Source organism: Nicotiana sylvestris, chromosome 8 (genome assembly GCF_000393655.2).
Source record: "Nicotiana sylvestris chromosome 8, ASM39365v2, whole genome shotgun sequence".
NCBI lineage: Eukaryota > Viridiplantae > Streptophyta > Magnoliopsida > Solanales > Solanaceae > Nicotiana > Nicotiana sylvestris.
Window position 1 is genome coordinate 218372036 of NC_091064.1, and position 72089 is coordinate 218444124.

Here is a 72089-nt window from a genome sequence, read left to right on the forward strand (position 1 = left end):
TATTGAGTGTTCACTCATGTTTCACTCTAGTTATCTCACATCAGTCTTTCTGTTTTATTTAACTATGATAGTATGATACGAAAAATACGTTATGTTGGTAGTCGGTTGAGTAAGGTACCGGGTGTCCGTCGCGGTTCAACGGTTTGGGTCGTGACATTTAGTTTTTGATTTTATTTTAGTGGTGGTTTGATGGTATTAATGGTGGATATGGTTGTTATAGCAATGATAATGGTGGCTAAAGTGGTGACAATGTTGACGTAGAAGAAGAAAGGGAACAAAAAGAATAAGGAAAGTAGAATCCAAAAGAAAGAAAACAAAAACAAAAGATAAATAAAATAAATAATGATTAAAAAGTAATAAAAAATAGTATTAGTAAAAGAAAATGATATGGCATCATGCGATTGGTGCGTGTGTTTCACATATTTTTGTGAAACTGATGCTTATGAAAAAAGGAGGAATTTATTTTACTTTAAACAACATTAGGTGGGTCATAGAACCCTCACAAAGTTAAATAAAACGGGGCAGCCCTAATAGGGTAATTATGTATTATCCCCACGATTAAACACATATTGTTATGAAATAAAAGCAATATAGCAAGAGATATGTAATTAACTAGGACTAATAATAGAAGAGAATGATAACATTAGAAGAGAGGATTTATTTCTTTTTTTCAAAGTGTATGGAATAAGTTCATCAGTTGAACCTATTTATAGGAACATTTCTTTGTTACAAAACCAATCCAAAACCTGTTATGAATACATAACCAATCTAAAACCTGTTATGGATACATAACCAATCCAAAAGTTGTTATGGATACATAACCAATCCAAAACTTGTTATGAGAGACATCCATCGTTGTACGTGGATGGATCCATTTGCAGGATTTATAACACTCCTCTTTGGATGTCCATTATCAGAAAATGTGCCTCATTAAAACCTTACTAAGAAAAACCTAGTGGGAAAAATCTTAGTAAAGAAAAAAGAGTACACATATCTTGTAATACGCCTTAAGAGTTGCCTCATTAAAGCCTTACCAGGAAAACCCAAATAGGACAAAACCTTGGTTAAGGAAAATAATACAACGCATATTTCTCCCCCTGATAAAAACCTATTTGATATCTCGTAGTCGGCGCATTCCAATCTTCTATCTTAACTTCTCAAATGTGATGTCAGTAATGCCTTAATGAACAAATCTGTCAAATTATCACTTAAACAAATTTGTTGAACATCTAATTCACCATTTTTTTGAAGATCATGCGTGAAAATAATTTTGGTAAAATATGCTTTGTTCTGTCTCCTTTAATATATCTCCCTTTTAGTTGAGCTATGCATGCAGTATTGTCTTCATATAATGTTGTTGGGATATCCTTTCCCCATGAAAGACCACATAGCTCCTCGACATGTGGAGTTATTGATCTCAACCAAATGCATTCTCGATTTGCTTCATGAATAGCTATTATCTCTGCATGATTTGAAGAAGTAGCAACCATAGTTTGTTTTGTTAAACGCTATGATATGGCAGTACCTCCACATGTAAATAAATAGCCTGTTTGAGATCGACCTTAATGTGGGTCAGACAAATATCTTGCATCAACATAACCAATAAGTTGTGACCTAGATTCATTTGAATAAAATAATCCCATATCAGTGGTCTCTCGCAGGTATCTGAATAGATGCTTAATACTATTCCAGTGTCTTTGTGTTGGGGAAGAACTAAATCTTGCTAATAAGCTTATAGAAAAAGCTATATCTGGTCTAGTATTATTACCAAGATACATTAATGCCCCAATTGCACTAAGATATAGTATTTCAGTACTTAGAAGTTTTTCATTATTTTCATAAGGATGAAATGGATCTTTATTTATATTAAACGATTTCACAACCATTGGGTAATCAATGGATGTGCTTTATCCCTATAAAAGTGTTTCAAAATATTTTCGAGGTATGTTGATTAATGGACAAAATATTTTATTTTTCAAATACTCAATTTGTAAGCCAAGACAAAATTTTATCTTTCCAAGATCTTTCATTTCAAGTTCCTTCTTCAAACATTCTATTGCCTTTGAAAGCTCTTCAGAAGCTCCAATGATATTTAAGTTATCAACATACACAACTATCATGACAAATTCAGATCCAGATTCTTTTATAAAGACACAAGGACAAATTGGGTCATTCTTGTACCCTTATTTGAATAGGTATTCGCTAAGACGATTATACCATATGCACCCTGATTGCTTCAATCTGTATAAGGATTTCTGAAGCTTTAACGAATAAGTTTCCCGATAATCTTTGTAATTTTTCAAGTACTTTGAATCTTTCAGGAATTTTTATAAAAATTTCGTTGTCAAGTGAACCATATAAATAGGCCGTGATAATATTCATATGACGCATATCAAATTTTTTATAAATTGCTAAACTGATAAGATACCTGAATGTGATTGCATCTATCACAGGAGAATATATCTCCATATAATCAATGCTTATTTACGAAAAATCTTGTGCCACAAGTCATCTTTATATCTATAGACTTGATTTTGCATTTCACTTTTGCACAAGAACATATGTGTACCTTGTCACGACCCCAACTTTGGTCGTGATGGCGCCCAACACACTGCTAGGCAAGCCTGACCAACTAACAACCTCAATCGTTTCCTTATGAAGATCATTATTAGCTAACACAGTTAAATTGCCAAATTACCATAGTAACAGTCTGAAACAAGAGTTAGATATGCGGAAATCCCAATGATAATACTACTACATAGCCCATACGGATCCAGTGTCACAAGTCATGAGTATCTATTAGAGTATAAATACAACTACAAGGTCTGAATTATACAAACAGGGTTGATGAACGAAAAGGGAGGGAAGCGGTGCTGCGAACGATGGCAGCCACTTCGTTAAACTCTGCTAACTCTGCCTCCGATCAGCTAAAACCCGCTACCGGGTGTATAAATACCTGCATCTGCACACAAGGTGCAGGGAGTAAAGTGAGTACTCAAACTCAGTGAGTAATAAAGGTAAATAATAACTGAGCAGTAAGAAATCACGTAAAGCAAACCACCATGCTGTATAGAGCAATGTAAAACCCTTTGAGAAAAGCGGTGAAGCTGTGAAATCTTTAGAAAACATCTTAGCTCAGTTTAAAACTCTTCCTAAAAATGAATTTTTCAATGGTTGCGCAAATAAATGCAAAAAAATAGTGCAAATAAGCACAGAAATCCGCCCCTCGGGCACAATACTCAATTAACAAATAATGCCAGGCAATCCGGTAGATATCACATGAAGTAGCACAAACAACAGATAATGACAGACAAATGAAATAAAGTAAACACATAGAACAGTACCAGCACCGCTGCACCATGCAACCCGATCCATATATCGTTGCAGCGTCCAACCCGATCAATTTATCGTCGACGGCGCTCACTGGGGGTGTGCAGACTCCGGAAGGGGCCCCTTACAGCCCAAGCGCAATATCAAGCCATCTTATGGCGTACATATCTCAGGACCTCGGCCTCATAATCAATCAATATCTCACTACTGCAGCATACAGCCCGATCCAAAAGTATCCTTACAATACAGGCCCTCGGCCTTACTCAGTCAAAAATCACATAAGCCACTCGGGCAATAGTAAAACACGATGCTCAACCCAAAAATGTTGGTTGAAATATCATTTCAAGTGTTAAAGCAAAAATAAACTTGGCTGAGTTCTGAAAATAGTGGAAAAATAACATGACTGAGTTCAACTATCAACAATCCCCGAAGGGTTAAAATAGCTGGCCCTAGGCCCAAATATAGCATTCAGCCCAAATAATGATAATGACAATTAGTTTTCAGTCAATACGCAGTAAAATCATTAATGCGGGATGGACCAAGTCACAATCCCCAATAGTATACGACCACACGCTCGTCATCAAACGTGTGTCTCACATCAATATAGCACTATGATGTGCAAATCCAGGGTTTCAAACACCTTTGCCCCTCAAGTTGTCCTCCACGTGCATCGAATTTATCCAAAATCAGAACGAATACATCACAATATGCTAAGGGAGAAAAGCTCAAGCGAAAACAATCGAAAAATAACGAAAATCCCGAAATTAGCAAAACCCGAGCCCCAGGGCCCACTTCTCGAAACTTAGAAATTATTTATATCAACGGGTTCCTTATCTCCTCACGAGTTCATACATATCAAAAGTTCTCAAATCCGACCCTAAATGGTCCTTCAAATCCCAATTTAAAAGTTTCAAAATCCCAAGCCCTAGTTCTTCCATTTTTAGCTTAGTTTCCATAATTTCTAAGTGGATTTCACAATAGAATCACGTTTTAGGTTCAAAAATCTTACCTCCAATCAATTCTCCTTGAATCCCTCTTCAATCTCCCTCCAAGAGCTCTCAAAATGATCAACTATGGTGGAAAAATGGCTCAAAATCGCGGATGAAAGGTTTTATAAACTCACTGCCCCGTTCTGATATTCCTTCTTCGCGAACGCGGTCAACCTCTCACGTTCGCGTAGCAAAAATTGCGTTGACCAACTTTTACTCTTTGCGAACGCGACATGGCAAATGCGAACGTGATGCCTTACACAACCCACTCATCGTGAACGCATCTTCAACCTCGTGAACGCGGTACATCACTTCGCCAACCTTCGCGAACGCGATGCCTACCGCTCCAGCCCTCTGCGAACGCGAAGTCCCTCTCGCGAACGCGAAGGCAAATCTCCTGGCTTTCCTCAATCCTTCTTCGCGAACGCGAGACTCCACTCACGAACACGAAGAGATAAATCTCTACAACAACTGGAATGATTTTTCTGCAACTTTCAAACTCTAAAGTGGTCCGATTGACCACCCGAGGCCCCCGGGACCTCAACCAAAATCACCAACACATCTTAAAACCTCATTCAAACCTACTCCAATCATCAAAACACCTCAAAAAACATCAAATCCATCAATTCCCATCGGATTCAAGCCTAAGTTTTTCTAAAAACTTCCGAAATATGCTTTCGATCAAAAACTCAACCAAAACACGTCCGAATGACCTGAAATTTTGCACACACATCACAAATGACATAAACCAACCGGAATTCGCTAAAATACTAACTTCGTCAATTCAAGCCTAATTCTACACCGGACCTCCAAAACCAATTCCGATCACGCTCCTAAGTCATAAATCACCCACAAAGCTAACCAAATCATAAAAATTCTGATCCGAGTTCATATACAAATAAGTCAACTCTTGGTCAAACCTTTCAAATTTAAAGCTTTCAACTGAGACTGTTCTTTCAAATTCATACCGATTTCTGTGAAAATCAACACCAACGATTTACAGCAGTCATAATACATTATATGGGGCAAGTCATGCCAGAGAACTGGCGATCAATGTGCAAAAGATCAAAATAATCGGTCGGGTCATTACATACCTCCACTGGGCTTTATACTTTCAGGTGTTAGACTATCCATCCAACTTCATATTTTTCAAGTGAAGTCAATCTTGATTGCGTATTTTTCGTTTTGGCCAATCATTTATTTGTCCACATTCCATGACAGATTTGAGCTTAAGATCTTCGTCAATATTAATAATATCGAGCGCTACATTATATCAACAATATCGTCGACGATCATTTTATATCAGTTCCATCATCACTAAATAAAGACATAACTTATCAAGATCTCATTATTTTCAGGTACCTGAGCCTCTCTTATGAGGTGTTATAAAGTGTTATGTCGCGGTGCTCTTATAAAGCACTTGCCTCCTTATTATGACCATCTTGATCATTTGCTCATCTCCTTCTTAAGGAGTTTTATTTTTGAAACCGATTGGTCTATTATGCTTCATGCGTGCCATAAACTCTATCATTCACAGACTTTATTCTTTTTGGAGCATTAACAGCTGAAATATGATATTTAGCTTTGGGTCAACAAATGTACCTGATAATATTTTGTAAATGAATTATCACTTGAATTTCAAGTTCATATTTTCTTGTACGAGGATCTAGATGTACTCATAATAATTTATTTCATGTATTACTCTTTCAGTTGCTCATTTTCTCCCCATAATGTTGGATCACCAAGACATATCCCTATCATTCTTTAGGGACCCATCGTTGTGCATTATAGTGGAGCAATTAAATCATATAGTACATTCATATTTCTAGATGGAACTTATTTGGTTCCTGACCCTGAACCAATTTGTGATGAGGAGAATTTATCAATAACTTGTTGGCTAGATGCGTACAAGTGCTACTATACATTAAATAATACATCTCATACCAAATTTCTTTTGGTAATTTAGTTCTCATAACCAATTGTTTAGCTATAATTGGAGTTACACAATTTCTACTAAACCAACTTGAATTTAAACCAGCATTATCAAGACAAATCATTATAATTACATTTTGGAACTGTGCTAAATTTGAGCAAATAGTCTTGCAAAAGCCAAACTGCAAGTTGATAACAAACACACATGTGACCATATAATAGATGCATCTATTGAAATCATATAATAGTAAATGGTCCCCATGGCAGGTGACTGGGCTTATATATATATATATATATATATATATATATATATATATATATATATATATATATATATATATATATATATATATATATATATATATATCAGATTTTATTCATTCCAGAATCAAGGGCATCAGTCCAAACATTAGCTGGTATATTATGGGAATAAGCACACAAGAGAATTCTTGAAGAATCTTCTATTTCTTTAATATGTGCTAATATGAATTTTTAATTAATTTTTGCATCATAACTGAACTGGGATAGCCAACCACATTTGTTTCAGTAAACCTCTAGTTTACTTGTGGCATGTGACTGCATCATCATGCTTATACTTGTGTCGTATAAATAGAAGAAAAATCGGGTAACATTTTATATTTATCCGGTATGATCATAGTAATATGAAGATATTCAACCTTCCTTTCATTTATAGTCTCAATATGCCAACTACTTTGGCTAATATATTTGAAACTCAAAAAGTTTTTTTTGAGACTTACTATAATATCAATGCCATGAATAATTTTATTCATCAGGGTGGTAATAAATTCGCTTTTCGGAGCTTTCAATTATTTCATACTACAAGATTTTTTTATCACACCATCTATATGGTGATTGTCTCCTTCATAGAGAAAATCATATCATAATAAGTGTTATGGTCAAAATCATCATAAGCAAAATTATTTCTTGCTTTAATTTTTCCTTTAATAACTTTTTATAAGGCATGGAAAAATATTTTTGAAGTACCACATTTACGCGACCAATGACATATTCATGTAACCACACAATAATATTCATTATCTTTCTTTCTCTTAAACCTCCCTTAGAGGTAAGTTGCGGTATTGTGACGACCCGGCTAGTCGTCTCATAAGTTACCGCTTCATTTCCCTAATTTCAGCTTCTTTATGCTTCGTTATCCGTGTTTTATGTGATCGAGTTGATTAGTTCGAGTTCGGAGAGGATTTGGTAAGAAATGAGATACTTAGTCTCTTTTAAGAAGGCTTAAGTTGGAAAAGTCAACCGGGTATTGACTTATGTGTTAGAAGGCTCGGAAGTGAATTCTGATGGTTCAGTTAGCTTCGGGAGGTGATTTGTCACTTACGAAAGCGATCAGAATGGGTTTTGGAGTTGTAGAGAAGAATTAGGCTTGAATTGGCGAAGTTAGTATTTTGGCGAATACCGGTTGGTAGGTGAGATTTTGATACGGGGGTCAGAATGGAATTCCGAGAGTTGCAGTAGCTTCTTTAGGTGATTTTGGATGTGTGTGCAAAATTTCAGATCATTCGGAGGTGTTTTGATCGGGTTTTTGATCAAATGCGTATTTCGGAAGTTTTTAAGAAATTTAGGCTTGAATCCGATGTAATTTGATGGTTTTGGTGTTGTTTGTGGTATTTTGATGATTGGAACAAGTTTGAATGATATTTTAGGATGGGTTGGTACTTTTAGTTGAGGTCCCGGGGGCCTCAGGGTGATTTCGGATGGTCAATCGGACCAATCTTGGTTTTTGAAGTTGTAGATTTCAGCTGAGTGTTGCAGAACATCTTTGTTCTCTGCAATCGCAGGAGTGCAATTGTGATCGCATAGAAGATTTGGGGAAGGCCGTTCTGATTGCTCAATGCGATCGTGAAATAGGGTATGCGATCGCATAGGTTGAGGAGGTTGTTCATTGCGATCGCATGAGGAATAATGCGATCGCGTAGTGTTAAATGGACCTGAGGTTCTTAGGAGTACTTTGCTCAATGTGATCGCGAAGTAGTGTATGCGATCGCGTAGGTTTGATTGGTGAAGCAGTGCGATCACAGTTAAGGGGTCGCGTTCGCATAGGACATTTTGGAGGCCTGGGAAAGTTGAGCTATGCGATCGCATAGAGTAAAATCTGGGCTGACAGAAGGGTTTTAATAAACATTTCACCCGCGAACCAAGTCCCATTTCCTTCATTGTTGAGTAACCTTGGGAGCTTTTTACGAGTATTAAAGAGGGTTTTGACTGGGAATCGATTGGAGGTGAGTCCTATGGCCTAGAAACGTCATTTAATTGTAGATTCAACATCTAAATTCATGAAAATTTGATTGAAAAGAGAATGATTAGGGCTTGACTTTTGAAATAGAAATTTGGGGGTTTGAGGGAGCATTTGAGCTCGGATTTCGGTAAATTTGATATGTATAGACTCGTGGTGAGATAAGGAATCCGGTGATGTCAATTTTCTGATTTTTCGAGAAGTGGGACCGGGGCTCGGGTTTTGCCAACTTCGTGATTTTCGATATTTTTCGAGTCTTTTCGATTGGGTTGTATTCCCTTAGCCTATTGTAACGTATTACTTGTGGTTTTGATCAGATTCGACGCTTGAGGAGGTTGATTTGCGAGGCAAGGGAGTAGCGAGCTAGGATTTCGGCCTGCTTGAGGTGAGTAATGGTTGTAAATGATGTCCTGAGGGTTTGAAACCCCGGATTGCACATCGTAGTGCTATATTGAGGCAAGATACGCGTTGGATGATGAGCGTGGGGTATTTCAATACTGAGGATTGTGACTTGGTCCATCCCGATTGATGATTTTACCGAATATTTAACTGAAATTCATTTGTTATCATCATGATTTGGGCTGATTGCCATATTTGGGCTTCGTGCCAACTATTTGAACCCTTCGGGGATTTTTATCACTGGTTCCTCACTACTTGACTTATTATTTGAACTCAGTCCTATTGATATCTACTGTTTTACAAACTCAGCCGCTTTTACTCAGATTTGAAACTTAAATGATATTTCTACATCATGTTTTGGGCTGAGAACTACTGTTTTACTAATGCCCAAGGGGATTGTGATGATTTTTGGACTGAGTGAGGCCGAGGGCCATATGTGAGGATATGCTGAGTGATATGAGGTTGAGGGCCTGAGATACTTTATATGCAATGAGGTGGCTTGAGTGATGTGAGGCCGAGTGCTAAGTGATGATGCCACGAGGTGGCTTGATATAGTGTTTGGGCCGTAAAGGGCCCCTCCGGAGTCTGCACACCCACAGTGAGCGCGGGTACCCATTGTTATGAGTGATTGATGTTATGCCCGAGGGGCTGATATGAGTGATTGTGAGGTAGCCCAAGGGGCTGATACTATTCTGAGAGTGAGCCCGAGGGGCTAACACTGTTCTGAGTGATTGATACTAAGCTCGAGAGGCTGATACTGTACTGAGAGTGAGCCCGAGGGGCTGATACTATGCTGAGCGATTGATACTGTGCCCGAGGGGCAGATTTTTACTTGTTATTTACCTGTTAAATTACCAGTTTTACTTGTTTTAAAAGGAATATCATTTGATTTCTTCACTGATTTACTGCTTTAAGTGATTTTTACTGCTTGATATGGAATTACTTTGTGCCTTTACGTGTTTTCATACTTTCAACCATTATTTATAGTTATTACTCACTGAGTCAGAGTACTCACATTACTCCCTGCACCGTGTGTGTAGATTCAGGCATAGCAGAGTCCGCACCTGAGCGCTGATTCTGTCCACGCTAGGCGGTGGTTTGGAGTTCCGAGGTAGCTGTTGACGTCCGCAACCCCTTGTCTCCCTTATCCTCTATCATTTATGTTTTCTTCAGACTGTTGTATCGGATTCCGTACTTTGTAGACCTATAGCAGATTTTATAGTAGCTCATGACTTGTGACACCCCGGTTTGGGCTGTGTCGGGATAGTTCCTGCTGTTCTTAACGTTAAAATTCCGCAATTTATGAGTATTATATTATATGTTATTACTGTTTATGATGATTAACTATTTAAAAGAGGTGTTCCGTTTTGATCTGGCTGGCCTTGTCTTCACGAGAGGCGCCATCACGATCGAGTTTGGGGATTGGGTCGTGACAAGTTGGTATCAGAGCCTAGGTTACTTAGGTCTCACGAGTCATGAGCAGGTTTAGTAGAGTCTCGCGGATCGGTACGGAGACGTCTGTATTTATCCTCGAGAGGCTGCAGAACCTTTAGGAAAAACTTCATATTCTTGAAACTCTTGTCGTGCGAACTTGTTGGTCCGAGTACTAAACTTCTGATATTCCATTCTCTCACAGATGGTGAGGACGCGAGCTACCGGACGAGGTGGACGACTACCAGTGCCACCCACTGAGGCCACCAGAGGCCGTAGACACGGTCATTGACGTGGCAGAGGCAGAGCAGCGAGCGAAGCACCTGTTGACCCACCAGCTGCCCCGGCTCTGGATCAGGCTCCCGCTATGGATGCTCCAGCAGCACCAGTTCAGGCACCAACTGTGCCCATCGTAGTTCCGAGTCTTCAAGATGCCTTGGCACAGATCTTATCAGTTTGCACAGGCCTGGCTAAGACAGTTTCATCCACTACATCAGCAGCTACTTCACAGGCCGGGGGAGGCAATCAGATCCCCGCTGCTCGTACACCTGAGCAGGTAGTGTAGGGACTACAGACACCGGGGGTACCTCCAGCTCAGCCGATTGCACCAGCTCAGGAGTTTGTTGTGGCAGTTATGCCGGATGATGAGCAGCGTCATCTTGAGAGGTTTGGTAGACTCCAACCTCCGTCATTCAGTGGTGCCAAGGGCGAGGATGCCCAGGGTTTTCTTGATAAGTGTCAGCAGATGCTCCGTACAACAGAGATTCTTGAGACTAGTGGTGTGGCATTCACCACCTTTCAGTTTACTAGGGCTGCCTTCACATGGTGGGAGGCGTATGAGAGGTGTAGGCCGGTTGGAGCAGCACCCCTTACTTGGCAGCAGTTCTCCACTCTCTTCTTGGAGAAGTATGTGCCGCAGTCCCGCAGAGAGGAACTGCGTAGACAGTTCGAGCGGTTGCGACAGGGGGATATGACTGTGTCACAGTATGAGTCGAGATTTTCTGAGTTGGCTCGTCATGCCATTTGGATGGTTCCGACAGATCGTGAGAGGATCAGGAGATTTGTTGATGGCCTTAACTATCACCTTCGTATTCTTATGACCCGAGAGAGGGTGTTGGGTGCTACGTTTGAGGTGGTGTAAGCACGTGATTTTTTCCCTATATGAGAATTACTCCCAAAAAATTCAAAAATAAAATGATTTTTCTTTGGTGTGCAATTTTGTGATATTTTGAATAATTATTTGCATTTGTCTGTGCATGTTTATTTGCTAAATTAATAAAAAATACAAAAATATGTCGCATTTTGCATGTAGGATTTAATTCTAAAATTGTTAGTAATTAAATTTGTTTTACAAAAATAGGCATCGTTTGCATTTTTAGCATTTAATGTCCAAATATACAATTTTATGCTTAATTATTACTTAATTGTGCGTTAATTGTTATTGGGAGTTAATTTGTGCTTTTATAACTTAATTTAATTCTTAATAATAGTTTAAGTATTTTTATAATTTAGTTTTAGAGAAATAAAAGAAGAGAGAGAGCGAAAATATAAAGAAAGTCGGAATTGGGCCTCTTCTTCAAATTTAAGCCACAAGCCCAACAAATGGCCCAATCTTCCCTACGACCCAGTCCATTTCGAACTGGGTCGACCCAGTCCATAACCCAAAAGACCCTAACCCCCTTTGTCTTTCATTTTTTACAAAACAAAAACAAAAACAAAGAAAAAATAAAAAGAAGAAACCCTAAAAACTAAGGAAAACCATCCGCCCCTCTCCCCTTGGCTTCTTCTTCTCCATCTCCAAAATAGTGAGCTGCCATGGCTACCCAACAGCCACCCCCTTCGTCGAACACCACCCAAACACCGTCCAAAAACCACCAAACGACACAACCTCCTTCGCGTTCAAACGACCCCAGCCCTATCCGCCATTGATGAAGCTCGTCGAGCTCAAGCTCGTTGAGCTCGACGTCTATGTCGCTGTTGATTCTGTCCCAACCAAACAACCAAACGAACACAGCCTCGACGAGTCAGTTGTTGTTCGAAGCTCCCATCGCCGCTGCTCGTCACGACCAAGCTCGCACGCTGCCATCGGGAGCAGTCCATTCCGCCATGGATGTCGTCGACAGTTGCTGCTGCTCGCTGCTTCGGAATGCTGCTGCTTCACGTCGTCTCCTTCGCTGCTGCGTACTGCCATCAACGACCCCATGAGTCTGTCGTTTGGTTGCTCACCATTGTACTGCTGTTGACGATGCAAGGCAGTCCGGTTAAAGTCCGGCAAAGGTCGAGGGTTTTTCGTCAAGTGAAGATCCTGTACGTCGTGAGTTCATCGTCAAGTTCGTTGTTTGTTTGGTCGTTGTTCGTCGTTTCGATCCGGTTAGTAGTTTTTGAGTTTTATTTTGTCCGTATTTTGTTTGGATATTTTCGAATCTAAAATCAACAAATGTTTGTTTTGTTTATCGTTTGAATTAATTTTTTGTTCATGTTCATGTTGTTTGTTAAAGTAATTTTCAGATTTCAAAATAGAAGTTTAATTAGTTGTTTTCATATTTATTTCATGTTTGTATTATTGTTTAAGTGAATATTTGTTAGTATGATGTTTGTTAGATTCAAATTGAAATTTAATTAACTATTTCTTCAATTTGTTTCATGAGTTTATGTATTGTTAGAAATTGTTAAGTTCAAGCTTAAGTTCATAATTGTTTATTCGTCGATCTTGTTATTTGTCTAAAAAGAATTTAGTTGTGTTAAAGGAAATATATTGATTTAATCGTTTTAATCCGTCATGTTTGTTGTGTTAAAATAGATTCATTCGTGTTCATACTTTGTTTGGATGATCTTGAATCCAAATTTTTGTATTATTTGATCTCTTGTTTATCATCTATGATTATTTCTTGAATTGTTCTCATAATCTTGTTTAAAGTTTAATATAAGAATTGTTTGTTGTAATGTTGTTAGAGTTGATTTTAAGTTCAATATGATTGAATTTAGAAATCTTCATACTTTGTTTGTTGTTGTTGTTGAATCCGAAAATAGGATTGTTTGTTGCTAAAATATTGTTCAATCAAATTTTAGTTGTTCTTTGTTGTTCAATTTGTGTTCATGTGATTTGTTGTTGAAATGTTGTTAAAATCATGTTCATGTGATATTGTTGTTATGATGTTCATCCGTGTTCATATTGTTGTTTGAACATTGTTAGAAATTGATCATATTGTCTATATTTTGGTTAAGTTTGATTAATTGATGTGTTATAGCTGATGGGTAGTTTGGTAAATTTGTAATACGTTCAGGGGTAGTTTGGTAATTTCAGTAAGGTCGGAAGGGGTAGTTTAGGAATTGTACATTTTGTAATTGTTTATTTGAAGCATGGGGGACAAAATGAAATGGGGTGGGTTGTGATATGATTATTTAATATAAAGGGGGGACAAGATTTAATTTAAAGGGGGAATCTTGCATTATTTTAAATGAAGCATGGGGGACAAAATATAATGGGGTGGTGTGATATGTTTATTTAATGTAATGGGGATGAGTGGAAAGATAATGGGTTGGGTAGAGAAAAAGTATGGATTTTAATTAATTGAAAGGTTTATGGGATGGGTTATATATGTGAAATCTTGAACACAAGACATAGGAATAGAAAGAGATACGAGAGAAAAAATACACACACAGATAGAGAGAAAAAACGGACAGAGAATAGAAGAGAGAAAAATTCCGAAAAATATTTAAGCTTTCAAAATAAAAATAAAACTAAAAAATCTACTGCTTTCTTTCTTTGTTTGAAATTAGTATTAATGGTTGTTGTTTCATTTAAAGCTTAAAGCTTTTGTTTTTGGGATTACTACTCCACCGGTCTGTTACTGGGTTGTTACTGTTGCTGGGCAGTTGTTGCTGTTGTACTGTTATTACTGCTGCTGATTCTCATCTTCATTTTCTTTTGCTTCCAATATCAGGTACATATCTGTAAATTCATGTCACGAAAAGCTTCAACATGACAAATTAATGAAGTTCGGGAATTATAATTCTGTTTTCCATTCGTTCAAGTTCATTAGTTAAAAATTTGGTTTTTGTTTCAGTTGATTAATATAGTAGTACGTTTGGCGTAATGAATATAAGATAATTGTTACCTCTTAAAGTTCGTTTAAGCGTTGTAATAATATCATCTATTTCGGAATTTTCATTAAGTGAAGTCATGATTGAAATATCAAGGTAGGGAACATGGCATAAAATGGGCCATTAATTACATCCCGTAATATTGTTAGCTAAATGTAAAGTAGAATGGAAGTATCAAGAAATTACATTATTAGTATATCTTGTAAAAAATCTGATTTTGGTTTAGATTGATATAAGTTGTATGTTCATATATGGTAAGATAACGGGTATATGTATAACCATAAGAAAGGTGAATTGATTAGCTTGTTACGACGTTAAAATATTATGAATGGTTCCGACGAATTGATTAGCTTGTTACGACGTTAAAATATTATGAATGGTTCCGACGAACAACTACGTTGTATATAAAGCAATTTTATTGAATCAGTTTGTAATATTTCTTTTTTCTTATCAACTTGACTCTTATCTTCCATTGCAAACATTAACCAAACCATTATAACTTTGGACTAAAAACAAGTAGATGAGAAGGAGATATAATTTCTTCGAAAACTATTAGTTTGTTTATCAAATTAATTCTCTTTCCTAGTTTTATATGCAATTCATTTTTTGGGTATGCATATATTGTATTTACGGAAAAATGGTATTATTAATCCCACGTTTATTTTTACCCTTTTAAATTTGAATGGCTTGGAGAAATATAATTCTTACGCAAAAAATATAATTTGCGGTTAACATTCAACAATTTATGGAAAATCTATACTACTATTAAGAATATTTTGCGTGATTAGGGATGCGTTCGCGTAACCTGATTATATTTCTAAAAGCAATTCGGATTATGCGTTCGCGCAACTTCGAACGAACATTTAATAAAAAGGGGGCTCTTCGGAGAATATCAATATTAATTTCATATAACTCGAGATGTGCGGTTCAATATTTAATTATACAAGAGCGACGAACGTTCTTAATTTTATTTTTAGCACAATTTCGAACTTAAGTCTTTTTTTTTGTAATAAATATATTATTAATATCATTGTGTACATGTACGCGTGACACGATTTCTCACGTAAAAAAAAATATAATATATAAAACGAATACACGTACGCGTGATTCGATTCGAAGAAGGGTCTTTAATTATAAACAATCTAAACAGAAGCGGTAACAAAATCATGCAATAAAAATGTAAAATCGAGATAATTAAGCCAAGAATAAAAACAGTTAAGCGACCGTGCTAGAACCACGGAATTCGGAAATGCCTAACACCTTCTTCCGGATTAACAGAATTCCTTACTCAGGATTTCTGGTTCGCAGAATAATAAACAGAGTCATATTCTCCTCGATTCAGGGATTAAAATTGGTGACTTGGGACGCCTTAAAATTCCCAAGTGGCGACTCTGAAACAAACAAACAAATTCCGTTTCGACTGTCCTTCAATTGGAGAAAACTCCCTACGCACCCCCGCGGGCGCAGTAAAAAGGAGGTGCGACAGGTGGTGGTCGATATCGCTCGTGAGATTGAGATTGTTCGCCGTCAGGATCGAGAGGAGAGGGAGGCCAAGAGGCCTCGAGGATCTGGCAGTTATAGTAGTGCTTCTTCGAGGGGCCAGTCTCAGCATGGTAGGGGCCGTTCTTTCAGGCATGCTCAGTCAGCCCACCCAGAGTATCGCGGGGCATCTTCGGGTTATGGTCATCATGGATCTCAGCGGGGCCAGTCATCACTCAGTGCCCTTCCAGCCTAGAGTTCATCTCGTGCCCCGTCAGCTCAGGGTTCTTCTATGCCTAGTGCATCAGTTGGTCACTCCAGTACGAGGGGTTCCCTTCGGTCCCCTTCTCCAGCACCTGAGAGTTGTTTTGAGTGTGGAGAGTTTGGACATGTGTGGAGGCAGTGTCCTCATTATATTGCTAGTTCGTCCCAGCAGAGGGGTCAGCCCTCGACTTCTACTCCAGTTACTTCACCACTCGCCCAACCAGCTAGGGGTGGAGGTCAGGCAGCTAGGGGTCGCCCTAGAGGGGGAGGTCGATCAGGGGGCGGTCATGCCCATTTCTATGCACTCCCGGGCAGACCCGACACCATTGCTTCGGATGCTATCATTACAGGTATTGTTTCAATCTGCCATAAAGATGCCTTTGTATTATTTGATCTCGGGTCCACCTCTTTTTATGTGTCATCATACTTTGCTCATTATTTGGGTACGCCCCATGAGTTTCTTGCTTTACATGTTCATGTATCTGCCCTAGTGGGCGATACTGTTATTGTAGACCGTGTGTACCGGTAATGTGTGGTGACTATTGGGGGTCTGGAGACCCAAGTGGATCTATTGCTATTGAGCATGGTGGATTTTGATATCATTTTGGGCATGGATTGGCTATCTCCATGTCGTGCTATTCTAGACTGTCATGCTAAGACAGTCACTTTGGCTATGCCGGGTGTACCACGGATTGAGTGGCGTGGTGTGACTGATTATATTCCTAGTAGAGTGATCTCTTTCTTGAAGGCCCAGCGTATGGTGGGGAAGGGTTGCCTTTCATATCTAGCATTTGTAAGGGATGTAGGAGTTGAGACTCCTAGTATCGATTTTGTCCCAGTTGTGAGGGATTTTCTCGATGTGTTTCCTGCAGACCTGTCGGGCATGCCACCGGACAGGGACATTGATTTTGGTATTGACCTGGTGCCGAGTACTCAGCCCATTTCTATTCCGCCATTTCGTGTGGCACCAGCAGAGTTGAAAGAATTGAAAGATCAGCTTCAGGAACTCCTAGATAAGGGGTTTATCCAGCCTAGTGTGTCCCCTTGGGGTGCACCGGTTTTATTTATGAAGAAGAAGGATGGCACGATGAGAATGTGCATTGATTATAGGCAATTAAACAAAGTAACAATTAAGAACAAGTATCCTTTGCCTCGCATTGATGATTTATTTGATCAGCTTTAGGGAGCGAGGGTATTCTCCAAGATTGATCTCTGTTCGGGTTATCACCAGTTGAAGATCAGGGATTCAGATATTCTTAAGACTGCTTTCAGGACCAGATATGGTCATTATGAGTTTCTTGTTATGTCCTTCAGGCTAACCAATGCCCCATCAGCATTCATGCATTTGATGAACATCGTGTTCCGGTCTTATCTTGATTCGTTCGTTATAGTATTCATTGATGATATTTTGGTATACTTGCGTAGTCAGGAGGAGCAGGTGGAGCATTTGAGTATTGTGTTGCAGAGATTGAGGGAGGAGAAGCTTTATGCAAAATTCTCCAAGTGTGAGTTTTGGCTTAGTTTAGTGGCTTTCTTGGGGCATGTGGTGTCCAGCGAGGGTATACAGGTTGATCCAAAGAAGATAGAGGTGGTTCAGAGTTGGCCCAGACCGTCCTCAGCCACAGAGATTCGTAGCTTTCTTGGGTTGGCAGGCTATTATCGCCGGTTTGTTCAGGGATTTTCATCCATTCCATCGCCCTTGACAAGTTGACTCGGAAGGGTGCTCCATTTGTATGGTCGGACGAGTGTGAGGAGAGCTTTCAGAAGCTCATGACAGCCTTGACCACAACTCCAGTGTTGGTTTTTCCATAAGCTTCAGGTTCATATACTATGTATTGTGATGCTTCGAGAGTTGGGATTGGTTGTGTGTTGATGTAGGAGGGTAGAGTTATTGCTTATGCTTCTCGTCAGTTGAAGCCCTATGAGAAGAACTACCCCGTTCATGATTTGGAGTTGGCCGCCATAGTTCATGTATTGAAGATTTGGAGGCATTACTTGTATGACGTATCTTGTGAGGTGTTCACTGATCATCGCAGTCTTCAGCATTTGTTCAAGCAAAAATATCTTAATTTGAGGCAGCGGAGGTGGTTGGAGTTGCTTAAGGATTATGATATCACTATTTTGTGCCATCCGGGAAAGGCCAACATAGTGGACGATGCATTGAGCCGAAAGGCAGTGAGTATGGGGAGTTTGACAGATATTCCAGTTAGGGAGAGACCCCTTGCAGTTGATGTTCTGGCCTTGGCCAATTGGTTTGTGAGATTGGATATTTCGGAGCCCAGTCGGGTGTTGGCTTGTGTGGTTTCTCGGTCTTCCTTATATGATCACATCAAAGAGCTCCAGTATGATGATCTGCATTTGCTTGTCCTTAAGGACAGAGTTCAGCATGGTGATGCCAGAGATGTGACCATCGGTGATGATGGTGTGATGAGGATGCAGGGCCGGATTTGTGTGCCCAATGTGGATGGGCTTAGAGTGTTGATTCTGGAAGAGGTCCATAGCTCGTGGTATTCCATTCATCCGGGTATCGCGAAGATGTATCAGGATTTGAGGCAGCACTATTGGTGGAGAAGAATGAAGAAAGATATCGTGTGATTTGTAGCTCGGTGTCTCAATTGTCAGCAGGTGAAATATGAGCATCAGAGACCGGGTGGCTTGCTTTAGCAGATGGTTATTCCCGAGTGGAAGTGGGAGAGGGTCACCATGGATTTTGTGAGTGGTCTTCCTCGGACTTTGAAGAAGTTCGATGCTATTTGGGTGATTGTGGATCGGCTGACCAAGTCTGCGCACTTTATCCCTGTGTGTACTACCTATTCTTCAGAGCGGTTGGCAGGGATTTATATCCGGGAGATTGTTCGGTTGCATGGTGTTCCGGTCTCCATTATCTCAGATAGAGGTACTCAGTTTACTTCGCAGTTTTGGAGAGCCGTGCAGAGAGAGTTGGGTACTCAGGTAGAGTTGAGCACAGCGTTTCATCCTCAGACGGACGGACAGTCCGAGCGTACTATTCAAATATTGGAGGACATGTTGCGTGCTTGTGTTATTGACTTTGGAGGTTCATGGGATAAGTTTCTACCACTTACAGAGTTTGCTTACAACAACAGCTACCAGTCAAGTATTCAGATGGCTCCATATGAGGCTTTGTATGGGAGGCAGTGTAGATCTCTGATTGGTTGGTTCGAGCCCGGTGAGGCTAGACTATTGGGGACAGATTTGGTTCAGGATGCCTTAGAGAAGGTGAAGGTGATTCAGGAGAGGCTTCGTACAGCGCAGTCGCGTCAGAAGAGTTATGCAGACCGGAAGGTTCGAGATGTGTCCTGCATGGTCGATGAAAAGGTCTTGCTGAAGGTTTCGCCCATGAAGGGTGTTATGAGATTTAGGAAGAAAGGCAAGTTGAGTCCTCGGTTCATTGGGCCTTTTGAGGTGCTTCAGAGGATTGGGAAGGTGGCTTATGAGCTTGCTTTGCCACCCAGCCTGTCAAGTGTGCATCCAGTATTTCATGTTTCTATGCTCTGGAAGTATATTGGGGATCCGTCTCATGTTTTGGACTTCAGCACGGTTCAGTTGGATGATGATTTGACCTTTGATATGGAGCCAATAGCTATTTTGGATCGACAGGTTCGGAAGTTGAGGTCAAAGGATATAACTTCAGTGAAAGTGCAGTGGAGAGGTCGGCCCGTGGAGGAGGCTACCTGGGAGACCGAGTGGGAGATACGGAGAAGATATCCTCATATGTTTGAGGCTTCAGGTATGTTTCTTGACTCGTTTGAGGACGGACGTTTGTTTTAGTTGGGGAGGATATGACGACCCAACCAGTTGTCTCATGAGTTACCGCTATGTTTCCCCCATTTCAGCTTCTTTACGCTTCGTTATCCGTGTTTTATGTGATCGAGTTGATTAGTTCGAGTTCGGAGAGGATTTGGTAAGAAATGAGACACTTAGTCTCTTTTAAGAAGGCTTAAGTTGGAAAAGTCAACCGGGTGTTGACTTATGTGTTAGAAGGCTCGGAAGTGAGTTTCGATGGTTTGGATAGCTTCGGGAGGTGATTTGTGACTTAGGAGCGCGATCGGAATGGGTTTTAGAGTTATAGATAAGAATTAGGCATGAATTGGCAAAGTTAGTATTTTGGCGAATTCCGGTTGGTAGGTGAGATTACAGGGGTCGGAATGGAATTACGAGAGTTGTAGTAGCTTAGTTAGGTGATTTTGGATGTGTGTGAAAAATTTAGAATCATTCGGAGGTGTTTTGGTCGTGTTTTTGATCAAATGCGTATTTCGGAAGTTTTTAAGAAATTTAGGCTTGAATCCGATGTAATTTGATGGTTTTGGTGTTGTTTGTGGTGTTTTGATGATTGGAACAAGTTTGAATGATGTTTTAGGATGAGTTGGCACTTTTGGTTGAGGTCCCAGGGGCCTCGGGGTGATTTCGGATGGTCAATCGGACCAATCTTGGTTTTTGAAGTTGCAGATTTCAGCCGAGTGTTCCAGAACATTTTTGTTCTCTGCGATCGCAGGAGTGCAATTGCGATCGCATAGAAGGTTTGGGGAAGGCCGTTCTGATTGCTCAATGCGATCGCGGAATAGGGTATGCGATCGCATAGGTTGAAGAGGTTGTTCATTACAATCACATGAGGAGTAATGCGATCGCGTAGTGTTAAATGGACATGAGGTTCTGAAGGGTACTTTGCTCAATGCGATCGCGGAGTAGTGTATGCGATCGCGTAGATTTGATTGGTGAAGCAGTGCGATCACAGTTAAGGGGTCGCGTTCACATAGGACATTTTGGAGGCCTGGGAAAGTTGAGCTATGCGATCGCAGAGGCTTGGATGCGATCACATAGAGTAAAATCTGGGCTGACAGAAGGGTTTTAATAAACATTTCACCCGCGAACCAAATCTCATTTCCTCCATTGTTGAGTAACCTTGGGAGATTTTGACGAGTATTAAAGAGGGTTTTGATTGGGAATCGATTGGAGGTGAGTCCTATGGCCTAGAAACGTCATTTAATTGTAGATTCAACATCTAAATTCATGGAAATTTGATTAAAAGGGAAGGATTAGGGCTTGACTTTTGAAATAGAAATTTGGGGGTTTGAGGGAGCATTTGAGCTCGGATTTTGGTAAATTTGATATGTATAGACTCATGGCGAGATAAGGAATCCGGTGATGTCAATTTTCTGATTTTTCGAAAAGTGGGCCCGGGGCTCGGGTTTTGCCAACTTCGTGATTTTTGATATTTTTTGAGTCTTTTCGATTGGGTTGTATTCTCTTAACCTATTGTAACGTATTACTTGTGGTTTTTATCAGATTCGACACTCGAGGAGGTTGATTTGCGAGGCAAGGGAGTAGCGAGCTAGGATTTTGGCCTGCTTGAGGTGAGTAATGGTTGTAAATGATGTCCTGAGGGTTTGAAACCCCGGATTGCACATCGTAATGCTATATTGAGGCAAGATACGCGCTGGATGATGAGCGTGAGGTCTTTCACTACTGAGTATTGTGACTTGGTCCATCCCGATTGATGATTTTACCGAATATTTGACTGAAATTCATTTGTTATCATCATAATTTGGGATGATTGCCATATTTAGGCTTTGTGCCAACTATTTGAACCCTTCGGGGATTTTTATCACTGTTTCCTCACTACTTGACTTATTATTTGAACTCAGTCCTGTTGATATCTACTATTTTACAAACTCAGCCACTTTTACTCAGATTTGAAACTTAAATGATATTTCTACATCATGTTTTGGGCTAAGAACTACTGTTTTACTAATGTCCAAGGGGCTTGTGATGATTTTTGGACTGAGTGAGGCCGAAGGCCATATGTGAGGATATGCTGAGTGATATGAGGTCGAGGGCCTGAGATACTTTATATGCCACGAGGTGGCTTGAGTGATGTGAGGCCGAGTGCCGGGTGATGATGCCACGAGGTGGCTTGATATAGCGCTTGGGCCGTAAGGGGCCCCTCCGGAGTCTGCACACCCATAGTGAGTGCGGGTAACCATTGTTATGAGTGATTGATGCTATGCCCGAGGGGCTGATATGAGTGATTGTGAGGTAGCCCGAGGGGCTGATACTATTCTGAGAGTGAGCCCGAGGGGCTGACACTGTTCTGAGTGATTGATACTGAGCTCGAGAGGCTGATACTATACTGAGAGTGAGCCCGAGGGGCTGATACTATGCTAAGCGATTGATACTGTGCCCGAGGTGCGGATTTTTACTTGTTATTTACCTGTTAAATTACCGGTTTTACTTGTTTTAAAAGGAATATCATTTGATTTCTTCACTAATTTACTGCTTTAGTGATTTTTACTGCTTGATATGGAATTACTTTGTGCCTTTACGTGTTTTCATACTTTCAGCCATTATTTATAGTTATTACTCACTGAGTCGGAGTACTCACATTACTCCCTGCACCGTGTGTGCAGATTCAGGCATAGCAGAGTCCGCACCTGAGCGCTGATTCTATCCAGGCTAGGCGGTGATTTGGAGTTCCGATGTAGCTGTTGACGTCCGCAGCCCCTTGTCTTCCTTATCCTCTATCATTTATGTTTTCTTCAGACTGTTGTATCGGATTCCGTAATTTGTAGACCTATAGCAGATTTTACAGTAGCTCATGACTTGTGACACCCCGGTTTGGGCTGTGTCGGGATGGTTCCTGCTGTTGTTAACGTTAAAATTCCGCAATTTATGAGTATTATATTATATGCTATTACTGTTTATGATGATTAACTGTTTAAAAGAGGTGTTCCGTTTTGGTCTGGCTGGCCTTGTCTTCACGAGAGGCGCCATTACGACCGGGTTCGGGGATTGGGTCGTGACAGGTATGTATCTAATCATGCATATCACGTCTTTATTCAGTACTTTTACATATATTGCTACATTCACCTTCAAGAATGAGTATGCATTCTAAATATTTATCACAAATCACCTTCTCTTCAAGGAATGGAGTATAATCATTGTGACGTGCTTTATTATTTTTCCATATCAATTTGATGGTAAACATTGCCTTCACCTTTTGAAGGATATATCGAGAACCCTTATTGTTCTCCTTTTTATAATTACTACCATGATGATGATTATTATTTCGTTCATTGTCACGGCCACGCCAATTCATATAGCCACAGTAATTATATTGTTTATTTCAGAATTATCATCAGCATGGTGCATTGGGACTTGAACCCAATGTCTTACCATTATAAAAATATGTTAGGCTTTATTGTGTTCGGACTTGAACCCGACATCTTATCATTATGATACACTTGGATATGAAGCCAATATCCTGAAGCCTCTTTCAGAATATATTGCTACTTAAATTAAGAGAAAATTTGAAGCATCAAAATATAATTACTATTATAATTATCGAATGTGGTATTATATCCTGCGTGTTGCTCTAGGTTGGTCTTTATGTAAACCTGCATCTTCTCTTGCTTTTGGGAAAAAAAAATTTAGGTTCATATAAAATAACAATAATATGCACCTGTCTTCCTTGATGTCTTTCAATCATACAATTTTACACTTATGCTTATCTGACTATGCTTATGATTCCATAAAGAATTCAACATCTCATATTCTAAAGGTCAGAGATAATAATATACTCTAACTATGAATTAGCTGCTATGAGAATAGTAGCAAGTTTGTGTCACCTAGAATAAGTAACATTCTCTCAATATTCACCTGATAGATCTTTGTTGGCTAGCTTCTTTAGCCTCTCTAGGTTTTTTCCTTTTTTAAACTTATTCACATTCTTTTCATAAATAATCAAGATAAAGAATATATTTTTAACTATGAAGAACTTGACAAATACGCTAATCATAAGTATGAAATTTAAGTTTTGCCGGAAAACAAAGAGATGATATATCTTAATTTTAAGATTATAACGGAATAAAATGAGTGTCTATAGTAAGTCTTTAATAAAAGAGAAATTTTCATAAAGCACTATTTTTAGTAGTAATTAGCCATCTATAGATACCATTTGCTATATTACGGATTATAGATACATTTTCTGTTGTTATAAGATGTATTTGATGTATTTAAGCTATTGTATTCATGAATACAGTAGCAAAAATATGTGTGAATTAGGGAAGACCAGCTAATCAGTTGTTATATTCTAGTGTATTCGACTATATTCATGGAGTGAAACATGAGATTACAGCTGGACAAATTATTGTATTCGACTGTATTCACGGTATGAAATAGGGGATTACACTGTTTTTAAAACGGAAAGTGAATCAATTAACATAATAGAGTCCTAATATAACTCAACAAACTCAATTATAACACACAAATTTATTATTTTCAGTTATAAAAAAGATTCTCAATAGAAAAATACCCCAAAAATATAGCAATCTTCATAGAAATTATATAATACATTTGAATACATAAATTATATTAATTAAAAAAAACACATGAATACATTCATGGCATATAGCGAGACAGTGAATACAATGAAATACATAGAATACAACGGGATACATTGAAATATAATGAGAAAAAAAGACAGTGAATACAATGAAGTACATAGAATACAACGAGATATATTGAATTACAATGAAAAAAAAAAGACAATGAATACAATGAAATATATGAAAATACAGCGTGATACGTTGAAAATACATTGAAATATATTAACAGAAAATCAAGTTGCTCAGTCCCAAAATCCGTCGTCTTTGTTCAAGAACAAAGCCTAATTTCCGGCGAATCCGCCGTCGAGCAAAAATACTGAATCTCATTGTTCCCACGCATCCTGTACATTGCTTCTGACACATCTGGCAGTACCATCGTAACTTTTGTAAGCCCATAGCTTTGATTGTTTATGATAAGTATGGTATGACATATAACGATAATACTAGTGACAAAGAGGAATGAGTAAAGTCCAAAAAAAAAACCCTGTGATCCTAACATGGTTTTTCTTTCTGGGATTGAGGTGAAAAAGATTAATAACTGCGTTAACTGAAGAAAGGAGGCGGTGAAACTGAAGCAAATGATCAAAATATTGGCTTTCTGCGCAGAGGAGAGGTGCTTTTTGGGTCAATGAATCCGGTATTATTTGGAAGAGAGAATGACATGTATCAAATTAGAGATAGAAAAAAAATAGTGTAACTGAATAGCATATTTAGTGACTTAGGGGTAGGAGGTACCAAAATTAGATATTTTGCTATAAACAGTAAAAGGTATCTATAGGATATAATTTTTTTAAATGGTATTTATTTAAAATAAATAAGGTATTAACCTTTGCTATATGAGGTAAAAATTCCTTAATAAAACATGTCTCTTCTACCATCTTAAATAATATAACAATAAAAGCTTTCATATCTATATAACTTTGATCACTACTAAAATACTACTACTCCAATATTACACGGGGTAAATTTCACAAATGGTAACTATGACATTTTTTCACTAAAGTCATATAACTTTGTGGTCTCACACAAAAGTCATAAAACTTTCACTACTTTACTCAAAAAGTCATAGTTAACCGGCAAAGACAATTCTCCGGTAATTTTTTTGTACTTTACCATTTTTTTTTTAAATTCAATCTAATAAATTATGACTCAATTAAAATAGAAAATTTTACCTCCTATAGCAAAGGCATACACTCTATTCAGAGGCGGATCCGAGATTTGATTCTTATGAGTTCCTACCGTAATTTTAAATTTATATGCAATAATAACTGGGTTCACAGTTGGATATTTAATTATAAAAGGAGTAGAGAGGTTGTTTCCGAAAGACTCTCGGCTCAACATAATAAAAGGATAAAAGGAGAGAATATTAGTTTCGCCACGGAGTATATTAGGACTTCTAATATAATTCAAATAATTAAATAAAAATTTAATAATCAAAATTTTAGTTGATTTTATATACTAAATTAGAAATATAATTAAATTATAACCTTGTCTAGTATGTAATCCTTTTATAAAGGGTAAAAAAAGGTGAACGCTATTTAGCATGCTTTGCGTGTTTACCTCGTCCGAATAAGTAACTTTTCTTTATAAATCTTATATTTATTACATTAAAAATTGTATGAGACTCATAAATAGAAGTACATAAAAGTAAAAAGTATAAATTTCTAAAATTTATCATTGTTAATTTTATTTATTTAACTCAATGAAGGAAGATGTTAAGTGACTTCAAAAGCCTAAATGTTATGAAACTGATTAAATTTATAATTTTTTATAATATAAAATTTATATTTAAAAGATAAAAAGAAGATCAACATTTGGCATAAGGGCTCGAATGTGATATGTACAAAGTATTTACCTGCCATTTACTTTAATTTTTGTTTTAATGAATGTCTGCTTTCATGGTGACTCTTATTTTATTTCTAAGTATTCTGTGGATTCAAAAGATGTTTATATAATTTTTTAATTTAAATAACTCCTAAAAAGGTTTGTTGGATTGTAACGAAAAAGAAACAAAACAAACAACCACTTGAGAATCCTTATTGCAAATAAATAACTATTATTTTTAAACCTAATAATAAATATTATTTGTTCGAAAAATATGATAAAAAGACTTTTATTGAATCAAATTTTCTAGCTAAAAATATAAATTACCAGTGAATTTCTTACTTAAGTATTTACGAATTAAATTTTATGAATAACGAAATCTACTTCTAAACCTAGTAGTAAATATACTTCTAAATTTTATGATTTTTATTTATTAGATTGAATTTAAAAAATAAAAAAAGGTAGAATACCAAAAAATTACCGGAGAATTATTTTTGCCGGTTAATTATGACTCTTTGAGTAAAGTAGTGAAAGTTTTATGATTTTTGTATGAGAAAACAAAGTTATATGATTTTAGTGAAAAAATGTCATAGTTATATGACCATTTATGAAATTTACCCAATATTACACAATAGATGAATTTTGAGCACTTAGAATCAAGATTGATGATTTAGTTGCTAGGAAAGTAAATTTCCATCAAAGTATTATTATTAGTTTTTCCCAGAAAATGCAACATAAATATAATGTAACTTATGTTCACATGGAGAACTCTTACAAGTCCAATATTGAATATCACACAAAGAACAAACTCAAATATAAAGAATAAGATATGAAGTATACCTGAAGTTTTCTAAATTTCACATCATCTCATTTACTTGTAACAATTCAAATATTAAGAATTGGATACCTTCTCTAATTACGCTAGGGGCTTCGAAATAAGCTGTTCATAGTGGCAGATTCCATAAACTAATTGCTAGACCAACTTTGCTTCAATATATGGACCGAAAAAAATTTGGCCAACTCTGGTAGGAAGAAGATAAAACCTGATTAAAGTAAATAATCTGAGTGGGTTAGAGCATCATGCTGATAATGTGTTATGAAATAAAAGTAATATAGCAAGAGCTATGTTATTAATTAGGACTAATAATAGAAGAGAATGATAACATTAGAAGAGAGGATTTATTTCTTCTTTTCAGAGTGTATAAAATAAGTTTATCAGTGAACCTATTTATAGGAACACTTCGTTGTTACAAAACCAATCCAAAACCTGTTATGAATAAATAACCAATCTAAAATTTGTTATGAATACGTAATCAATCTAAAACCTGTTATGGATACATAACCAATCCAAAACCTGTTATGAGAGACATCCATCTTTGCAAGTGGATGGATCAATTTGCATGATTTATAACACATAATAAATTATTTATATTTTTGACAGTTGAGTGAGCAACTATTTAATTTAATTTTTTATACAAATAAATATTATGACATATTTAATATTCACAAGTTTACTCTTCTTTTCCCCTTAAATTTCGTATCAAATAAAACTATATCAAATAAATTGCAACAACCAAAGGTCTATTACTTAACCAAAAAAGTGAAAAATAAAATTAGACAGAGGGACTGACCTTTCTCATTTTCCACTCCCATTTTATCTATTTTCTAACACATAGTAGAATCGGAAACTTTACAATAAGCGGGAAAAGGCCAACCAAAAAAAAAAAAAAAAAAAAAGGGGGAAAAAAGAAGCGGAAAACGAAGCGGCGTTTAACCTGCAACTGCTCTATGAATTCTCAGTGCTCTTCCCTATACAACGTCTTGAAATAGAGATCAAATATCTCCTGCAAAATTTCGGAAACTGACAATACTTAACAATGAAAAATCATGGAAATATAGATTCTTATTCACTTGTAGACAAATTCAAACGTGGGTTTAAATCCCATTGGGTCAGTGCTCATGGGGTTCAAGTCTCAGTTGCTGCTACTCTACTAAGTATTGCTGGTTTCATATTTGCAATTAAAGATGTCAAACTCAGAAACGAGAAACATAGTTCGAAGAGTTATTATTGGACAATACCTGGATTGCAAAATCTTGGAAATAATTGCTTCCTGAATGTTGTTTTACAGGTAAAGATCAACTTTTTTCTTGAATTTTGTTCTCAATTACTGTAAATAAGAGGTTTTTGATGAATATGCTAAATCCATCTTTTTTTGAGTTGTGTTAATGTGGTTGTTTTAATTATTGTAAATAGGAGGGTTTTTATGAATATACTTGAAGAAATGTTTAGTTTTTAGCTTGCTGTCTGAGTTTTAGCAAATTTATAGTTGGATTTTTCTGATTGGTTAGTCTTAGTTTTTGTAAGCATGAGGTTTTTGATGAATATATTTGATATAAGTTTGATTTTTGTTTTTGTGATCAGGCTTTAGCTAGCTGTAAGAGCTTTAACAAATTTCTTGAGCACGTTGTGGAGGAATATGAGGGTTCATCAATGGAAGGAAGTGGAGACCTGCCAGTTATTGCTGCTTTGGCTTCGCTCATAGAAGGTGAGTTTGAAGTGTGACATTGTAGAATTGGTTGGTAGAACTTGTATGAATAAATGCTGACTTGAGTTCTACTAGAGTGCATACTTGGATACAAATGAAAACGGAGAAAAGCTTGTGCTGTTAGAACTTATAGCCAGGTAGAGGTTAAGCAATAAAGCGTGATGGATTGTGTTAATTTCATCTTAATTAATTATGGATTGATGAAGCACAGCCAAATATGCACAGAATGGTTATATGTCGAAGGGTGTGGTTGGCACTACCAAGAACAGAATGAACGCTTGTGGTTATATAAAAGACCAAAAAGGTACAAATTGGAATATGTAAACTGTATAGTTTATATCATTCCAGCATTTTATTAAGATAGCCATGGTTTAGGAATTGGCCCTATGTTGTGTATTGATATAAAAAACATACTAGGCACATGGAGGAGGGGGATATTATACCTTACCTCCTCTTACCTACAGGAGAGTGAAGATGTCCACTCTTTTACATTTGTTAGTCCTAAATCAGAGATAATTTTTGCTTCAAGAAATAAACGTGAAGGGTATCCTCCCTATCACAAGTGATATTAACTGTTCAATGAGAAGATTGTTGTGATGTTTTGCAGAATTATGTATTGCACGACATGGAAGAGCTGTTCTAAGTCCACGGAGATTGATGCATACCATGAGTAGTTACATTCCTAATTTCAATCTAACTAGCCAGCAGGTATTTCTTTTCGTTACAGTATGTGGACAATCTTCGTCACTAGTTCTAGTGCATTAACTGACATATTTCTGAAGTGTAGGATGCAGAGGAAGCACTCTCCCATCTTTTATCTTCTTTAAGAGCCGAATTGTCAGAATCTTATGTTCATGATAACAGCTCTTTGGCGGATGTAACTACACTTCCTAATTGTAGGATTGTTAGGCAGAGGATGGAAGGAGAAAGCGAACAGGAGAGATGGCAGCAAAGTTTTCTTGGGCCTTTTAATGGGATTCTTGGTAGCTTTTTAACCTGCCAAAGTTGTTCGTTTCAGGTTGAATGGTACTTGAAAGAACATTTACAATCATACAATTTTATTATCACACTGCTGTATCTTTCGGCACGTCGTAGAACATGTTTGCTACATGTACAAGGAAGGAAGATTCTGTAGTTGCTCTAGCCTAGTCACGTGTGTAGTCGCATTAGCCCCACTTACAAGATAATGACATAAACGACAGAACTTTGCCATATATTATGCACAGAGGAAGGGCTAAAAACTATTGAAGAGGTGTGTGATGAGAATATAAGAGTACTTGCACAATCATATCCTCCAAGAAAGTTAAAGAGCAAAGCCAGTAAAACTAGAGACACAATTATCCAAAACGATTTAATGCGATGGCGTAAAATGTAAAATAGGAGGGTTTAAGTCACGCTGGACGGTAAGTGGGAACACTATTAATCCTCTTGACGGGATGGAGTGGGGTAAAAAAAAAGACTACACGTGAGTTTCAAGGTTGGACCTTTTACTTTGTAAAGTAAGCTGTAAATAAGTGATATTTTGTATTCATTAATATGCTCTGTTTAGTTTGGGTTTGCGCTTTATCTTCTGGGTCTTCATTCATGAATTGATTTATTCATATTTTGTTGTTTCTCTTCAGATCTCTTTGGATTTTCAGTTGTTCCATAGCTTGCATCTTGTGCCAGTGTTAAGCATTGTTGGGGCCATTGTACGTTAAAAAACTCTATTGTCTTGTATCTAATTATTTATGTGCCTTACTTGATTCCATATTAATGGTGATTTCTTCTGCAAATAAAATGTTAGATGCCTGGGTGTTCCATGGAGCATTGCCTGAAGCAGTTCTTTGTTGCAGAACAACTCGAAAACTATAAGTGCAGCCACTGTTGGCATATTGCTGCCATAAAGTTTGTCTCTGCCATGGATGAAAATGAGGTAATCTTGGTTAAGAGATCTTAGTTTAGCATGCTATCTTAACCTTGAAGTTTGTGGCTATAGTCTATAGGTTCAAACGAGCCTAGGAAACATTTCTATAATATTCCTCCATTTGGCTGGAATTTGGTCACTGATTTCCCTCTGAGGTTTTTGTTGTTTAACAAATTGTGGTCCTTTTCTAGTAGCTGATAACTAGAAGCAATTTCTTCTTAGGCTATTGTTGAAAAGCTTAAGCTGTGCAATGAGGAAGATTCCTGTGATTGCAAAGAGCTACCATGCCTTGCAAGATTACCATGGTCCAATAGCTTCTCACGCACTTTCAAGCAACTCAGTATTGGCCGGAGTCCTAAGGTATGCTTGTTGGTCCATTTTCTTCAAGTAAGAATTGAAGGTGCTAAAAACAGGTTATTTACTTCGTTGAAAGGATTGACCACATATCTGTCAACAAAATCAAAAGGGAGGAAAATAAGGGGTGGGCAAGGAATAACATGCTTCTCGATATCCAAATATGCTTTAATTTTAAAACTTGGTGCTTCAGCTCTTTGTCATTTAATGGTTTCGTCTGTATTGCCATTTGTTGACTTCTTGCATCTGCTTACAGTTGTGCCACCTTGCAGGTTCTATGTCTTCATTTACAACGTGCTTCTATAAATGTATTTGGAGAACCGGTCAAACTTCAGGTACCGATATTTCTGCATAAGGGTTTTATTCTTTTGATAAGTAAATAAATTTTATTAGAACAAGAACACCCCAAATGAGGTAAAATTGTACCTTTTATCAAATAAAAAAGGAAAAATAAGGAACATCCACAGATAAGGTTCTGGTAGGCAGCATAGTGTACTCGACCATAGATGATGGTCTCAAACTACAATTTTATCCACTGTTTTAGATTTTTCATTCACATATTTCTATCATAGTTGATATTGCACTTCAACCTTTTTAATTCTTGCTCTTGTTGATTACTTCCCCTCTTTTTTGTTTGACACTCTTTTTGGTTCAATTATGCAGCCACCTATTTTCTGGGTGTGGAGATCGAGTATTAGGGTGGAGGGTTAGTAGGTAGTCGTGCATTTTTCTGTCCATACTAGTTGTATTAGTGTTAGTATGTGCTTTCTTATTTTTTAGATTTCTCTCACTGCTTGCTGTCTCTTTCGATTCGGTTTTCTTGTTATCTTGCTGGTGTTTATGGTGCTATTGCTTTTTTATGTTTCTTTGAGTCGAGAGTCTATCGGAAACAGCCTCTCTACCTCCCAAGGTGGGAGTAAGGTCTACGTACACACTACCCTCCCCAGACCTCACTTGGGGGATTACACTGGGTTTATTGTTGTTGTTATTGCATCACTGATTCCCTGCCTGTCCTCATCAGATCTCCTGAGATACCTATGAACTTTTCAAGTCCTGAAGTTTCTGCTACTCCATATCTGAGCTAGCTGCTTTCTGCATTTCCACTGTCTAATTGGAATTATAGGAATCCTCATATGTATAGTAGTCTATGCATTACTTAGAACATCCCTCTCCAAAATCAATTTATATTCAATTTTGGTTTATGCATCATATCTCCATAAATATTCGTCTGTCATTCTCTTTTGTCAGTTCCCTTCCTTATTTTCCCTTAATAACTAATGCTTTAGCAAGAAGACAAGAATGTGCTGTGGCCTACTATGTTCTATCCAAGACTAGAAGAGAAAGCTTACCCAATTTTAGAATGTGGCATATACCTGGATTGATTCGCAGCTTGCTTGCATCATGTACTTTCCCCTTTTTACTTCAATCAACTCTTAGTCTTGATTCAACTCTGCCACTTTTGGTTCCGTTCTTGATTTTTTTTGGGCTGTTCTTACAATTCCTATTTCCTGATTCTTGTCCCTAGAGATGCCTTTTCTTTCAAGTCGGCTTAGTCTCATGAGAAATTGCTGTTTCATCTAGGTCTTCAGCTCGTAAAAATCTCAAACTTATTAAATATCTGGTTCAGTGATGGATCTTGAGATTGGGGGGCATGTCCTGTAATTGTCATCACGCCATTTCTAGTTGAGGGGGATTATGTTTATTATGAAACAACATCTTTTCACCAAGTATCCATGTAATTTAATTTCATCCACATGCTTCCCTACGCCGGCATTCACCTGTTATTAGCTGCTCAAATCACCATAACGGTTTGCTCTGGCACCTCATGTCTCTCAAGCCATCGGAAACTTTTCCTATTTCTTGCAATATGTTTCTCACATAACACCTTCTTCTTTCCGCCTTCCGGCAGTGAGAACAGTGATCCTCCTTGAAAACAGACCACCTTTAGTTTAAAGGTCTTGCTCTTTCTCTGTTCAAGAATCTTTTAAGTTTCAATTTTTGCTGACTGGCCATATTCGCCCTGCCCATTGGGTTCACCGAGTGATGCTATCTTCTCCACTTTTTCCCTTGTGTTTCAAGTTGAGCTCACAGCTGTACATGTTAACTAACCTTAGCTGTGTTCTTTTAGATTTGCATTTTTTCTTAGGAGCACGACTCTGTTACCTTCTAAAGAATTTGCTTTGATCAGAGATGTTTCTAGTGAGAAGTGTTACGATAGTTGCCTATTCAAAAAAAGGGATGTTATCACAGATACATTTTCTGTACCGTATTGCACAGTTTTCATTAATATAGGTCCTCCACTAGAAAGAGAGGACACCCTTTTCTACTTTTTGCTGTCGCAAGTTATGTCCATCTTTCCTTTCCACTAGAAAGAGAGGACACACTAGAAAGAAGACTATTCCTTTCCTTTTGTTTGAGTGCTAAATCAGCTTACTAGTTGCGTAAGACCAACTTCAGGCTTGTCAGAGTTACAGCTTTTGGCTACTAAATGTTGACTGTAGCCTTGGACCTGCCTTGACTTCAATTACTATGTAATTTCCATTTTCGCCCATATGTTCATCTCTAAACCTAAGGGACAACCTAATATGGAGTTGTTTGATATTTTACATCTTATTCTATGCTTTGGTGCATTTTGCTGTGTTTTAACTTTCACTGTTTGAATTTTGTGTTCAGGGCCATATTTCGTTTCCATTGATTTTGGACTTGGCTCCCTTTGTGAAGAATGGAGTGGGGACAAAGAATCGCGAAGGGAATCTGCAAATAGGAAAAATAAAGCATCAGCAACAGTCTTTCCCTTTGTTTGATTACTTAAATCTGCAAGATAATAACGAGATGTTAAATTGCATCACCCAAAGTGAAAGAACGTTTTCTACAGAAGTAGAAGATACGGCTGCTTTGTGTGTCTCAAATAGTTGTGGTGTTAATGCACCAAAGTCAATATCAACTTTGCTCGATACAGGAGGCTACAAGGAGATGAGCTTAAATCAGCTGCCTCCACATTCTGGCAATCAGGTTGGTTGGCTGCTTGCCTTAAGTAGATAATCTCAGTGATTGGGCAACATGGTATTTACATGACCACCTACTCTCGAAATGAATTTGCACTGTCTAGCTTTAAGTTTGTAGTGGAATCTCTGGCGCTGGAGGGAAACTTTCAAGTAGTACTTTTCCTGAGTAAAGTACTCGTATATCTCATGCTTGCCGTCCAGAAAATCTCAACTCAAGATGGGAGGCTTGTTGCTAATTAAGCATGCGTTTATACTCCAATCTTGTGATAGTCTGGGGAATACACAACTACGCCTCAATCCCTAGCAAGTTGGGGTTGGCTATTTGAATCCTCACTATCTATGTCGCTCCATTCAAACCTTGTGATATTTGAGGATCTAATGGAGAAATATATGAAGATAATTTTAATAGAGCGACATGAACAGTGAGGATTCAAATAGCTAACCCCAACTTGCTAGAGATTGAGGCGTATCGCCAAAAAGATGTTTAGAGTAGAGAACATCCTCATCAAGGACAAAAAGGTTGTGAATCTCTTGATTCACAATTAGGCATAAAAAGCTATTTAAAAGGAAACCAATAGACTGTAATTGATCACTTATTCCTGTCGACCCCTGGTATTTCTTTACTTCGTTTGGACCTAAGAGTCACATTTTAAGGAACAAACAAAATTTTACTATGTCTAATTACAGTATTAATCTTTTCCGTATTTCCTATATTTCTTATATTGCTGTTATTTTGTTATTTTATGTTATGTTATGTATTTTATGTTATTTAGTATGAGTCTATTGATAGTACTAATGTATCGTCTCTTGTTGCTGTCTTGAGCCGAGGGTCTCCTGGAAACAGCCTCCCTGCCCCTCGGGGTAGGGGTAAGGTCTGCGTACATATTACCCTCCCCAGACCCTACTTGTGGGATTATACTGGGTTGTTGTTGTTGTTGTGATTACAGTATTAACTTCTTAGGGAACAGATGGTGACTAATTTAGAAGTAGGGGGCACATTGTTTTCCATGTTACGCTCTATTGCTCTGTTCCGTGTTCATTTGCTCTTGTCCATTCCCATAGTTCCCTAACCCTTGTTGAACCTAACATAGTCACACTGTAAGGATCAACCAGAATACCATGATGTCTGCTTATAGTACTAACCTCGTGGGAACAGATGGAGACTAACGTTGGAGCCTTTTAACATCTACAGTTTACTCAACATTTTGTGTTTGTACAGTTATTACAAGGTCAATCATTGTGCATTTAATTCTCTACCCTTAAATGAGCTTTTGATACATTTCTATTTGCTATCAAGATTTCAGCTTCATGATTAACAAATATGTACATAAAAACCTCGCAGCAATCTTAGTTTCATGTTTATCTAGCTTAGTTGTTCCTCTTTATCTTTCGCGTTGCAGGGTGAAGCTTCCTCAATAACACTTTCCAAACATCATAAGTATCGACTAGCCTCTGTTGTGCAGCACTTTGGAAGAGTTGGTAGCGGGCATTACACCGTTTACAGACGAGCAACAGCAAAAATAAGCGAAGACGATCCTGCAGGACTACTGGGATCTATTGTTGATCAGTGGTTTTGCATCTCAGATACCGACATGCATAGTGTTTCTGAGAAAGATGTTCTAGATGCTGAGGCAACCTTACTATTCTATGAAAAAATTTCTGATTGTTAAAACTTTTGCTGAGTTATATAGCTGTTTGTAGTAAGCTTTAATAATTTGTGCTAGCAACTCAGAAGCTGCGAGTCATTGTTATGGCCCATTTTATGCTTGCCCGGAGAATTGTTTTGGTGACTCTGGTGAACCTATTGAATTTAGTCAGATTTGAGTGTACTCTCTATTGTATTCTTTAATCGCTTATTATTTCAGATGTATGGCAAATTTTCCCCTTTAATATTAATATTATTTTGTTAGAGATTTTATATGCCAGTAAAAAAGAGTCCATTGCTTAAATGGTCACTTAACTATCTGGAATTATAAAGTAAAGTCATCTTTCTTTTGTTTGTAACAGAAAAGTCACTTAACTATTAGTCTGTTTGCCAAACTGCAAAAATTAGCTTATTTTGAGAAGTATTTTTTCTCAAAAATGCTTTTCTCAAAAGTACTTTTGGTGCGAAGTAATTTATGTTTCGCTAATTAATTTGAAAAGCACTTCTGAGCAGCAATTAGTGTTTGACCAAGCTTTTAAAAGCTGTTTCTAAGTGTATTTTTCTCAGAAGTGCTTTTGGAGAGAAGTTACTTTTTCTGCTTCTCCAAAACTGCTTAACATTTCAGCTTTAAAAAAAAAGGTGGTTCTAGGATTGGAGAAGCTTGGCCAAACAGGCTATATATCTATAGCACTCAAAAGCTCACTCAACCAGATTTCCCAAACTTTTAATTGTCAAATACCTATTTTATCCTCTAAAATTGGTATTTGATATTATGGACTTACCTATAGAATAAATAAATTTTGTCTACAAAATAAAAGTAAAAAATAACATGAGTTTTCTAGCATATATAATGTCGGAATAATAATAAAATTGAGCATAATTTTCAAGAATATATAATGCATATTATAAAAGTACCTTTATTTTAAATAATTATTTTTATATTACGTGCATGGAATATATATTATAAATCCTTTATTTTCTTTCATTCTCAATTGTGTAAACATTTTTTTGAGTTTTTGTTGTTAATATCAAAATTATTATTAGGAACAACAACAATAACAACAACAACAACATACCCAGTCTAATCCCACATCGTGGGGCCTGGGGAGAGTAGTGCGTACGCAGACCTTACCCTTGCCTTGTGTGGATAGTGAAGCTGTTTCCAATAGACCCTCGGCTTAGGAAAGCATAAGCACCACATTAATGAAAATATAGACAAGAAGGGACAGTACTAAAAAGCCATATAAAAGCTGAATAAAAACAACAAGATAATAAGGTAATCAACAATGAAAGAAAACAACGGTTAGTCATAAAAACCTACTGCCCACAGAAAGCGAAACTGCGTGCCAATACTACTGTTATGAACACTCTAGACTATCTATTCTACTACCCTAATCCTCAGCCTCTATACCTTTCTATCAAGGGTCATGTCTGTGAGCACGTGATTTTTGCCCTATACGAATTACTCCCATAAAATTCAATACAAAATAACTTCTTTTCATTATTTGCAAATTTTGTGGATTTTGCTGCATTTTCTGATAATTGTTTGCAATTTGTCTGTGCATTTCATTTCATTTAATTAATGAAAAATACAAAAATATGTTGCATTTGCATTTAGGATTTAATTTTACATTTTAGGATTAATTGGCAAATTAGTTATTTTATAAATGAAAAATCACAAAAATAGTTTATTTTGGCACTTTAATTTCAATTTTTCGAATTTTTGTAGTTTTTCTTTAATTTGGCATCTAATTAGTGGTGGTAATTATTATTTAGAATTAATTAATTCAATTTGATCAGACAATTTGATTAGGAATGAATTCAGGTTTTATTTTTAATTTTAAATTTTATTTAAAAGGAATTAAAGGAAAAATTGAAAAAAATAAAAAGAAAAGAAATAACAAAAGAGGAAGTCAGATTTTGGGCCTTCTCTAATTCTAACTCCCCAAGTCCAAAACCAAACACCCATTACCCGTTCAAATCGCCCCACATCCGGCCCAGATCCGAGTCCAACCCGGTCTATTCCCCCAACTAAGTCAAACGACGCCATTTTATCCTTGTTGATCTGGACCGTTGATCTCAGTTGATCAAACGGTCCTCAACTGAGCCCTTACTTGATATATATATATATGTCCTAACGCCCCTATCCCCCCTCATTTCATCATTCCAACACCCCTCTCAGAACACCCCGAAACCCTAGCTAAGCCGCCCCCAAATCCCCGGCCTCCGGTGGCGGCGCCACCTCCAAACGCCACCAAAATCACACCCTATAGCCTCCTCACTCCCCTCTTTCCAAATCTCATATCAGTTTCCCTCGAATGTTGCCCAATTTTCTCGAATCTTAGATCGAAAGTGAACCCTGAAAATCCAAAAGTCATCTGTTACGGGATTTGGTAGCATGCATGGTCCTAGGGTGACGATTCTTTGAGTTTTGAAGTTTGGACTCAACAGGACTGGTGTGGTTCAGCTTGTTCTTAACAAAGAACAGTTGACCGACATTAGTTTTGCTGGGTCCGTTGCCTCCGTCTGGTTTTGAAGTTTGACTTGGTAAGTTTCTTTCCTTTTTGTGTTTTCTTTCCCTCATCGTGTTATTTTCCTCCCCGTTCCTTTAAAGCCTAGTTTCCTTATAAAAATCTGGCTGAAAATTCGATTCGCTTTCTGAGTGCAAACTTGTTCTTCTGTTCATTATTGCATTTTCCTTTTCTTCTTTCTTTCTTCTTTTGTGAAATCTGTTTCTTCGACCTCTTTAGTTGGTTAAGCATGGCTAATGTTCTGGTTTGTTTTTTTGTGTGTTTAAATCACTAGTTAATTAGGCTTATAACTCAGTCAATTTCTCGCTTTGTATTTAAGCTAATTAATTCATTTCAATTTCTCACTTTGCATTTAAGCTAATTAATTCATTCGCCTTCGTCTTTGTTTGATTGCATTTTAAAAGGTTTCCGGATTTCTTCTTTTGGGAATTTTGGTCAGTTTTTTAAATGTGAGAATTTTGCTTAAATTGAATAGGGCTCTGAAGGGCAAGAGCCCAAGTGGGGATTCAATTTGGATTCACAGACCCATATCACATTTAGTTGGGTCAACTTGACCCATATTTCGAAGGGTAATAACAGGGTCATTAAGGAGTAATTTGGGTAGTTTAGGTGGGGGAATCTTTTAGTAATTGATTACAGAAGTTTCTAGTGGGGGTTTCTAAGGAAATTTCAGATTTAGGGTGTTTGAACTTGGGGAGCAAGTCAGAAAATGAGGGTTCAATTGGCAAAAAAATAAGTTAAGGGAAGGATTAGAAGTGCAAACTGGAACCTGGGGTCTGCCCTATTGACTTGCCTATAAAGGCACTCTTACTTGCCTTAGAAGGGGAGGATTTTTTAGGAGCTAAAAAATATCAGAAAACGCAGGCAGCTAAAAATGGGTCTACTGTTCCATTAAAAATCACTGAAATTCTTCAGATCCTCACTTTAATAGAATTCTCAAACAGCTAAGTGAGTTGAGTTTTTGTTGTCATCCAAGGGCTTGGGCCCAGATTTTAGTTGTATCCTGATTTTGAGCTTTGGGTGTTGCTGTTGTGGATTCTAATTTGGTTCAAAGTGGTTTTTCTTCTCCTGAGCATTTCTGGGTCGATCTTGTTGCTGACACACTGCTCTTGTTACTGTTCTGTTGCTGATCCTTCCTTGCTGTTCTTTGTTTTCGAATTCCAGGTATATCCTCAACTGTAGTGGAATGGAGTTCTGAATAAGCTGTATGAAAATCTGGATTCAAATTGAAGCTTAAGTACTGACTACTGGTGTAATTGTGCCAATTTTTATAACTATGTGAACTTGAACTATTTATTTTATATAAATTTAAAGTTCCGCTATGTTGAACTGTTGGTTAAGGCTAGTAGCCCAAAGTAATTTGGCTGAAATATTTAAGTGTTAACATTATAACAGTGTTTGGATCCTACTTGTGTAAATAAACTGATGTAAGGAAATGGACCTCAGGTCCAAGTCTGTTTGAATGTTATATAAGCTTAGAACCCCTACTGTGCAAACAAATTTGATTCATATATCTCCTTTCCCTGTATGAAATGGGACATCACATTCACTTGGTCAGTATTGAAGTTCTATAATTCCAGGTGGTAATTGCTTAAATAAGTGTTGAATGAATCGAAGTTAGTATATAGGATAATTTCTGGGCAGAATATGGTGGTCATTCAAATTGCGGCGAGTTTGAAGCTTTTGAATTCGATTTGCCTCTACTGATTTTTTTAATTGAGTTCACAACTGTTCAAATCAGTATTCAATGTCTTTTGGTTGGCTAATGGCGAGTTAAGAACGAACTACCCAGTTTGGTTGCATGGGCTTTAGTCTCGTGAATGACTTATTTAGAATTCCTTTACTATCTCAAAGTGTTGTGGTGAGGAGTCAATGTGAGGTCCTTAAGGCTCCATGTTTGAGCCATTTTGAGGCCCAGTTCTGAGGGTCTCTCTTGAGACGGATCTTCTCTTTGTTGGTCCTCCAAACCTTTGTGGTGATTCAGTTTTTTATGCGATGCATTATCTAATCAGCACCCATAAAATCTGTAATCACATTTAGTTCTAACTGATCAAGCCCATTAATTAGATTGGATTGCGCCGTGTCGACGAGGGCTATAATTCCTAGCCTCAAAAAGCAGTTCGAACATCTTTGAAGTTAGAATTGAGTTAACACATATCAGATAATACGAATAATCTATGGCCTTCGCTTACTTTATTTTGATCCTTTAGAGAATCGAGATATGTCATTTAGCAGATTTTCATGGCCCTCGCAAAGTTGACAACGTGGGTGCATAAAACTCGGGTGCGCATTTCATGTGACCCAAATCCAAATCCTAAAATGTTGAATAAAATGTGTTCCGTATTGCGGGTGCATTTCATGTATTGCGATCCAAAGATATGTTTTAAACGACGTTCAATCTTGTTTTAAAATTAAATAAAAGCAGTTTAAAAGTAAAATTTGCACCTAGGTTCAAAATGTCCTAAAATCATATAATTAAGCCGAATATAACAGTTAAGCGACCGTGCTAGAATCATGGAACTCGGGAATGCCTAACACCTTCTCCCGGGTTAACAGAATTCCTTACTCGGATTTTTGGTTCGCGGACTGTAAAACAGAGTCAATCTTTTCCTCGATTCGGGAACGGAACCGGTGACTTGGGACATCATAAATCTCCCAAGTGGCGACTCTGAATTTGTAAATAAAATAATCCCGTTTCGATTGTCTTTTAATTGGAAAAACTCCTTTACTACCCTTTCCGGAGGTGTAGTGTAAAAAAGGAGGTGTGACAGCTCTGGCGATTCTGCTGGAGATAAGAACCCAGAATCTCTGGTTCAGGGTTCAAGAATTCGAGCTTAGAGTAATTGTTATAGTGGGATTTATCCATTATCTAATTTTGTTACATGATTTGGGCCTAATGTGCTAATTGATTGCTTTTACCGCGTTGATATTCTGTGAACTGTATATAAACTGTTGCGAAATCCCTCTTCTCTCTGAGTCTTCTAAATCATGAAGAATTGTGAACTTCGTGTGACTTCTTTTTTATTAGAGTCATATTCCAAATTTAGAACGAGGTTCGGATAAGTTGCAAAGTCGGTGAAGCCTCTGTATTCCCGGTATGCTGCCCCCCCTCGGCTCGAGTTGTCCGCTCGGGTAAGCCAGGTCTAGAACAGATAAATCCAGGTTTAAACCTAGTATAACAATACCTCATGACGGATCCCTAGTAGAAACGTTTGTCTACATCATGTGCATTTTGACTTTGGAGACTCAACACAGGGGTTGGGTCTGTCTAGGACAGGTGCACCCGTAACACAAAGACCATCCTGATACATCCTACTTGCTACTTATGCATTTATTTGCTTCGGACTTGCATGCTGACCGACTTATGAATATTGGGAAAAGTTGAGGAAAGAGAAATAACAGTATGAGGGTTAAAGAGAGTTAATCGCCTGTTCTGGAAAAAAAAATGTCCAAATAGTGTCGAAACTCTGCCGAATTTTCGAGAACATAAAAAAGAAAAAGAAAATGGGGTTTTGAAAAAAAAATGGTTGTTGTTTTCAAAAATAGTTTTATTTGCCCATGAAATGAAAAAAAGAGACTCTTATTTTTAAAATAGTTCGTTTTATTTGCCCGAACTACGCCAGTTTGATTCTCACAGAGTGTGAGATACGTAGGCAACCCCCATCGGGTCCAACTTCCTTTCTGCAAAAAATGGCCTGAAAGCCCAAAATTTTACTTTAATTTGGAAATAATTAGGGTGATGTCGTTCTTGTCAGAAATAGCCGAATGTCCCTAAAGGGCGCTGGAAGGCTGTTTTTGCAAGAACAACCACTTTTGATCACTTTTAAATGTTTTGGCTGGTAGCCGACACAACCTTGAAATCTTCATTTCCAAAGTGCTGAAAGGCCGTGTTGGCAAGGCCGGATGTTTTGTGAAAATTGTAAAAATGGTCATTTCTCTTAAAGTCAAAACGAGTCATGGTTTCCTTTTTAATTAAAATCACCTTAATAAATGTGCAGGATGAGCACAAATCAAAATGAACCTTTCTCAGTCCATGAAGAGATCCCTTTTTTGCTACATATGTGGTGACATGATTTGGGGGACGACAGCAGAAAAGTTGTGACAAAAGCATTGGGCGGTCTTATTGGGCTCTTGAAGGTTAATCCCAGAAAAGACGTGATTGAGGCCTTGATACCATTTTGGTACCCAGCACATAATGTATTCCACTTTGCGGATTTCGAGTTAACTCCTACGTTGGAAGGGATAGCAAGCTATGCCGGTTTCGAAGGGAATCTCAGAAGTCAATACCTGGTAGCACCGAGAGCAGTGACCCCTCACAAATTTTTGGACTTGTTAAGCATCAGTCGGGACATCCGAGATGAAAATTTGGCCAAAGGATTTTGTACCTTCTACTTTCTGTATCGACGATACGGGAATCCCAGTGGCTTCGAAACACCAGATACTGGTCTTACTCACGCTGGAAATCAAGACAAGTGGGAAGCTCGAAGAGGATTAGCTTTCATAGTGTCTTTCTTGGGTATTTTGGTTTGCCCGAGAAAAGACGGGAACATAGAAATGGGGCTAGTAGGGATAGCCGACTTTATGATGAAAAAGGCAAATAGGACTATAGTGCCGCTGATCTTGGTAGAAATGTACCGAGCTCTTACTTGTTGTCGAGAGGGAGCAAAGTTCTTTGAAGGGTGCAATATGCTATTACAAATATGGATGGAGGAACACCTTTGCCACCGTCCTGGATACTTGAATTGCGGTATGACTGGCCTCGAGTGCATTGAAAAACATGAAAAGTGAGTAGAGGGTTATGAGTTTCCAGATGGTACGGAAGCATGGCATGCTCATTTGAGATCTTTGACCGCAAATAAGATCGAATGGACATTTGGTTGGCTTTCAGTCGACGAAGTAATCTATATGTCGGCTGAGGTGTGTTTTTTGCTGTTGATAGGTCTTCGGAGTATCCAGCCTTATGCTCCGCACAGAGTCTTAAGCCAGTTAGGCCGATACCAGGCCATCCCACACGATGAAGATTTGAGTCGGCAAGTCATTGAGTTAATGCCAAAAGATGCCTTCCCAGAAGAGAAAGTGCGTCGGTTTTGGCATCAGTGCAGATTCTTAGGGCCTAACACTCAAGTACGAGACCTATCCAGAGGCGAGATGGAGCCCAGTTATACTGCTTGGTATGGTAAAAGATCCCGAGTTCAACATGATCCTAACAGGCCCGCAAAGAGACCCCATGTCCAGCAATTCACCGACGGAGGTTAAGTGCAATGGGACTGACTGACCAAAGAAAATGAGTACAGGGCTACCATAAGCAAGTTGGAAAAGCAAGTCACAGAACTTCAATTCGAGAATAGCTTGCAAGTGGCGGTGGATGAAGGAGAAAAGAAAAAGCTAGCCAACGAAAATGAGGCCCTTCGAGCTCAAATTCAGAAACTGAAAGTAGCGGCAGAAAATCCAGTCCGAAGTGACAGAGATGAAAAGCTCATAGCTAACCTAAGGCAGAAAGTGAGTGACTATAGTTTCGATTTGAACAAAGCAGAAAGTGAACTAGCCAAAGCTCAAAAACAATTGGCTAAAAATGCAGATGAACGAGTATGCCTAGTTTAGCAGTTGAGAGAAAGGTACGATGATGAGGTCGCAGGGTTAAAGAAAAGGGTCATCGCCACAGAAAACAAAATGATCAAGCAGGCAAAAGACTTCAAAGTTGAAAGGGAACATTGTTATGCAGCATTGGCGCAATTAGAAATAGATTTGCAACAACTTCAGGAGCAAAATCATGCGGCTGAGCAAACTTTGGAGGCCAGGGCCCAGCAGATTGGGCGTTTGTTACAAGAAAAGGGCGTCATAAGAGAGAGAATTAGAAACATCGCTGACTACATCGTTATGAAGTGCCACATCTGTGAGGATATGACTCGCACTACATTCTTTGCAGCAGTGATGACCTTTGTTAAATAAATAATGAGCGACTTGGACCGACTTCAAAGGTATCTTGCACATAACCATGGCGAGACCGAATGACGCCCGCGGGTACCAGGAGCATTGATGTACTCGTGATTTTTCGTTTGAGTCTGTATTTCCTTTTCTGTCAAGAGTCTGTAAGTCATGTTGGGTTTGTATTTTCTTTCTATTTGTGAGTCTGTATTTCTTTGGAGTATGATAGCTTATTTTCGGAGTCTGTATTTGGGCATTGTGTCAGAGTCTGTTAGTCTTTTGGAATTTATTAGTATTGAGTCTTTGTAATCGAAGCATCTGTTTTTATAAAAACTGAAAATCCCCAAAAAATGTTTTATTTACTTTCATACTTACCTTCCAGAACTACGCTCGGTCTGATTCATGCGGGGTCATGATACGTAGACAATCTCCATAGGATTCGACCATAACCAAAAGAGAGAAAAAGAAAAAGACAAAAAAGGGAAAAGAGGGGAGAAACAAGAGAGAGGAAGAGAAAGAAAAGAAAAATAAGAGAAATAAGAGGAAAAAACGATGGCAATGAGAGGATAAAGAAAGAAAGAAAGAACAAAGAAAAGAAAAAGAAAGAAAGTTGCAAAATGGCCAAGCCGGGATGACACAAGCAGCCGAACAAGTGCATGATAGAAACGGTTAACTGCTTAGGTGCATTCATTCCCCAAATGTGCGATTACCAAATTGTTAAAAACCTAGCCGCTAACAAGGTTATTGTTGATGCATTAAGTTCAGATAGGTGGTTAGTTGATTGGCATTCTGGCAACTCACTCATACAACACCCGATCGAAAGACAGGATGAATATGGCCAACCAGGAACCGGAAACAAGTATTGTCGACCCATCGAAAGAAGTGGAAGAGTTGGACGTTAATGAAATGAGGGAGGAAATGTATAAACTAAAGCAACAGATGGCTGAAATGTACCAAGCCTGGGCGAAGGGGCATACACTGCCAGTCTATCCCGCCAACCCCGCTTATATCCCACCATTGGCTCAACCTCAGAAACCTCCTACTGTGAACTCATCTCCAGATTTTCCTCTCTACCAACAATGCCATGGCACCACTTCCCATACATCACAAACTCCTCCACCCAAACAGGTCCCATACCCGCCTCCACCAGTCACTCCTATTTTTGTGGCACCGCCACCTGCTACATTACACCGGTCTTCCAGTGAACCTCTGTTCCAGACTCACAACAACCAGTATTATCCTCCCAAACCCACCTTCAAAATTCCCGAACCATATTCTTACACCCCTCATCTTGATCTCATGGCAGAAACCGAGAGCCACCCAAAAATCCTGAGCAGGAGGAGATGATCAGAAAGGTCAAAAGCTTAGAACAATCATTCCGAAATATGAGGGGGCTAGGGGGTCAAGTAAGTGTGACCTATAAAGATTTATGTTTGTTCCCAGATGTTCAGTTACCAGCCGGGTTCAAGATGCCAAAGTTTGATCTGTACGACGGGCATGGCGACCCGGTAGCACACTTAAGGGGATTCTGTAGCAAGATGAGAAGAGTAGGCGGAAGAGATGAATTGTTGATGGCGTATATCAGCCAAAGTTTGAGTGGATCAGCATTAGAATGGTACACTAGACAGGATCATAGCAGGTGGTTCACATGGGACGATTTGGCCCAAGCCTTTGCTTGTCATTTCCAGTATAATCTTGAAATTATTCCAGACCGTCTGCCATTGACAAAGATCGAAAAGAAGCCCCGTGAGAGTTTCCGAGAATATGGGTTCCGTTGGAGAGAGCAAGCAGCGAAGGTTGACCCTCCGATGAAAGAAAGCAAGATGGTCGATTATTTCTTGCAAGCTTTGGAGCCCACTTATTTTGGTCACTTGGTGTCAGCAGTGGGCAAGTCCTTTAATGAGGTTGTGAAAATAGGAGGCATGGTTGAGGAGGGACTCAAGTCCAACAAGATCATTAATTATTCAGCAATCAAGGCGACCACCCAGGCCATTCAAAACGGTACTGGGGGTGTACTCGGGAAGAAGAAGAAAGAGGATGTTGCGACAATTGAGTCGGGAGCTTGGGCCGGATCTAGGAACCTTCCTCGTTACTACAACCAGCCTCAGCCCTATCCCCAAACTTACCCCCACACACCATATAGCCTACCACAACACTATTACCCACCTCTAAATCCCCATTTTTCTGTCTATCACGCACAAACCTATACCCACCCCCCTTCTCACGCACAGTGGCGTGCGCCAGCTCTACAAAATCCCTACCAAGCTCCACAAAATACCTATCCATCCCCAAAAGCCTACAGAAATCCTCCTGGAACAGGTTTTCGGCCCAATCAAGCTTTTAAGAATGAGAGGTTACAGAAGTAGAAGACTTTCACTCCATTGGGAGAATTATATACCAGCCTATTCCACAGACTGAGACAGTTGGGTATGTTGAATCCGATCGAGGCCAAATTGTTGAATCCCCTTCCCAGAAATCTTGACTGCTCATTGAGTTGTGAGTATTGTTCAGGGGTCCCGGGCCATGACACAGAGAAGTGTTGGAAATTGAAAATGGCTGTGCAAGAGGTTATTGATACTCATCGGATCGAGGTTCAGGCCCCGGAAGCACCAAATATCAACCAGAATTCGTTGCCAGCTCACCATGAGACCCATATGATTGAGTTGATACACAAAGGAGGGGAGCCTAAGAAACCTTCGCAGACGGTGATGATGATCCGTTCCAGTGAAACCAGTTCAAAGGAAAAGGTAACCAGTGGGAAATCAGTGGTCCAGTTGAAAGGGGTAGACAATAAGCTAGCTGTGGTAGCCGAGAAAGGGTCGTCAAGCACTGTTGCAGTGAAACCAGAGAAAGCTAAAGTGGTGGTACCAAGGGTTATAGGTAAACCCGTTGTGGTCGTGAAGGGTGCTCACACAGAGCCTGTTATTATAAAACCAGTAACTCAGCTTCGAGTAATCAACAACAAGGCGGTCCCGTGGAATTATGAACGAGTGACAGTAACTTACAAGGGGAAAGAGGTTAAAGAAGAAGTGTGTGAGGCCCGTGGTTTGACTCGATTGGGGAGATGCTTTGCCCCCGAAGAGTTGAGGAAAGCTAAGACTTCAAAAGATAACCCAGTGTTGGTAAAGAAAGCTGTGACCGAGGAAGAAGTAGAAGAGTTCTTGAGAAAGATGAAAGTGCAGGACTATTCCATTGTGGAGCAGTTGAGGAAAACACCGGCTCAGATTTCGTTATTTTCATTATTGATCCATTTCGACGAGCACCGGTGGGCTTTGATGAAGATCTTGAACGAGGCCCACGTCCCTAACAAAATCTCAGTAAACCACTTGGAAAAGATAGCTAGCAAGATATTTGAGGTAAATAGAGTCACTTTTTCTGATGATGAGTTGCCCATGGAAGGTACTGAGCACAATAGAGCTCTCTATCTAACGGTGAAATGTGAAGATTCCATGGTTACTCGGGTACTGGTTGACAATGGGTCTAGTGCAAACATTTGTCTTCTCTCCACTCTGAACAAGTTGAAGGTGGATGATGAAAGAATTCACAAGAATAGTATCTGCGTTCGGGGATTCGACGGTGGAGGGAAAGATTCAGTCGGGGACATAGTGCTTGAGCTTACAATAGGGCCGGTGGAATTTACTATGGAATTCCAGGTACTCGATGTGGCTGTTTCTTATAACCTGTTGTTGGGACGACCTTGGATTCATGCTGCCAAGGCAGTCCCGTCTACTCTGCATCAAGTTGTCAAGTTTGAATGAGATCGATAGGAAATTGTTGTACACGGTGAAGATAATTTGTGTGTGCCCAATGATGCCATTGTTCCATTCATAGAGGTTGACGACGACAAGGGACCATGGGTTTATCAGGTTTTCGACACAGTATCGGTAGAGAAAATTCCTGAAGGAAAGTGCGTTCCAACTTCAAAGATGGCTGCGGCATCAGTCATGGTAGCCGTTGAAATGTTGAAAAATGGTTTTGTACCGGGCAAGGGTTTGGGTGCATCTCTGCAAGGTATTGTGCAGCCAGTTTCTCTTCCAAAGAATCTGGATACTTTTGGTCTGGGTCTAAGCCTATAGTTGCAGATGTGAGACGAGCCAGGAAAATGAAACAGAAAGCATGGGCATTGGCAAAGCCAATCCCGCGTCTATCCCGATCATTCGTCAGGCCGGGTATCAGAAAGCAGTTGTTGTCAAAGGTTCCTGGATCATTGATTGGTGCCGATGGAGACTTGGAGAAGGGTCTCGAAAGGTTGTTCGCCGAGGTTAACATGGTTGAGGCTGGGGAAGGGTCAAGCAAGGCAGATGTGCAATTCGTGGGACCACGTGCAAAAGTCAACAACTGGGAAGCTACTCCTCTTCCTATCCGGAGGGAGTCTTGATAGTGGGTTTTGATTTTCTTTTAGTTGTCTGGATTGTTCCAGGGTCTGTAATTCAGATATTATGTTCCGTCCAGTTGGATGTGTCAAAACCCTGTTATCTTTAAATTCAATGAAATGCAATTGTCCTTTTTCCTTCATTTCTTCTAATTTTATTTTTGTTTTCTTCTTTTGTACAGTTCTTTTTATGTTGATATCAATGACATGACATGCATGAGGAATCTTTGGCCCAATTTTAAAAGCCAATCTAACTCTGAAATAATAATACAAGAAATTGAGTGTGATGACGAGTTGGAATCTAATGATGACGAGGCCTATGAAAAAATTAGTAAGGAACTAAGTCATTTTGAGGAAAAGCCCAAACCTAATTTTAACGATACAGAAGCAGTTAATCTAGGGGGCCAAGATAATATCTGTGAAACTAAAATAAGTGTCCATTTGGAACCTCAACTCAGGGAGGAGATAATTAAAGCATTTTTCGGATACAAAGATGTTTTTGCATGGTCCTATGACGACATGCTGGGTCTAAGCACTGATTTAGTGGTTCACAAATTGCCCACTGACCCGACATTCCCTCCTGTCAAATAGAAGCTGAGAAATTTCAAAACAGATATGAGTGTAAAGATCAAAGAAGAGGTCACCAAGCAGTTCGATGCCAAAGTCATTCGGGTCACCTGGTATCCTACCTGGTTAGCCAATGTTGTGCCCGTGCCAAAGAAGGATGGCAAGACTAGGGTGTGTTTTGACTATCGGCATCTCAACAAGGCAAGTCCAAAAGACAATTTCCCATTGCTGAACATCCATATCTTGATTGACAATTGTGCCAAACATGAGATTGGTTCTTTTGTGGATTGTTACGTGGGTTATCATCAGATCTTGATAGATGAGGAAGATGCAGAAAAAATGACATTCATCACGCCGTGGGGAACGTACTGCTATCGGGTCATGCCATTTGGTTTTAAAAATGCTGGGGCAACCTACATGAGGGCAATGACAACAATATTCCATGATATGATACACCGAGAAATCGAGGTGTACGTGGATGATGTGATCGTGAAGTCTAGAAAGCAGCCTGACCATGTTAGGGATCTGAGGAAGTTCTTCCAAAGGCTTCGCAGATACAATCTCAAGCTTAATCCCGCAAAGTGTGCTTTTGGGGTGCCATCTGGAAAGTTGTTGGGGTTTGTAGTCAGCCGCCGGGGTATTGAACTGGATCCATCGAAAATCAAGGCCATCCAGGAATTGCCACCTCCGAGGTAAAGAGGTATTTGTCAAGTCCACCCGTGTTGGTCCCGCCAGAACCAGAGCGACCTTTGATTCTATATTTGACGGTTTTGGACAATTTATTCGGTTGTGTATTGGGTCAACATGATATCACTGGAAGGAAGGAGGAGGCCATCTATTACCTCAGCAAGAAGTTCACATCCTACGAGGTTAAGTACACTCATCTTGAGAGGACATGTTGCGCCCTAACTTGGGTGGTACAGAAGCTGAAACATTATTTGTCATCTTATACTACTTACCTCATATCTCGCTTGGATCCATTGAAGTATATTTTTCAGAAGCCTATGCCCACAGGGAGGCTTGCAAAGTGGCAGATCCTGCTCACAGAGTTTGACATTGGCTATGTGACTCGACGTGACTCGAACTGTAATGAAAGCACAGGCCCTGGCGGACCATTTGGCCGAGAATCCGGTTGATGAAGATTATGAACCTTTGAAAACTTATTTCCCTGATGAAGAGGTGATGCACATTGAAGAGTTGGAACAAGTTGAGAAGCCGGGATGGAAAATTTTCTTTGATGGGGCTGCAAATATGAAGGGTGTGGGGATAGGAGTGGTACTTATTTCTGAAATAGGGCAACACTACCCTGTTACGGCTCAGCTTCGTTTTCACTGTACCAACAACATGGCGTAGTACGAGGCATGCATTCTAGGTTTGAGGTTGGCTGTGGATATGGGTGTCCAGGAAGTCTTGGTCTTAGGTGACTCGGACCTTCTGGTGCACCAGATTCAAGGATAATGGGAAACACGGGATTTGAAACTCATACCGTACAGACAATGTTTGCATGATCTTTATCAACATTTCAGTCGATAGAATTCAGGCATATCCCAAGGATCCATAATGAAGTTGCAGACGCTTTGGCTACTCTAGCGTCAATGTTACATCATCTAGATAAGGCTTATGTGGACCCTTTGCAGATTCAAGTCCGTGATCAACATGCTTACTGTAATATGGTGGAAGAAGAACTTGATGGGGAGCCATGGTTCCATGATATCAAAGAATACATCAGGATGAGGGTGTATCTGGTACAGGCCACATGTGATCAGAAAATAACAATTCGACGATTGGCAAGTGGATTTTTCTTTAGTGGAGGTGCATTATATAAAAGAACTCCAAATCTGGGATTGCTAAGATGCATAGATGCTAGATAGGCTGCAACTATCATGACTGAGGTACACTCCGAAGTTTGTGGACCGCATATAAGTGGGTACGTTCTGGCAAAGAAGATTCTCCGAACAGGTTATTACTGGCTCATTATGGAGCGGGACTGCATCAGTTTTGTGCGCAAGTGTCATCAGTGTCAGGTGCACGGGGATTTGATTCATTCCCCACCATCTGAATTGCATATGATGTCAGCACCATGGCCCTTTGTTGCTTGGGGCATGGATGTCATTGGGCCAATCGAGCCAGCAGCGTCAAACGGACACAAATTTATTCTCGTCGCCATTGATTATTTCACCAAGTGGGTTGAAGCGAAAACGTTCAAATCTGTGACCAAGAAAGCAATGGTCGATTTTGTGCATTCAAATATCATCTGTCGGTTTGAGATTCCGAAGGTAATCATCACGGATAATGGCGCTAATCTCAACAGTCATCTGATGATGGAGACATGTCAGTAGTTTAAGATTATAAATCGCAATTCCACCCCATATCTCCCTAAGGCGAATGGAGCAGTCGAGGCAGCCAACAAGAATATAAAGAAGATACTTCGAAAAATGGTGGAGGGTTCTAGACAGTGGCATGAAAAGCTGTCATTTGCATTGCTGAGTTATCGCACTACTGCCTGTACTTCAGTAGGGGCCACTCCTTATTTGTTGGTGTATGGCACGGAGGCAATAATACCCGCAGAAATTGAAATCCCATCCCTTCGGATTGTCACTGAGGCAGAAATTAATGACGTTGAATGGGTCAAACCCCGCTTGGAACAATTAAGTCTGATTGATGAAAAGAGATTGGTAGTAATGTGTCACGGCCAATTGTACCAATAGAGAATGGAGAGGGCATATTACAAGAAGGTACGTCCACGGAAGTTCGAAGTGTGTCAGTTGGTGTTGAAACATATTTTGCCTCATCAGGCTGAAGCAAAAGGAAAGTTCGCCCCAAACTGGCAGGGGCCATTTGTTGTAACTAGAGTGTTGTCCAATGGAGCATTGTATTTGACAAATATAGAGGGCAAATGTGTAGAAATGGCTATCAATTCCGATGCCGTCAAAAGATACTATGTATGATTTCTTTCTTTGATTGTACTTGTTTGAATTTGGCATATTTTGAAGATTGAAATGACGAAGGCGTTTTGTTCTGCTATCTAAACACTTTATCCCTTGTCATCCCTTTTGAGCCTTATTTATTTTCTTTCATACCCCTCTTTTGGGATCAACGACACAATTCAGAAACGCAAGTGCGGAGGATAAGTAAGTGAAAAGAAAAAGAAAAGATGAACAAGAAAGGAAAAGGAGAACAAAAATGAAAAGAGAGAAGAAAGAGAAATAAAAGAAAGGAAAAGAGAAAAGCAAAAAGAAAAAAAGGAAAGAAAAAAAGAGAGAAGAACAACAGAAAAAAAAGAGAGAAAGAAAAGAAAGGGAGAAAATAAAAATCACAACAACAAAGTAATTTCTATGACATGAACTACGTTCGACCTGATTCCTCTTAAGGATACGTAGGCAGCCTCATGGTTCGGTCTCATCAAAACAAAAATCCAAAAGTCCCTATGCAAGAAACTTGGGCAGAAGTTGTGGTTGTTGTGAGAAACTTGACTCCGAAAGTTGTAATTTTAACCTATTTGAATTGTTTCGAGCCTTTTATACCCTTTCTTTCTAACCTTGTCCAAAAGCCCACATTATGGTCCAAAGAAAGACATTCTGATTAGTCTTTGAGAAATGCCAAGTTAAGCAGGTAAAGGTAATTCATGTCAGGGGCAACACTCTTGTTCAAGCAAGGAGGGAAATAAAATGAGAGAGTCTTATCGGTGAAAACCCACACGGGCACCGTAAGGCGATGGGAATTGAGAGAGATTAAAATGAGAGAGTCTTATTGGTGAAAACCCTCACAGTCACCGTAAGGCGATGGGAGTTGAGAGAAATTAAAATGAGAGAGTCTTATTGGTAAAAACCCTCACGGGCACCGTAAGGCAAAAGTGAGTTGAGAGATGAACGAATGAAAGAGGTCTGCTGGTGAAAACCTTTCAAGGCACCGCAGGATGAACAAGGTCAAGGTTTGGGTAAAGTAATCAGGTCATGGAAATTCTGAGGCAACAAAGTGCGGCAATTGGAAGTTGATTGGTTGGACAGATTGGGGCAATTAATCCGAAATGCATGTCGTGATCATTGGTACCAGCTGTTCCACTCAGATAAGTTTCTTTTTCTTTTCCCCTCTGTAGTAGTCATCTGGTTTTGGATTCTTCTTATCCTTAACCCGCAAGTCATTGCATTTCATTTTCTTTTGGGTTTATTTATCTAAGATGTTTCAATGTCAGTCTTGTTCAAAGCAAGTCAAAGCTCACTACCAACTTCCAAAATTGCAAAGCACAGCGTGGTCAGAGCATACTAAGGATAACATGATGTAAGAGGAGGGTACAAGGAATCACCGGAAGTTTCATCGGTGGAATGGATTGATAATGTCATGGGGGATGCAAAGGTTCGGATAAAGGGGTCAGAGGTAAAACAACAGCATGGGTATAGAACACTCGGTTCGTCAAAGGTCATGGGGTGTGAAAGTCAGTCAGAAAGTCAAAGTGGTTCAAGGCCAGTTCAGGGAAGTCAGGCAAAACAAAACAATGCAGCGGAAAGATCTTCAGCAAGAATACCATCAGCTAGCCACCATTTTAAACTAACAAATTTTCTTTGATTGAAACAGGGGCAGAAAAGTTCGTTTGTTTCAGAGGAATTCTCCGTGGAGAAAGGCAGTCACCAAACAGGTTTGATCTTTTTTGATTTTCAGGACCCTCCTGGAAAATGGGACCTAGTTTAAAGTTTAGAAATAGCATAATCTAGCATAAATGTATCCCAAAAAATATAAGCCAGCTTAGAAGTTTGCATGTTCGAGATAGGATTCAATTAGGAGTTTCCAGGACCCTCCTGAATAATGGGACTTAGCTTTAAGATTTCGATTAGATAACAACATTTAGCGTAAACTCTGCTGTAGGGTAGTATAATTCAGCCATGAAAGTTGTCACCCCTAAGATAAAATTTGACCTTTGATTTTCAGGACCCTCCTGGATAATGGGGAGTAGTTTAAAGATCCTTTTAGATAGTAAGATTTAGCAGAAGTCACACCTGTAGAAGATATAACTTAGATTTAAAGTTGTCGTTTAGTTAAGAGTTGTCAGGACCCCCTGAATAATGGGACCTAGCTTTCAAATTCTTAGTAATACTTGGTAATATGATTTAGTTTTACACTCACATTTGTGCCCAGCCACCAAACTGGGGCAGAAAAATTTTCTTTGTGTTGTCTATGTTGCTGAAGTCAGGAGCCCGCCTGGAGAGCAGGGGAATGCATTTCAAGTTAGAAGTCAGGAGCCCGCCTGGAAAGCAGGGAATACTTTCAAATGCAGCAGTCAGGAGCCCGCCTGGAGAGCAGAGAATACTTTCAAGCGCAGCAGTTAGGAGCCCGCCTGGAGAACAAGGGAGTACCATTTAAGTTTTAGCTTTCAAATTCTTTGCTTTGTTTATTTTGAAGTCAGGAGCCCGCCTGAAGAGCAGGGAATGCATTTCAAGTCAGTAGTCAGGAGCCCGCCTGGACAGCAGGGAATACATTTCAAGTCAGCAGTCAGGAGCCCACCTGGATAGCAGGGAATACATTTCAAGTCAGAAGTCAGGAGTCCGCCTGGAGAACATGGAGTACAATTTAAGTTTTAGCTTTCAAATTCTTTATTTTGTCTATTTTGAAGTCAGGAGCCCGCCTGAAGAGCAGGGAATGCATTTCAAGTCAGGAGCCCGCCTGGATAGCAGGAAATACATTTCAATTAAGAAGTCAGGAGCCCGCCTGGAGAACAAGGGAGTACAATTTAAGTTTTAGCTTTCAAATTCTTTGTTTTGTCTATTTTGAAGTTAGGAGCCCGCCTGGAGAGCAGGGAATACATTTCAAGTTGAAGTCAGGAGCCCGCCTGGATAGCATGGGAATATATTCACATTTTGAAGTCAGGAGCCCACCTGGATAACATGGGAATACATACCAAGTTCAGCAGTCAGGCACCCACCTGAAGAAGGGGAAAACATCTCAGTTTACAATTCAAGGTGGCAACAAACGGATGTCTCTGAGAGAATGGAGAACAACAAGGCAACAAGAAGCACAAGATCAAGTTTGAAAATATAGATAGGACTTTTGTAATCCATAGATCATAGTCTAGTCTAGCTTCTTGTTTTATTTTGACATGGTGTAATAAGGAGGTTCAGTAAGCAGTAGCAACAGCAACAGCAGCAGCAGTGGAAGCCCAGCTTCATGGTAGTCCCAGCTACCAGACATTCCTGAACTACACTGACCTGATTCCTTTTTAGCCAAGGATATGTAGACAACCTCGGAAGCAGGGTGCGGTCAAATCTTTCAAAAATGCTTCCCACGGAGTATTCAAATGGGCAAAAATCGCTCGTATACGCTCACTTTATCTTTGCACGAAAACTCTTCGTGTTTTCGGGCAAAGAGGGGCAGCTGTGAGCACGTGATTTTTGCTCTATACGAATTACTCCCATAAAATTCAAAACAAAATAACTTCTTTTCATTATTTGCAAATTTTGTGGATTTTGCGGCATTTTCTGATAATTGTTTGCAATTTGTCTGTGCATTTCATTTCATTTAATTAATGAAAAATACAAAAATATGTTGCATTTGCATTTAGGATTTAAATTTATATTTTAGGATTAATTGGCAAATTAGTTATTTTATAAATGGAAAATCACAAAAATAGTTTATTTTGGCACTTTAGTTTCAATTTTTCAAATTTTTGTAGTTTTCTTTAATTTGGCATCTAATTAGTGGTGGTAATTATTATTTAGAATTAATTAATTCAATTTGATTAGACAATTTGATTAGGAATGAATTCAGGTTTTATTTTAAATTTTAAATTTTATTTAAAAGGAATTAAAGGAAAAATTGAAAAAAATAAAAAGAAAAGAAATAACAAAAGAGGAAGTCAGATTTTGGGCCTTCTCTAATTCTAACTCCCCAAGCTCAAAACCAAACACCCATTACCCGTTCAAATCGCCCCACATCCGGCCCAGATCCGAGTCCAACCCGGTCTATTCCCCCAACTAAGTCAAACGACACCGTTTTATCCTTGTTGATCTGGACCCTTGATCTCAGTTGATCAAACATTCCGTAACTGAGCCCTTACTTGATATATATATGTCCTAACGCCCCTATCCCCCCTCATTTCATCATTCCAACACCCCTCTCAGAACACCCCGAAACCCTAGCTAAGCCGCCCCCAAATCCCCGGCCTCCGGTGGCGGCGCCACCTCCAAACACCACCAAAATCACACCCTATAGCCTCCTCACTCTTCTCTTTCCAAATCTCATATCAATTTCCCTCGAATGTTGCCCAATCTTCTCGAATCTTAGATCGAAAGTGAACCCTGAAAATCCAAAAGTCATCTGTTATGAGATTTGGTAGTATGCATGGTGTTAGGGTGACGATTCTTCGAGTTTTGAAGTTTGGACTCAACAGGACTGGTGTGGTTCAGCTTGTTCTGAACAAAGAACAGTTGACCGACATTAGTTTTGCTGGGTCCGTTGCCTCCGTCTGGTTTTGAAGTTTGACTTGGTAAGTTTCGTTCCCTTTTGTGTTTTCTTTCCCTCATCATGTTATTATCCTCCCCGTTCCTTTAAAGCCTAGTTTCCTTATAAAAATCTGGCTGAAAATTTGATTCGCTTTCTGAGTGCAAACTTGTTCTTCTGTTCATTATTGCATTTTCCTTTTGTTCTTTCTTTCTTCTTTTGTGAAATCTGTTTCTTCGACCTCTTTAGTTGGTTAAGCATGGCTAATGTTCTGGTTTGTTTTTTTGTGTGTTTAAATCACTAGTTAATTAGGCTTATAACTCAGTCAATTTCTCGCTTTGCATTTAAGCTAATTAATTCATTCGCCCTCGTCTTTGTTTGATTGCAATTTAAAAGGTTTCCAGATTTCTTCTTTTGGGAATTTTGGTCAGCTTTTTAAATGTGGGAATTTCGCTTAAATTGAATAGGGCTCTGAAGGGCAAGAGCCCAAGTGGGGATTTAATTTGGATTCACAGACCCATATCACATTTAGTTGGGTCAACTTGACCCATATTTCGAAGGATAATAACAGGGCCATTAAGAGGTAATTTGGGTAGTTTAGGTGGGGGAATATTTTAGTAACTGATTGCAGAAGTTTCTAGTGGGGATTTCTAAAGGAATTTCAGACTTTGGGTGTTTGAACTTGGGGAGAAAGTCAGAAAATGAGGGTTCAATTGGCAAAACAAAAAAGTTAAGGGAAGGATTAGAAGTGCAAACTGGAACCTGGGGTCTGCCCTAGTGACTTCCCTATAAAGGCACTCTTACTTGCGTTAGAAGGGGAGGATTTTTTAGGAGCTAAAAAATATCAGAAAACGGAGGCAGCTAAAAAGGGGTCTACTGTTCCATTAAAAATCCCTGAAATTCTTCAGATCCTCACTTTAATAGAATTCTCAAACAGCTAAGTGAGTTGAGTTTTGGTTGTCATCCAAGGGCTTGGGCCCAGATTTTAGTTGTATCCTGATTTTGAGCTTTGGGTGTTGCTGTTGTGGATTCCAATTTGGTTCAAAGTGGTTTTTCTTCTCCTGAGCATTTCTAGGTTGATCTTGTTGCTGACACACTGCTCTTGTTACTGTTCTGTTGCTGATCCTTCCTTGTTGTTATTTGTTTTCGAATTCCAAATATATCCTCAACTGTAGTGGAATGGAGTTCTGAATAAGCTGTATGAAAATCTGGATTCAAATTGAAGCTTAAGTACTGACTACTGGTGTAATTGTGCCAATTTTTATAACTATGTGTGCTTGAACTGTTTATTTTATATAAATTTAAAGTTCCGCTTTGTTAAACTGTTGGTTAAGGCTAGTAGCCCAAAGTAATTTGGCTGAAATGTTTAAGTGTTAACATTATAACAGTGTTTGGATCCTACTTGTGTAAATAAACTAATGTAAGGAAATGGACCTGAGGTCCAAGTCTGTTTGAATGTTATATAAGCTTAGCACCCCTACTGTGCAAACAAATTTGATTCATATATCTCCTTTCCCTGCATGAAATGGGACATCACATTCACTTGGTTAGTATTGAAGTTCTATAATTCCAGGTGGTAATTGCATAAATAAGTATTGAATGAATCGAAGTTAGTATATAGGATAATTTCTGGGCAGAATATGGTGGTCATTCGAATTGCGGCGAGTTTGAAGCTTTTGAATTCGATTTGCCTCTACTGATTTTTTTTAATTGAGTTCACAACTGTTCAAATCGGTATTCAATGTCTTTTGGTTGGCTAATGGCGAGTTAAGAACGAACTACCCAGTTTGGTTGCATGGGCTTTAGTCTCGTGAATGGCTTATTTAGAATTCCTTTACTGTCTCAAAATGTTGTGGTGAGGAGTCGATGTGAGGTCCTTAAGGCTCCATGTTTGAGCCATTTTGAGGCCCAGTTCTGATGGTCTCTCTTGAGACGGATCTTCTCATTGTTAGGCCTCTAAGCCTTTGTGGTGATTCAGTTTTTTTATGCGATGCATTACTCTAATCAGCACCCATAAAATCTGTAATCACATTTAGTTCTAACTGATCAAGCCCATTAATTAGATTGGATTGTGCCGTGTCAATGAGGGCTATAATTCCTGGCCTCAAAAAGCAGTTCGAACATCTTTGAAGTTAGAATTGAGTTAACACATATCGGATAATACGAATAATCTATGACCTTCGCTTACTTAATTTTGATCCTTTAGAGAATCGAGATGTGCCATTTAGCAGATTTTCATGGCCCTCGCAAAGTTGACAACCCGCTAGTTGCTTTTAGGCCCGTTATTTAATAATTTTACCTTCTTAAACTCGGGTGCGCATTTCATGTGACCCAAATCCAAATCCTAAAACGTTGAATAAAATGTGTTCCGGATTGCGGGTGCATTTCATGTGGCGCGATCCAAAGACATATTTTAAATGACGTTCAATCTTGTTTTAAAATTAAATAAAAACGGTTTAAAAGTAAAATTTGCACCTAGGTTCAAAATGTCCTAAAATCAGATAATTAAGCCGAATATAACAGTTAAGCGATCGTGCTAGAACCACGGAACTCGTGAATGCCTAACACCTTCTCCCGGGTTAACAGAATTCCTTACTCGGATTTCTGGTTCGCGGACTGTAAAACAGAGTCAATCTTTTCCTCGATTCGGGATCAGAACCAGTGATTTGTGACACCATAAATCTCCCAAGTGGCGACTCTGAATTTGTAAATAAAATAATCCCGTTTCGATTGTCCTTTAATTGGAAAAACTCCTTTACTACCCTTTCCGGAGGTGTAGTGTAAAAAAAGAGGTGTGACAATGTCCTCGGTCAGCTGAAACTGCACCTTGTCTTGCCTAATAACCTCTCCTCACCTCTTCTTTGGCCTACCTCTACCTGTCCGTAGACTCTCCAATGTCAACCTCTCACACCTCCTCACCGGGGCGTCTATGCTCCTCCTCCTCATATGACCAAACCACCTAAGCCGCGCTTCCCGCATCTTGTCCTCAATAGGGGCCACACACACCTTGTCGCGAATAACCTCATTTCTAATCCTATCTAACCTGGCGTGCGCGAACATCCATCTTGTCACACCTCCCTTTTTACCCGCGCCACCCGCAAAAGGGACGCGGAAGGGAGTTTATTCCAATTAAAGGACAATCGAAACGAGATTTATTTCTTTATTTTAGAGTCGCCACTTGGGAGATTTATGGTATCCCAAGTCACTGGTTGAATCCCGAATTGAGGAAAAGAATGACTCTGTTTAACAGTCTGCGCACCAGAAATCCGGATAAAGAATTCTGTTAACCCGGGAGAAGGTGTTAGGCATTCCCGAGTTCCGTGGTTCTACCACGGTCGCTCAACTATCATATTCGGCTTGATTATCTGATATAATTCATGTTGAACATATATGCGAATTTTAACTTTTAACCGCTTTTATCATTATCATTATTATTATTATTATTATTATTATTATTATTATTATTATTATTATTATTATTATTATTATTTTATCGAGAATTGCAACCTCGTGAAAATATATCTCGAACCACGTCACAGACAATGTACCCGTGGTCGTCGACACACTTCGACTCCGTTGAGATTTAGATTTGGGTCACATAAATATGCACCCGAGTATAGGAAAATAACATTATTAAATACGCGCCTAAAGACTAACGCATTGTTATTATTTTTGGTAGGGTCGTGAAATTTGATAAATGACCCGTCCCAGAATCTAAGTATTTTAAAACAAATAATTATTGAGGGCCCCGCAATTTTTGTATTTATTTTTGGCGAAGCACGCTCCCTTTATTTTATAGATATCTTAAAATGACTACATTTTCATTAAATTCGTCTCTAAAATAAAAGAGAAAAAATCCTAATTAATTACATGCTTAAAAAATGTAACATATTAAATGCTAGGTTAAGACAAATGTTAACGGAAAGGAATATTACTAAAAATTGAAATTATAAATACAATACGGAATCGTCAAATAATATATTCAAAAGAAACTAATTATTCCATAACCAGATTGAACTCGCATTTTTAGATGACTTGAACCGTTAAAATCAATTATTTACAACTATTGGAAATTAGAATCAATCTTAATTACTAATGCGTATTTCGAAAATTTATTAAATTTAACATTAACTTGTCTTGTTTGAACTCAAATCATGCCATAATGCCTAATTCACGAAATTAATTTAAATTCATGCTTTAACTAAATTTAGCTACATGTTTACGATTAACTTAATGTTGACAATATTAAAACCTTCATAGCTAGTGAACTTAATCAGTTTTGCCAATCCGATTCAATAAAGACAAGTTATTTTCATACATATGTATGACAATTATTAAAATCCGATTCATACATATGTTATTTTCCTCTTATTCCAATTATTAAACAATTTGACAGTAATGAGCATGCTTAAATATATACTACCTAATAATCAAGTTAAAGCAAAGCATTATCTAATACATCACTACAAGATGCCTAGTTATGCAAAGCGACAGAAATTTACAGAATAATAATACATGAAATAGCCTAAATACAATTAGTAAAAGAAACAAAGAAAAAGCTAAATTAGAACTTCAAAGTTCCATTGTTCATATGTATTCATGCTTTCACATTTCAGCTTACAATATGCCAAAGTTACAGTTGTGTACCTGGTATTGCCAATCAAGAAGAAGAAGGTCAGCAAAGTAGTATGTAACACAACAACAACAACAATAACCAGCAACAATCAACCAACGGAACACCCAGTGACAGATTTGAAAACCAAATAAAAAATCTAGCAATAACCAGTGAAGTAGTAGCAAATAACCAACCAAACTCAAGGAACAAACCACATAAAAATCCAGAAACACCAACAATAATCAACGGGCAAAAACAAAGTGAACCCCCTTTTTTTTTTTAATTAAAAGACCAGTTAATGTTTAACCCTTAATTATCTCTTAATGTTCAGAAAATTCTTTCTTTTGGACTCTCTTCAAATTCGAATCCTCAAAAATCTTTTAATATTTCCGAATTCTTCTCCTAATATTCAGCTAATTCCCTTAATTATGTCCAAGTCTGCTCTATTTATGCCTCATAACAGACCCCTTAATCAATTAAACAAATAATAAAGCAATCCACTTTCTCTTACCAAACCCACTACCACATAAAAAATGCAATTATTATTTTATTTAATCAACTTTTCTTGAGCCCCGTAATCCTACTATGTCTTGTTCCCCATTATTGATTAAACAAATGCATTATTCCCCACTACCACATGTCTTGTCCCCCACTATATTATTTTAATACTTTATTTTAATATTATTAGCTTAGTGGACAGAGCACTCAAAATAAATAATTGTTCAGATTTTCAATTCCAAAAATACCCCTCTGAAATTACTGAAATTACCATTCTACCCCTGAAAATACTGCAATTTACCATTCTACCCCATCAGGTATAACCAATTTACCTAATCAATTCTAACCAAAATACAGCAGCTATAACCAATTCCTAATCAAATTCAATCAACAAATTCAAACTAAATGATGAACAACAAAGAAACAACTGGAATTATTTCCACTGAACAATATTTTTTAACAACAAACCTACTTTCAGATTCAACAACAATAACAAACAAGTATATTCAAATTATTGAGCTCAAATTCAAATTAAAATTAAACAGAACAAATAAACAGATTCAAATCACTAAACTCAATAATCAATTGAACCTCGAATTAAATCCAACAACATTACAACAAAGATGAATGATTCAAACTAAATCAAAAAATTAAAAACCAAAATATAAACTCACATTAAATCACTGGATTAAAAACGAACTTCAAACAAAAAATGAACACGAATTAAATCTAAATTAAACAACAAAGATGAATGATTCAAGTGATTAAACTAACACCCTTCTATATTAAAACTAAACAAAAACAAATGAATAAAAACAAACTGAAAAAATAATCAAGAAATGAAAAACAACGAACAAGAAAAGAATCAAACATATACTGATTTCAGATCCGAGAATATCAAACAAAATACGGACAGAAATGAAACTTAAACCAACTAACCGGAAATGAACAACGACGGAACAGAAACTCGGATAGAAACCTCGACGTACCGGATCTCGACTCGACGGCGGACTCAAACAAACAAAGTCAAATAATGGAATATTCAGACAGAAACTAGACCAACAGAAGCAATTATCTAAGACCAACAATAGATTAAAGGAAATGAACCTTTCATATGGGCATTCGCTGTTTATAGTTGGTCGACGTTCATGGAACGAGGAAGAAGATGATGGTGGTTTGGGCAGTGGTGAGCGGAGGAGGGAGCTGAACGTTGAAGAATAAGGAGCAACAACCATGTTGTTGGTCGTTTATGGCTGTGGTCGGTCGACGAGCGACGGGGAGGGGGTGTATGGACGGTGGTGAACGGAGGGGGAGGCTGTTTGGACGTGAGGATGGAGATGACGACGTGAAGGGGAAGGGGCAGCCATGGGAGGGGGCGTTGGAGCATGGGGGATTGGTTTGGAGGGGTGAACGAAGAAGATGAAGAGAGGGGGGATGCATGGGTCCGACGACTAGGAGAAAGAGAAGGGGTCTTTAGGGTTTTTTGAGTAACAAATGAAACAAAAATGAGAGAAAGAGTGAGGGCGGGCGTGTGGTTAGATGGGGTGGCGGTTGGGCTTGGGTCAAGGGGTTTTGGGTTGGGTAGAGGTATTTTGGGCCTAGGTTTAAAATTGAAGAAGAGACCCAATTCCGATTTTCTTTATATTTTTTTTTCTTTTCTTTTACTTTCTAATTAATAAAACTAAAATTCTAAATTAAGTTATAAACTAAATTTACTTATCAAAAATACTAATTAATTTCTAGCAACAATTATCATACATAATTAAACATCAATTAAAACAAAATTGCACAATTTGACATTGAATGCTAAAAATGCAAACGATGCATATTTTTGTAATTTTTTGTTCTTGTAAAACAAACTCAATTGCTCCTAATTGTAGAATTAAATCTTAAATGAAAATGCGACATATTTTTGTATTTTTTATTAATTTTAACAAATAAACATACATGGACAAATACAAATAATTATCAAAAATGCCACGAAAATTCTCAAAATTGCGCACAAAGGAAAATTGTTTTATTTTAAATTTTTGGGAGTAATTCTCATATAGGGCAAAAATCACGTGCTTACAGCTGCCCCTCTTTGTCCGAAAACACGAAGAGTTTTTCGTGCAAAGATAAAGTGGGCAATTTTTTCCCATTCGAGTACTCCGTGTGAAGCATTTTTGAAAAAGATTTAACCGAACCTTTGCTTCAAAGGTTTCCTACATATCTCTGGCTAGAAGGGAATCAGGTTAATGTAGTTCGGGAAGTTTTTGTAGCTGGGACTACCATGGAACTATAATTTTGCTGTTACTGTTGCTGCATGCTGTTACTACTGCTTACCGATCTCCTTATTACACCGTGCCAAAAGGAAATAAGAAGTTAGACTAAATTAGGAATTACAAAATCTTATCTATCTTCCACTTGCTCTAGTTGCCTTGCTTTCTTGTTGGCTTGTGTTTCCTCTGGTGCTTTTCTTTCGAAAACTGCTGGGGATGACACTGGCCTTTTGCTTTTCTGAACATGAGTTTTATTATTCCGTTCTGTCTGCTGGGGACACTGCTTCCTAAATTAAAGCTTGTTATGCTGGGGATTTTTGTTGTAGCCCTCCTCATTACTGACTTCTGTTTGATCTTGAAATGTATTCCTCTATTCTGCAGGCGGGGACGCTCCTGACACCAACTTGACTTTTGAAAGGTGACACAACCTCCATTCTCCAGGCGGAGTCCTGACTTCTTCAACTTAAAAATATAACAACCTCCGTTCTACAGGCAGGCTCCTGACTTCTCCATCTTAAAATAAACAACCTCCGTTCTACAGGCGGGCTCCTGACTTCAACAACTTAAAAATATAATAACCTCCATTCTACAAGCTGGCTCCTGACTTCTCCAACTTAAAATAACAACCTCCGTTCTCCAGGCGGGCTCCTGACTTCAACAACTTCTTCAAGATAATTCAGCCTCCATTCTCCAGGCGGGCTCCTAACTTCTTCAACTTAAAAATATAACAACCTCCGTTCTACAAGCGAGCTCCTGACTTCAACAACAACTTAAAAATAATTCAGCCTCCATTCTCCAGGCGGGCTCCTGACTTCTTCAATTTTAAAATATAACAACCTCCGTTCTACAGGCGGGTTCCTGACTTCTCCAATCTTAACATTTAACAACCTCCATTCTACAGGCGGGATCCTGACTTCCATAGCAACTTTGAAAATAAATCAGCCTCCATTCTCCAGGCGGGCTCCTGACTTCAACAATAACTTAAAAATAATTCGACCTCCATTCTCCAGGCGGGCTCCTGACTTCAACAACAATTTAAATGTAACACCTCCATTCTCCAGGCAGGCTCCTGACTTCTCCAATCTTAACATTTAACAACCTTCATTCTACAGGCGGGCTCCTGACTTCCATAGCAACTTTGAAAATAAATCAGCCTCCATTCTCCAGGCGGGCTCCTGACTTCAACAATAACTTAAAAATAATTCGACCTCCATTCTCCAGGCGGGCTCCTGACTTCAACAACAATTTAAATGTAACACCTCCATTCTCCAGGCGGGCTCCTGACTTCCTCAACTGCTTCCTTCCAAACTGGTGTTTTATTCCTCTGAAAACTGCTGGGAATAACACCGATATTTTATTTCACAAATATGTCATTTTCCTTCTTCAAAGACTATTTCCTTTAAAGCTTAGTGCTTCCACTTCCCTGAAACCTACCGGGAATAACACTGTTGGGGAATTATCTTCCTTCTTTTAACAATGGTGGGGATGATATTGATTCAAAGGTCATTGCTTTTACAACTTTGGGTTATCTTGCTTCTTCCAAGATTGCTCTTCTTTTAAAACTTGTATCTCCCTTCTTGTATACTGCTAGGGATTTTATTTTCTTCAAAACTTGTGTTATCTTCTCTCTTTCCCAAATGGCTATCTAATTTCAAGAAAATTTTCGTAATGAGAGAAAATTTTCTGCCCCAGTTTAATAATCTTCTTTGTGACCCTGTCTTCCTCTGGTCAATAATATTTCCTTTCCCTGCTTAAAATCAAAGAGAAATTTGTTAGTTTAAAACATAGTGAGTGGTCATGCCACTTCTGCTAGGGATGATTTTCCCTTTTTCCTTTCCCCGCTTTGCCATAAAACTTGCTGGGGATGATACTATTTGCTGAGGATGATACTCCTGCTGGGGATGGTTTTTCTTTTCTCTTCCTTCCCCGCTCTGTGTTGTCCGACCATTGTGGAGCTTGGTCGAGAATCTATCGGAGTTGTTCCTGTATCTCGCAAATCTGCTGGGGATCCTCTTGGAATTTGATCCATAACTTTTTAACTGTCATTTTTTCGTTTTTCTCCAACTTCCCCTGGAAATTTGGTCCTCTTGGGCTCTAAACCCATTCATTACATGGTCTTGCGACGGACCTCTTTTCGCTTTGTCGCCTTATCCTTGGCCTGTCCTATTTGCATTTTATTTTGCACCATTTTGGAAACTGGTATTAAGCTCTGAAAATCCTTTTCCAAAGACAAACTGCTAAGGAGGTAAAGTCTTTAAACCAAGAAATGATAAAGTGATGATTTCAAAAATAGAAAAAGAAGAAGTCTTTCTGAACAAATGCTGGGGAAAAAGAAAGAAAAGAACTTATCTGAGATATAACCAATCCCAACGATCGTGTCGTGCACTCCGGATTAATCAACCCAGTCTATTTGTATCAATCAATCTTTCGGATGGCCTTATTTTGCTGGGGATAAACAGGCATTCAACTCTTTGCCAAATGTGGATCCTTTCGCCAATCTTGTCTTGTCGCCTCATAGTGCCATTCGAGGGGTTTTCACTAATAAGACTCTCTCATTTCTCTCAACTTCCATCACCTTACGATGCCTGTGAAGGTTTTCACCAATAAGACTCTCTCATTTGGTTTCTCTCATCTTTCGTCGCCTTATGGGGCCTGTGAAGGTTTTCACCGATAAGACTCTCTCATTTTATTTTATTTTTCAGCTGGGGATTGGAGTGCTGCCGATATGACTCTCTCTGTTGGGGATTCTTTCGGCTATCAATTCATTTCCAGCTTATGATCTTCTTCTTAGCTGGGGATCAGAGTGTTATTCCCGACTTCTGTTTGCATGACTTTGCACTTCTCGGATACTGATCGGGAGGTCTTTTTTGGACATCAATATGGGTTTTTGTGTATGGTTAAAAGAAAAGAGGTAACAAGAGGTTCAAAATAATTTTGATGGGTAAAACATTACAACTCTTGGAATCAACTTTCTTTCCCAAAATTATAAACACAAACTTCTGCCTCAGTTTTTCTTGCTTGGGATTTTTTTGTTGTTACACAATGACCGAGCCGTGAGGCGCCTACGTATCCTTCTTTGAGGAATCAGGTCAAACGTAGTTCCCAATTCCTTTGTTTTTCTTGTGATTTTTTCTTTTGTCTTTATTATCATTATTTTTTTTCTCTTTCTTTCATTTTCATTACTGATTCCAAAAAGAGGGATATGAAAGAATAAATAAGGCTCAAAAGGGGAAGCAAAGGATAAAGTGTTTGGATAGAAGAAACAATTGCCTCCGTCATTTCATTCTCCGATAAATGCCAACCACAAACAAACAACCTTTACAATCAAAAGAAATCATACATAATATCTCTTAACTACGTCAGAATTGATAGCCATGTCGACGCATTTCCCGTCGATATCTGTTAAACATAAAGCGCCATTGGACAACACTCGGGTTATAATGAACGGTCCTTGCCAATTTGGGGCGGACTTGCCTTTTGCTTCAGCCTAATGTGGCAGGATTCGTTTCAACACCTGCTGCCCCACCTCAAATTTTCTGGGGCACACCTTCTTGTTGTAGGCTCTCGCCATTCTCTTTTGATATAATTGGCCATGACACACAGCTGGCAATCTTTTTTCATCAATCAAGTTCAACTGCTCCAAACAGGTTTTGACCCACTCGTCATCATTAATCTCAGCCTCAGCGATAATCCGAAGTGATGGAATTTCAACTTCTGCCGGTATTACTGCTTCAGTTCCATATACCAACAAATAAGGGGTTGCACCTACTGAAGTCCGGACAGTGGTGCGATAACCCAACAATGCAAATGGTAATTTTTCATGCCATTGTCTGGATCCTTCTACCATCTTCCTCAGTATCTTCTTGATGTTCTTGTTGGCTGCTTCAACTGCTCCATTCTCCTTGGGACGATATGATGTGGAATTACGGTGTGTAATCTTAAACTATTGACATATCTCTTTCATCAAATTGCTGTTAAGATTAGCACCATTATCCGTGATGATCATTTTAGGGACCCCAAATCTACAGATGATATGGGAGTGAACAAAATCCACTGCTGCTTTCTTGGTTACTGACTTGAAAGTTTTAGCTTCAACCCACTTAGTAAAATAGTCGATGGCCACCAGAATGAACCTATGACCGTTGGTAGCTGCCGGCTCAATAGGTCCAATGACATACATGCCCCAGGCAACAAATGGCCATGGCGCTGACATTGTATGCAATTTTGTCGGCGGAGAATGAATCAAATCTCCGTGTATCTGACATTGATGGCATTTCCGCACGAAATTGATACAATCACGCTCCATAGTGAGCCAATAATACCCTGCTCGAAGAATCTTCTTCGCCAATATATATCCGCTCATATGTGGCCCACAAACTCCAGCATGTACCTCTGTCATAACTATCGTGGCTTGACTGGCGTCTATACATCTCAACAATCCCAAATCTGGGGTTCTTTTGTACAACACTCCTCCACTGAGGAAGAAACCACTTGACAATCGCCGAATGGCTCTTTTTTGATCTCCGGTGGCCTGCTCCGGGTATATCCCCATCCTGAGGTACTCCTTGACGTCATAAAACCCTGTTTCGCCATCCACTTCTTCCTCTATCATGTTGCAATAGGCATGCTGATCACGAACCTGGATGTGCAACGGGTCAACATGAATTTTGTCTGGGTAGTGCAACATTGATGCTAAAGTGGCCAATGCATCGGCAACCTCATTGTGAACTCTTGGGATGTGTCTGAACTCCACCGATCGAAATCGCTTGCTCAGATCGTGCAAACATTGTCGATATGGTATGAGCTTCAAATCTCGTGTTTCCCATTCACCCTGAATCTGATACACCAAAAGGTCCGAGTCTCCCAAGACCAAAACGTCCTGGACATCCATGTCTGTAGCTAGTCGCAGACCCAAAATACATGCCTCATACTCAGCCATGTTGTTGGTATAATAGAAACGCAACTGAGCTGTAACAGGATAATGACGTCCTGTTTCAGAAATAAGTACCGCTCCTATTCCAACACCCTTCGCATTTGCGGCTCCATCAAAGAAAAGCTTCCAACCTGGTTCCTCAGGTAATTCCAACTCATCTATATGCATTACTTCCTTGTCAGTAAAATACGTCCTCAACGGCTCGTATTTTTCATCAACAGGATTCTCAGCCAAGTGATCGGCCAGCGCTTGGGCCTTCATGGCCATCCTCGTCACATAGACGATGTCAAACTCCGTGAGTAATATTTGCCATATTTTCTAATCTCCCTATGGGCATAGGCTTCTGGAAAATATACTTTAGTGGATCCAAGCGTGAAATGAGATAAGTAGTATATGAGGACAAATAATGCTTCAATTTCTGGGCCACCCAAGTTAGGGCGCAACATGTCTTCTCGAGTTGAGTGTACTTAACCTCATATACTGTAAACTTCTTGCTGAGATAATAGATGGCTTGCTCCTTCCTTCCTGTAATGTCGTGTTGCCCCAACACGCAACCAAATGAATTCTCCAGGACCGTTAGATAAAGAATTAACGGTCTCCCCAGCTTAGGTGGAACCAACACAGGTGGATTTGATAAATATCCTTTGATCTGGTCAAATGCCTCCTGACATTCCTCCGTCCATTCTATTGCAGCATCTTTCTTCAATAGCCGAAAGATGGGTTCACAGGATGCTGTGAGTTGTGCAATAAACCTGCTGATGTAATTCAACCTTCCTAACAGACTCATTACTTCTGTCTTGTTCTTCGGCGGTGGCAAAATCATGGATAGATTTGATCTTTGACGGGTCCAGTTCAATACCTTGCCGACTAACGATGAATCCCAATAGCTTTCCAGATGGAACACCAAAGGCACATTTGGCCGGGTTGAGCTTAATATCATACCTTCGAAGTCTTTGGAAAAACTTCCTTAAGTCTGCTACGTGGTCTTCCTGATGCTTGGACTTTATGATCACATCGTCCACGTACACCTCAATCTCTTTGTGGATCATGTCATGAAACATAGTGGTCATTGCTCTCATGTACATTGCCCCAGCATTCTTCAAACCAAATGGCATTACCCGGTAGCAATAAGTCCCCCATGGCGTGATGAATGTCGTCTTTTCCGCATCTTCTTCATCCATCAGAATCTGATGATACCCAGCATAGCAATCTACAAAAGATCCGAACTCATGCCCGACACAATTGTCGATCAAGATATGGATGTTGGGTAAAGGAAAGTTGTCCTTTGGGCTTGCCCTGTTCAGATTGCGGTAATCGACACACACCCTGATCTTCCCATCTTTCTTCGGCACCGGCACCACATTATCCAACCAATCAGGATATCGAGTGATACAAATAACCTTTGTTTGCAGCTGCTTGGTTACTTCCTCTTTAATCTTCACACTCATATCCGTTTTGAACTTCCTCAATTTTTGCTTGATGGGAGGGCATGCCGGGTCAGTGGGCAATTTATGAACCACTAAATCTGTGTTTAACCCCGGCATGTCATCATATAACCATGCAAAAACATCTTTGAACTCAATAAGTATTTTGATCAATTCTTCCATGATATTTGGTGCAATGTGGATGCTTATTTTAGTTTCTCTGATATCGCCTGCATCCCCTACATTGATGGCTTCTGTGTCATTTAAGTTGGGCCTGGATTTTTCTTCAAACTGGTTTAACTCTCTGTTTATCTACTCGAAGGCTTCATCCTTATCGTATTCCGATTCATTATCATAATCGACCTCTTGTATAGTTAGTTTGGAATCAGATTGATCTTTTAGACTAGGTTGAAGATCCGTTGTGCATGCCATGTCGTTAAGACCACTATGAAAAGAACTGTTCAGGAAAAAAAAGAAAAGAAAGAAACAAGAATTAAAATAAAATAAGAATAAAATATAGAATGAAGAAGAAACTTTTCATTTTATTGAATTATAGGATAACAAGGTTTCACACTTTGTTGAGCAATAATAGAAATAAAAAGGAATCTGGATTACAACCCTGGAATAATCCAGAAAACAAAAAGGAAAATCAGAGCCAACTACCAGGACTCCCCCCCAAGTAGGAAGAAGAGTAGCTGTCCAATTGTTGACATTAGCCCTAGGCCCCACAAACTGTATGTTTGCCTTATTGGAACCCTCTCCAGCTTCTATCATGTTGACATCTGCGAACATTCTTTCAAAGCCCTCATTCAAATCTCCATCTGGCCCTATCAAGGGTCCAAGAACTTTCGGGACTGGCAACTTTCTGCACCCTGCTTTGACAAATGATCTGGACAGGCGTGGGATTGGCTTAGGAAGGACCCAGACTCTTTTCTTCAACTTGCGGGCTTGCTTTACATCCACTGCGGTAGGTTTGAATCCCAACCCAAAAGTATCCAGGTTCTTGGGCAAAGAAACTGGTTGGACCATTCCCTGCATATCAATCCCCAGACCTTTTCCTGGTACAAACCCGCTGTTCAACATCTCTGAGGCTATCATGAAGGTTGCCGCTGTGATTCTGGAAAGTGAAAGGCCCCCACCCTCAGGAATTTTGTCTACTGAGACTGCGTCAAAAACCTGATAAACCCATGGGCCCTTGTCATCGTCGGTTTCTATGAAGGGCACAATAGCATCACTGACGGCATGTGTGCCGTCATCCCCGTGTACCACAATCTCTTGTCTATCCCATTCAAATTTGACCATTTGATGCAGTGTAGAAGGCATTGCTTTGGCTGCGTGGATCCAGGGTCGTCCCAACAGAAGATTATACGACACTGCCACATCTATCACTTGAAATTCCATGGTGAACTCGACGGGACCAATGGTTAATTCCAGTACGATATCACCCACTATGTCAGTACCGCCCCCATCAAAACCTCGGACGCAGATGCTGTTCTTGTGGATCCTATCATCAGTGGCCAAAGGACAGATATTGACACTTGACCCATTATCAATTAGTGCTCGAGTGACTACCGACTCTTCGCATTTCACCATCAGGTAAAGTGCCTTGTTGTGTTCTGTACCCTCTACCGGTAACTCATCGTCAGAGAA

At 38.9% G+C, this 72089-nt stretch overlaps 1 protein-coding gene across 2 annotated transcripts; it reads left to right on the plus strand.

Annotated features, from left to right (window-relative positions):
* The first annotated feature begins 28148 nt into the window (after window positions 1-28148).
* On the plus strand, window positions 28149-36151 carry LOC104247905 (ubiquitin carboxyl-terminal hydrolase 27). 2 transcript variants are annotated; one of them, XM_070155464.1, is made up of 10 exons: window positions 28149-28558; window positions 28852-28975; window positions 29583-29683; window positions 29763-29993; window positions 30598-30666; window positions 30762-30890; window positions 31104-31241; window positions 31508-31570; window positions 33909-34247; window positions 35641-36151. In XM_070155464.1, exons 1-10 carry the CDS (start codon window positions 28307-28309, stop codon window positions 35908-35910), a joined length of 1716 nt encoding a protein of 571 aa, XP_070011565.1. In that variant the 5' UTR covers window positions 28149-28306; the 3' UTR covers window positions 35911-36151. The 2 variants fall into 2 exon arrangements, with proteins under 2 accessions (XP_070011565.1, XP_070011566.1); XM_070155465.1 differs by lacking the exon at window positions 29763-29993.
* Window positions 36152-72089: the final 35938 nt, after the last annotated feature.

Bases quoted from the DNA above. Each gene is read 5' to 3' on its own strand.
- LOC104247905 (XM_070155464.1), top strand. From the start codon at position 28,307: ATGAAAAATCATGGAAATATAGATTCTTATTCACTTGTAGACAAATTC. The intron at 29,684-29,762 runs GTATTTCTTTTC...TCTGAAGTGTAG, and splicing joins TCAATCTAACTAGCCAGCAG to GATGCAGAGGAAGCACTCTC. The intron at 34,248-35,640 runs GTTGGTTGGCTG...TTCGCGTTGCAG, and splicing joins CTCCACATTCTGGCAATCAG to GGTGAAGCTTCCTCAATAAC.